The sequence below is a fragment of the Akebia trifoliata genome, chromosome 6, assembly GCF_017979445.1.
Source record: "Akebia trifoliata isolate Shusen 1 chromosome 6, ASM1797944v1, whole genome shotgun sequence".
Lineage (NCBI taxonomy): Eukaryota > Viridiplantae > Streptophyta > Magnoliopsida > Ranunculales > Lardizabalaceae > Akebia > Akebia trifoliata.
Window position 1 is genome coordinate 7,250,943 of NC_141380.1, and position 72,089 is coordinate 7,323,031.

Consider the following 72,089-nt stretch of genomic DNA (forward strand, 5'->3'; position numbering starts at 1 on the left):
ATAATATTAGTCTCTAGTTTTTTTTTTCTTTTTCTTAAATTTTTTTTAAAAAATAGTGAGATTTTTTGTTATAGTACTATTTAGATATAGTATATTGGAGTCACTGTGTGATTTTTTTGGGGTATATTTGATGTTAAGGTCCCTCAAATTTGGCTAAATTCAAGCTAATTCGATGGATACATCGAATTTACACCTTTTCTCTCACATAGTGAGTTGTATGATTGCACTCCAAATAAAAGGTTGCATTCTCTCTCTCTTTGTCCTGGTCTTATTCTTCAAACACGCTTACAAAAAAATCAACTCTTTCTACCCACATGTTCTCATGTTTCAATCAAAGCAAACACATAAGTCAAATTGTTGAAAAAGAGATTGAAAATTTTCTTTATGATTACCATAACGAGAATGCTTGATCTCAAAATTTGAAGAAGATCCTTTTGGAACATATCACTTTTAATGATAGGTAAAACATTTCTTATTCATGGTCGAACTAACAAAATAAACACACACATACCACCACTAGGGGTGATTGAAATCCCCTTATAATCAAGCCAGGCAACCAAGATCCAGTAGAAGAATGTGCAAAAACATGAAGTGCAATTAGTAGATTAAGAAAAGGAGGAGTGTTTTTTAAGGTTGAAGTGCAAGCAAGAGCTAGTGGTCTGCAACTAGTTGGCTATACAAGGGAAGAAAGATGTGATGGTTTAGTTAGTATTTAATTAGATAATACTACTGGGATCATAACCGTCAATCACACACGTATTTCAAAAGAATCTCACTGAGTCTCTCTGACTGGTGGTCAGATCTGATTGCTTGCGTTTGAAGGTTAGAACGTCACATCCAACGCTTAAGCCGAGCCGTGTGAGACCTGACAGTTGCAGCCAAGAAGAGGATGACAGAGACATGAAGACATCAATCCACGTGGCAATATCATGGAGTGAATGATTTGATGAGCTAAGGAAGAGGTGGAGAAGAAGCTTGTCTTGGCGAAGGAAATGTGGGTCCCACGCACAGACCTTACTGGCAATCACGTCCGGACGTATAAACTAGATTATTTCCAAAGAATAAGAAAAAGAGTTCAACTAGTCTTACTAAGTTAGTAAGAATTTCACCGTTACTTAAAGTCCTTCGGTCCACCTTGCGACATCCAAAAATATGATCCGACAATTTAAGGTTGCAGAGGACAAGTTTTTATGAACTTTAAAGTTATTTTATTTTATTATAAAAAAATAAGTTAATTTTTCACCGTGAAATTGTAATTTTGAATTTTGGAGATAGGTGGAAGTTTGGTAGTCCTTCATTTTCAAAATCTTTGATCTAAATAAAAAATGAAAACACTTTTCGAACATTTTTTTCTTTTGGATCTGAGTTTTACGATGAGATCTAAAGGGCTATGGTGTTTGATTGCTTATGTGGTAATCCATTTAAGCAAAACAACCTTTAGTAAGGTTTAAAATCTTTATTAAGTTTGTAAGAAAATTGCTTCTCTGATAAAAAAGAAGAAAAAAACAAAAGATATCTTAATTAATACCCCTCAGGAAATTGAGATATTAAGATTAGAGAGTTGGGCTTAAACCCATAGTTCTGTTGGCTTTACACATTGCAAAACAAGTTTGAGGTTGTTGGTTCAAGTCTGGCTTAACCATAAAAAAAAAATGTTTTAGAGATCTGTTATTCGCACCCCAACTTTTATTTATCACTCTCCAATTAAAATAGAAATATAAGTCAATGATTGAGAATAAATAAAAGTTTGGATGTCAATAGAAACTCTATGGACCTAATCTTAACTGTAAACAACTTTTTAAGTTATTTGAAACAAATTTTTTTAATGTTTGAATGATGTGTTTTAATCTTTAATTAGGGTGTGATAAAAAATTTAATAAATTGAAATGTAATAAGTAAAAATTAGAGTATCAATAACATTTCTTTGAGTTTATACTTTATCCTATGCAACATGCAAGATTATATTTATCCCTGACCCAAAGACAATGCCTCTTATTACCTCAATTACATAACACGCTTGTCTCTAAGTATAACATTTATTCATCTTTTAAGTTTTGAAAGGTGTTTGAAAAAAGATAGAAAAATGCTAAGCTCAAATTCATGCGTTGAGACTCTCCATCAACATAACTGTTGGGATGTTAGGGATTCTCATAAATGCATTCTTAAGAAAATGTGTATCCCAAGGAACTAATCTATTAGGATATATATATATATAGGGTCGGGTTCCTGCAACACACATTGCGACACACATATAGACAATGTGTTTGTCTTATATGGGCAAAAATGTTTGGAATGGGCTGATTTTTTGTGAGGATGATCTCTGTGATGCGGGGATCATCATGGCAAAAAATCATCCCATTCCAAAACTTGTAACCCCATCAAAATTGATTTACAAAAATTGGACGGTCTATAATTTTTCAACAAAAATTGGACGGTCTAGAAGTTTCATAATGAGCTGATTTTTGGCAAGGATGATCTCCTCACCACAGAGATCATCCTCACAAAAAATCAGCCCATTCCAAACATTTTTGCCCATATAAGACAAAACACGTTGTCTATATGTGTGTTGAAATGGTTGTCGTTTGAACCTGACCCATATATATATATATATATATATATATCAAAATATCTTTTAAGGGTAAATATTTTGTATTTTGCAAGGGGTAAACCTAATATCATCAATTTTTCAGGGGTATTATTAAAATATAAAAAATAAAATAAAATAAAATTGAGAAGGGCTACACGTGAGAAAATCCGTTGGTGTCATGAACCCATTGGCTTTGGTATTCCTCCCAATAACTGGAAAGGAATGAAAAAAATTAAAGTAGAAGAGCTTTTTGGGTTTCAGGTCCTACCCAACCTCATCATCCTCGATTTACGTAATATGATATCATCTACGGTTCAGATCAGTCCATGGTCCACGCAAGCTTTTGCCGACACTGACAGGGACTGTAGCTTGGGTACGGAGATTACGTGTGGGTGGAATCAGATTCTGAAGAAATAGAAGAGTTGCATGAAACAACACTCTATCTATCAGACACATTAAAACATGGTCCTAATCAAATCATGATGGGATTGCTGAATCCTAAACATTTTTTGAGGTAGTTGGACCAACCCTTTGGTACAGCATATCCACATCAAAATTTCCAATAGAGATCTGCCATTTGGCAAAATCAGGCATGTTCACTATACATGTTGATCCCTTCCATGATGTGGACAAGAGTTCTATTCACAACAGATGGATCATGCAAGCACCTCCCCACATCCAAAGGACATCTTGTTTGCCAAAATCAGCTATTTGGTGTGGCTCTAGAAAACCTTTTTTTATATCTTTGTATTTAATTTAGGTGCTTTAATTCAATATTCAATTTAAAAGTCTATTTAGTGGATATTTCATATTGATTAGAGAGTTGACTCTAACTGAGTATAAATTTGTTATCGCCTCCAAGGAGAAACAAGCAACTCCAAGTTTGAAGCCAAACAAATCTAAGTTCCTACTAACCCCAAAAAAAAAAAAAAAAAATCCCCGCTCGAGACGTCTCAAATGTCATAGATAGAAATGCCAAGGAAAGAGATGGGATAAGTCGCAAGACTGATAAACGACCTATCTATGCATGCATATTGACAAGAATGGTTAACCTACCAATGTATAAGTAGGACATTCGAATTGCCAAGAGAACATCTCCCTACGTAAAAAAGTATGGAGTGAGCAACTTTGGTATGATGACAACATGTGCCTATTATGATATGGTATAATATGTGAACATTAAAAATAACTTATTAGAAACAAAGCATAATATGGGATAATTTTTTAGCAATTTCATCCTGTATACATGTTTCAGCTTTAACCAAAGTTTTTCGATAACATTTTCATACACAACAATGTATGATCGAAATTTTTCTTTCCATCAAATTCAAAATCTCCTAGACTTCTCACGTCAACCTGTGACTCTGATACCAATTGTTGAAAGAAAGTGTCCATACTAAGTAGAAATAATATCAGAAGAATCATAAATAGTAATGGTAAAGGATAAAGAAAATAAAAGAACTATAACAACAACAAAGCCACACTAGAAAATTCACCACTTGGATTGGTCTGTGGATGCCAATGTTCAAGAGCATTCACTAGAAAATTGAGAGAAATTAATTTTCCAATCTTTTAAACTCCAATTCATTCACTTCTGACAAGCAAGTGATCCAAACACAAATTGAAGTGCCAAAGGAGACTCTGAGCCCATCTATAACACTACGTGAGAACTGGAAAATTCGACAGAAAATATTGACGGGCCAAGGCCCCCGAATTTTAGAAACTGAATTTTGATGGTCTAGGAACGTTGAAATTCTTGATGTTCCCAGATTTCATGGCTTAGAGCTGTCGAATTTCTCTCATCCTTCATTAATTTGATAATTTTGACCCGTCGAAAAAAAAAATTTGACAATGAAAAATTTGACACCAATTAGACCTCTTGGTCCATCAAATTTGGTTTTTTTTTTTCACATTGTGTAAATCCTTTTAGACCATTGGAACTCTCCCAAAACCTGGACCCACAATTGAGAACTGTATTTGTGTTGATATGCATTATACTCATCCGTAATAACTTCAATCAAATGGACTAACTGAGATGTTGAGAAATAGAATTATTCTTTGATGATTAGATCCTGATTACAAAAAACACTAATAGCTAGGCTTTATATAGAGAATTGTAGACAGCAATCCGAATAATTCTAATCCCATCTAATATTTATCTTAATCTTCTTAATTTACTCCATATAAGAGATGATCTAGAATGTACAAATACACACTGATTGAACATTCTAACGGTCTGACCATGATCATAGAGAGGTCCCTTAATCAGACAATTGGATTCTTTGGTATTAAAATGTAGCACCAATTAAGTTTGGGTTTTTTAAAAGAAAAACTCATCATTTTGAAGAGAAATAAAGGTGACTATAACAAGAGACTTTTATAGGAACATGGAGTGCTAAAACTAAGATCAATGATTGTGCAAATGAAAAAGCTAATCCAGTGTTGAGTATCCTAAGCTAGCTAGAGTGCTACAGTAGGAACATCAAATGCACTAACATTGAAGAGCCAAAAGTGTAATAAAGTTAATTATAAACAAAGCATGGTTACTCGATTACTGATCTTAATGAGAATCTTTTTTAACAGGAAGGAGCGGTATTGCAAATGATTTTAAAAAATTCAATATCACTAGCATAAGTAGATTGAGGCCCAAGGTTGATTACTATCAAACATAATGATAATAATTAATAAAGAAAGAGAGGGAGTTTTGCAGATGAGTGAACCTATTTCAAGTTTAAATGATGATTGCCTCACCTATAGAAGACCTGGTCTTCTTATAGCTTCATTAATTAAGGGTAGAGCAATGAGAAAGGTTCACTCTATCTTTATCTTTATTTAATGAATCAACCATGAGTAGAAAATAGAGTTTGTTTTGCTACACCATCTTCTTTTTTAACACACCAAATAGTGGAAACTAATGATAGTTAACTGGCCAAAAAAATTAAAATTCTCGAAAATCACTCACTGACGTCGATGCGTGTACATGCTACGTCAGCGAATGAATTTCGAGTGACTTTTTTCGAGTCAGTTTATCACAAATCAATAATGAAATTAAATAGAGAAACACTATGCCTGACTCATGATTGAGGTTCTCCATCAAACAAACTGTTCAGATACTAGGGATTCCCTAAAAAAGGTATATTAATTAATCCCTCGAAGCCCACTACTAATGTCTAGGAAATTTGTGGTTTTCCTCTTATCTCAACCGTCTTGTCTTATGGAGAGTCTCAACTGTGATTGAGGCTAGTTAGAAAAGTCCAATTAAATATGACCTTTGGAGTGAGGATAACCCTTGTATATATATTTTTTCAATGACTGCACCCATTTCCATTGAATAAGCTCTTTGATTGGGAGAGAAAATTATAAGCTCTGAAGGGACTGATTATAATTGTGGGAGGGTTATCAGGGAAGAAATCAAAGGTTGGCTACTATGATTACTTTGCCATTATAGTTGTCTCTTTCTGTTTGTCTATATCCTTACTTCTGCTATATGTAATTTCATAAATTGGCGGTGTGCTATAAGAAAAGTTGGTGTGAAATAATAAGCTCTCATTAAAATATAGAAACATGATATCCCTATTTTGGTATGGTTGAGGTTGATTGATGGTAATGATCCGGAATATTATAGTACTGGGGCCTGAGGGAACGAAATACACTAGAAAAATAGTGTCTTGAAGCATCAAATGTCATCTACTGAGGTAAACAGCCCTCGTGACATGACACTCTCATCTTGTTCGCTGATGCTGGTGCCTGATGTTATGAGGCACCCTTCCGTGCCGCGTCGTGCCATGTTAAATTGGCTCAAAGCCAAAAATGTCGTGCCATATTTAATTTTCATTACAACTAAATAATTGAATGACTAAAAGAATCTTATTACTTGACTTTTGTTTTCTCTGGATTGTTCAAAACAACTTTGCAACGATAAAGATTCGATGATGATGATAAAGATTGCTTGGGCAGATATTCGTTCGACGAATCTGAATGAGTGAATAAGATGGGCTAGTGGTCACCATCTGATCGTAACCATATTTGACCTTGTAGATTCCAAGTTGGGACCCATGACATGATGGGTCCTTAACCTTTTCATCAACCTCTCAAGAGGAATTTCTTAAAAATTGAAGGCACAAAGTTATACAAATTGTATGTTTTAAGAAGCCAATAGTGCATGTATTAATGGAGAGTGGAAGTGAGAGCAGTCAAAGAGAGATTTGATTACTGACCAGAAAACATAAGAGAGAGAAGGAAGGGCAAGCCAAAGAGGTTGCCAACCAAGCTTAGCTTTTGTTGATTTGATCTTAAAGTTGTTTTATCTTTATTTGGGAGTGAGTTGGCATGCTAAAAAGCCTAATCATGATATATAAGAAAGTAAGACGTTTTCATCTTATTGATAATGAAAGCCTCTTTAATTTGAAAAAAATCTCTTTCTCCCTCTTTCTCTCACACACACACACACTGTGTGTTTGTGTGTGTAGATGGTGGGAAGCATGTGAAAAGCCACATTCAATGTAACCATTCTTTGTATGTGTATGCGTGCTTGTCTGTTGTGTGTGCACATGGCTCGATTCCTATTCAGGGCGGGTTTGGGACAAAGAACCATCAGGGCCTTTGCTTAATAGCTTATATTATTAATTTTATGGGAAAATAACTTTAAAGATCTCGACAGAAGGATTTTTTTAATTAGTCCCTAAGTTTTAGGATTCCTTCAAATAGTCCATTTAGTAAAATTTTTATTTCTAAACAGTCCCTGAACCCCGCTCCACACATTTCTCACTATCGAAACTGCCCTAACCATTCAAACTCGCTATTCTCATTATAAAAAAAAAAAGATTTCCAACATCCCAGTCGAGTTTTGGAGACTTCATTTCGATGGAAAGATTTGAAAATGAAGAGTAAGTTATTTTCAAGGGTTTTTAAAATTCTTTTACTTCATTTTTGGATGAAAATTGATTAAAGCCATTTTCAAGGGTTTTTAAAATTCTTTTACTTCATTTTTGGATGAAAATTGATTAAGTATGTTCCTTTTGATTTAACCCCAAGGGGTTGGCCTAGTGGCAAACTGAGCCTTGATAAGCTCTTCAGGAAGAGTAGGTGAAGTGTTTAAAACCCCATGAAGCTATGAATTTCTTGGGGCCACCCTCCAAGATATGGATGACCCCTCAACTCAACCTTTTTCACGTAGGACTTCCCAAGGGAGCGGTGTGCGTGACTGTGGGATTAGTCCCACCCGAAGGGTGAGGATACCCACGATATAAAAAATAAAATGGTTCTTTTGGTTTGAAATCATCTACACAAGTCACTATGTTAAGTTTTTAGTCAATTTTTCCATGTATTTTAGTTGAAAAATGAAAATTGGTGGGGTTTTACTAGCGTCAAGCTCACCACTTTTTATTTTTTATTGTTGAGTTTTACATTTTTTTTTTTTAAACTGTTGAACTCAACAATAAAAATTGGTGAGCTTGACAATAATAAAAATTGGTGAGCTCGACAATAAAAAGTGGTGAGTCAGACAATAAAAATATTGATCTCGACATTAAATAAAAAGTGGTTAGCTCGATACTATACTTTTTTTTTGAATCTAAGCTTCGTCCATTTTTTTATTTATAAATCATCAAAATAAATTAAAAAATACATCTAAATGTTCATAATTATAAATATATCATTTTCATTCGTCATTCATGATAAAAAAATTGTCGAAAATAGTTGGAATCGTTGTTGGAAAACTTAAGTATACGAAGAAGATGAAAAATGAGTAGCTTAGATATTTCAAAAATATTATACCTAAGATGAGGTCGAGGGATCATTAAGAAAAGAAAGTTTTATTAAATGGAGTACTATCAAGCAATGGCCCAAAACTCAGGAAATAATTAGGAAGAAATCCCTCCACTAGGGTCATTTAAATAATTTTCCCTAATTTTATTTATAATATATAATACAATTGTATTCCTGCCATATAAGAAAATTTTGAAATAGGTCTGGATACTTGCAGGCGGGGCTTGGACATAGGTATTAGTCATTTGGCCCGACCATTGATGGGCTATGATTGGGCTAGAATTTTAGGCCCAAACTATGAATCAGCCCATATCCTTCCCATTCAAATCCTAGTAGAAGGGCAAAACCAAAAATTGTGTGAGGTGATTTAAGTTTGTATATTAAAAAAGAATTCTTTGATGAAATTAAGTTAAGGATTTTAAACACAATAAAAGAATAACAATGTGAATGAAATATTTATACACCTTTTGATTGAAGATCTCATTTATGATAAAATTAAATAGCAAAGTAGGATTAATGTTGTTTACCCCACTAATTAATTGATGATATTTGCTCCCTTTGTAGGTTTAAGTTTACTCGAAGGTACATTTATGTTGATTTCTATCTGTCAATTTTCAACACAATCCTTTTTGTTAGTAGGAAAGGATTCATTCTTCTATTATGTGCAGATGATCCATAGAGTTCTCACACAAAATTAGAATTGCTTTTCCATGAAGAGTGGTTGGAGCACTTTAAAGTTTCAATTATTTCTCAATAAAATAACAAGGTCAAAGAAAAGGTTAAAAAGGACAATTAGGTATAGAGACATTATAATGGAAAATGTTTTCTCTTCCATGTTGATATCAAAATTTTCTCAAGGCATCCAAAGCTCTCTTTCTCTCTCTCTCTTTCACTCATTCATAGGTAGGTCAAGATTGGTGGACAACTGTTTGTTAAAAGGAAAATGCTAGCCTCACTATTGGGTTGAGGCTTTCCATCAACATAACCATTGGGATAGTAGGGATCCCAAGAAAAATGTATCCCTAAGAAGAAACTTATTAATCCCTAGAAGATGGGAACTAATCTTGAGGAAATCTTTGTTTTTTCTCAAATACCAACGGTGAAGTTGATGGAAAACCTCAACCGTGGGTTGAGGTTAGAAAAGTCCTTGTTACAATATTTTTTACAACACCGCTAGATGTCGTTGGATCTTGTAAGGAAAATTCTAGGGTTGAGGCTCTCCTTCAACACGACCATTGGGATGTTAGAGATTCCCAAGAAAAATATCCCTAGGAAAAAGTATGTTAATCCCTAGAAGGTCGGTGTTGATCTCTAAGAAATCCGCAATTTTCCTCAAATCCTAACGGTCATGTTGATGGAGGACCTCAACTGTGGGTTGAGGCTAGAAAAGTCCATCTTGTAAAATTGAAAGCATCTAGGCGTTGAAGAAAATGTTGTAACAAATAGTTGTCCTCGTTCCCGACCTTGTCGTTGGCGCTATATACCATTTCAAGTTTCTGTTTATGGAACCACTCGCTACCATTAATATGGGGATTCAGAATGCTGAGGTATTGTATCTTAATCCAGCATTGGATGGTGATAGTGTAAACCAGTGAAGGATAACGGATTGGAGATTTTGAGGTCAATTGAATCCCACATACAATGTCATCAAGGACTCTTGCACAATATGGTGGCCTCAACTATCTCTTTATGAAACGACATTTGCAACAAAAATGTCTTTGAACTATTGCAATATATATATCCATTACTACGTTTAATGGAATGGGCCTTTAGATTTGAATCAGACTTAAGCTTAATCTTTTGTTAAATGTTATGTCCAACGGCTACCCATTTATCTTGCGTGCCTTATAGTCAAATTGGTTTCATCTTATTCTTACGGACCCAAAAGCCCATTGGGCCAATTAACAGCTATGCTCATCATCTAAGGCTTAAAATGTGTCGGGTTCGGGCCGGATATGAGTACATCCATATCCAAAATTTTATTCTAATCCAAATCCGGATCTGACTTAGATCCTATTAGTTAAAACCATATCTGAACCGTTTTATTTTTACCAAACCCATATCTAGATTCAACCCGACATAACTAATTGATTTGAGTCGGTTGGATAATTTTGAACCATAAAAGTTTACTTCAATAAAAATCACTAAGGGTATGTTTGATTGCATGGAAAGTGACTTTCCATGGAGTTTGAAATCTATGAAAAAATAGGTAGGGTTGAAACGTCAAATTCCATTGTTTGATTTTACTTGGATAAAATCATGGAAAAAATATGGGAAAAAAGAAGAGGAGGAGGAGGGGGTGAAGAAGAAGAAGATGAGAAGGAAGAGGGAGGGGGAGGATGTGGTGGTAACGACGGTAACGGCAGAGGTAAGTGAGGAAAAAGAAGGGAGAATGTGGTGGTGATTATTGCAGTGGCGGTGGCGGTGGCGGTGGAGGTAAGTGAGAAAAAAGATGAGGGGAAAATGTTGTGGTGGTAGTGGCAGCGGCAGTGGAGGTGAGAGATGGAGAAGAAGAAGAAGAGAGAGAAGGTGGCCGGAAATAGTGATGACGGAGACGACGATGGCAACGGCGATGGTGACAACGATGATGTTAGTGTAATGGTGGTGGTGGTGGTGGTGGTGGTGGTAGTGGTAGGAAAGAATAAGATATAAGTGGGGAAGAATTGGGGATATAAAATATGGGTGGATTTCACTGGAAATGAAAATTCATTTTCCACCTTAATCAAAAAGTCCACCAAAACATGGATTTCACTTTCCCACCCATATAAAATATGGGTGGATTTCATTGGAAATGAAAATTCATTTTCCACCCTAATCAAAAAGTCCACCAAAACATGGATTTCACTTTCCCACCCATATAAAATATGGGTGGATTTCATTGGAAATGAAAATTCATTTCCATGTGCAATCAAATACTTGAAAAATGTCATTTTCCATGGAATTATATTTTTCACCCTATTTTCCATGTGCAATCAAACTTACCTTAAAGGTGTGACTTGACCCAAGACCTTTTTCTTTATTGAGGATGACCTTAGCCACTGTACCCAACACTTGTTGGTTGTAAAAAAAATATCCTAAAAAATTCGGATCTAGGGTTGGATCTGTATCCGACTCGGACCTGACTTGAGTCAAGGGATATCAACCCATATTCGACTCATTTTTTAATTCGGATATACTTGAAGGAACTAAACCTACTAAATTCGGATTTGGATCTCTCAGATTTTGGATAAAATCCAACCAATTTTAAGCCTTATCATCATCATCTGTATCAGGTTCGATCCTATGTGTGACAAAATAGATAAAGTTATTCCCTCCAAAGCCATCGTCAATAGAATACTGCCAATAATGAGTCTTTTCTTCCGTGCTCACTAATCAAAATTGCCAATTCAATGGTGCTTAGACCTTCATTTTACCCACCTCATATGCAACAAACTATGGTGCTTGAGTACTCGTTTTTTTATTTATAGTGGTGGGCTAATGAAACCCAAAATTAGGTCAGTGATGTCTGATTGAGACCACTCAATTGCGATAAACTAAAAGAAAATCTACTTTGGCCATGTTCAACAAGATTGGTTACAACACCAATTACAAGAAACATTCAAGTGGAAGGTTCTCACAAAGTGAGATGAAGATCCAAAAGAACGTGGATTGATACACTAAAACAAATATGAACACACATTTTCAATAAGGGAAGACATAGTTTAAAACAAAGTAGAATGTAGGAACAAGACTTTTTTTAACCAACACATGCAAAATCCTTGGGGATAAGGTTTGATGACGATGATTCAAATTCTTGGGAGGAAGAACAAGATTTGTTTACTTTATCTAATCCAAAGGTTGAAGTTGATTTTGAAGACGAGGAGAACGTGGTGGTTATGAAGCAGTTACTTGAAACCTTGAGGGGAATATGGTGGCAGTTGTTGCAGAATAAAAGTGATAGCATGTACCTAAGATTTTAGCTGGTTTGGGTCTGCCTAAACACACACACACACACACGCCGATAATCTTTCAACAAAAAAACAAAAAAGTTTTTACTGAAGAAGTTAAAATAACTAGCTTTGGGAAGAAAAATCAAGAGTTGTTGGATAGAGGTTTATGTTGATATTTAAATTGTTTTCCATTAGTCCACCAGAGAAGCCTGAGGTAAAGGGGCATGGCATCAGTTTGAAAGCACGAGGCATCTCAAACATTCACCCAAACGTGGAGATGTATGTCTAAATCATCCTTTTAGGGTGATTTGAAAGTCATAAATTCACGATAATGTGGATCAAGATATATGAGTGTCCCACAACTTATAAACACGAAAATTGTACGAAGTCGAAATATAATCCCATGGTTCAACTTGGTAAGTTGGTAAAGTTTGTGAATGGTATTACTACAAATATGGGTTGAAAACTATACTCTTGCATCCTAATTCTATAAATAGAATAGTTAGAGATCCAGGTAAGTATTTGTTGAACTCAACTCATATACCCCTATATTATACTCATCTTTTAATTTTACCGAGCGTCAAAGTATTTTTTGCAGACACAATTATCAAGTAGTCTAATTTGATCATGAAAGAAGATCATCTGAAATGTGATAAATGATGCTTGCAAGTGTTTCACCCCACAAGCAAGCCAACTGCCAAAGCCTAAATCTTTTTGGTATTCAAGCCATGCGTAACTCAAGATATATGTTCACACCCTACTCAAACTTAACCATATTTTGGACAAAGAATGAATTTGAAAGTAAAAGACATGTTTTTTTCTGATTCCAAGTTGAAGATATTCCTCTAAAGATTGTCATATGGAAAAGATGACTCACTAGAGACTGAAGATGTCCCAACAGGAAAATTCATTTGCTTGTCAACTCTTATCGATAACTTGAATCACCCTTTAGAACTATGCAAGGATTAAGTAGTAGATAATACCCGATCGGGATTTCAAGACAGCTAGCCCGAACCATCTCATCATCGCCCTAACACATAGGCAATCTTGCTGAACCATATAAACTTCGGGGGTGTGCTCTTCCTATTTTGATTTACAAGTTACTTTCATTGTTATCGTTGGTTCTCATAACACAAGTTTTTACACAAACAATACAATTGAACAAAAAATATTTTAACTTCTCTCTTTCTTGCACTATCTACCTAATCAAGTTTTAGGCATTTAGCACTCAGAAAATACTAAATCAAGGGTTTCCTCATTCTCACCTAAACATCATCTTTCAAGTTTCACTTCAATACAATCTAAAGAGAAAACTTCATTTACAAAGAAGTGGTTGAATGAGTAAGTTTCTTGTAAAATACATAAAGCTTCTAAAATAAATATTATAAACTACTGATTAAAAAACAAGTGACCTTGAAATTGTGCTACAAAACTAAACAGGTAAAATGTAAATGAACAAAAAGAAAGCTCCTCTCCCATCAACTGCCCATGAAGGAAACCATCACAATTATGAGTAAAACTAAAGAGAGGAAGATATTACCAGGAGGGCCCACTATTACACCTCTAGAGTAGACCTTATCTTCTGCAAAAAATACCATTAAAAGCCAAATAATAAGAACAAAATAAATAAGAAAAGAGGGAGAAAAAAAAAAGAATAAGATAAAACCCAAAACAAACAGAAGCCAAGTTCACTTACTACACTCTTTTGGGTGGCAGATGCACCTTAATCCAACCCCACAATTGCCTTGTGGCTTTGTACACTCATCACAAACATTGGGTATATGGTCAGGAATCTCATAAGAAATTCTTGTCCCAAGCTTAAACCCTTCACCAAAAGTAGTACTAGAAGAAAAATCTTTATAAATTCTGTTGTAATGTGAGCAGTTAAGATCTTTAGGATCAAATCCCATTTCTAATTTCTCTGAATCATCCACAAACAAGCAAGAAGTTGGTTTTTTTTGTTCTTGTTCTTGAGATTCAGTCAAAGCTTTGCAACCATAGAAAGTAGTGCAATTTTGGAGAATTGGAAATCTGGGTTTTGTCTGGTTCAAGCAATTTAAGAGAATGAGTGAGTTGGGTTGTGGAGGAGAAGGAAAACCAGCAGAGAGAAGGCTTGGGGAGATAAAATGGAGTGAGGAAGAACAAGAAGTGTGAGAGATTGTGATTGTTTTAGCTTTGTAATCAATGGAAGAGACCTGAAAAAGGCCTAGAGAGGTTCTAAAGTAGAGTTTCTGGGATTTACAGAGGAGTATTCTACTTAAAGGAGAAGATTCAATGGAGTTTTGGAGAGAGAAGGGTGTTTGAATTCTAATTTTTCCACAGAAACTTATAGGAGTGGGTTGGGGTATAGATGGAGAGAAGAAGAAAGTGAGATTGAAAAGGAGAAAATAGAGAAGATTTGTCTTCTTAAGTGTCTCCATTCTCTCTCTCTCTCTCTTTCTGATTTCGGGTTTGATCTTGAAGTGAGAAGAAAAATGGAATGGTAGTTTTGATAATCAGATTCAGAGGTAACACAATAAAAGTTTGAAAACAGAGAATCTACTTTTTTTTTTTTTTCCTTTATTAAGAATATTACTTTCTGTCATTTTTTTTATTTATTATTTATTTGTGTGTTCAAAGTATATTCTCAACATTACTAAACATTATAACACTCTTTCAAACAATTTAAGCAGTTGTTTACAATAGGATTAGGCTCATATAATATCCTAAACCCCCCCACCCCCACACAGACAAACAGAGTTTCTATTGGCACCCCAACTTTTACTTAATCTCAATCATTCACTTAATTCCTTTATTTTTAAGTGGGGTGTAATAAGTAAAAGTTGGGGTGCCAATAGAAGCTATCTTTCTTTATTGAGCTATGCTTGGGATGAAAAGTTAAGTTCAACTTTTAGGGTTTAAATTGGTTAATTATCTAGATATCCTCACATTAACCATATAGTATGTCACTGCAACTATCCAAAGAAAGTCACACAAGGAGAGGAAGAAATTCTCATGTATGGGATAAGAGGTGGAAAAAAGTAAAGATGTGTAAAAAGAGATTCCATTTGTCTTTTTCTTTGTATTTGTATTCATTCTTATCTTGGTAGTTCTTTGACTATATGCTTGATGACCATAATGAAATTATAACCATAAAAGTAGAGGTTCGATTAAACAAATATCTAAAATAACCAAAAGTAAATAAGGACCTTTTGCTAGAGTAGAATATCTTAAAATTATCAATAATTGCATCCCAAATTGCTCACTTGAGCTTCAAATTAGATTTCAAACATTGTTGGCGCATTTCTTACACTTAATTCCTTCAAAGGAACTCAAGTGGCGGACAAGATTATCAACATGGGGCCTCCATAAGTGTCGCTAATCAACTTCTTCTATATTTAAATAAAGTGGATTAGGTGAAGCAACATCATTTTAAACGTTCATGGGCACACCATCACTAGATTTTTAATCAATTTAAGGGAATCCAGTTGTATTAGAATCTTGGGCATCCCACAGAAGTAAAGATTTGAAGATTCACAAACCAGAAACTTCATAGAGGTTGAACAAATTTTTATGAAGGAAAATTAAAAACCAAGCACACAAACATCATGAAAACTTAATGTAGTTCATCACTCGCAAGTACTTATTTCCAAGATCTACTCAAATCATGCAGGAGCTTTAATAACAACAGCTGGGAAGTCAAACAACAAGATCTTCTCGATTGCAGCTCTAAACGTAGAAGCGAATGCAAGATGACTAGGATGTTCGAGATACACAGCCAAGTCTTCCGAATTACAAAATGTCATGGAGAACACATGTGTGAAACCTTGTTTCAGCATCTCTTCACTTCCAACGTCATGTCCCCTACTCACAAGTACAATAGAAAACTCAGAACATGTTAAAAGAAACATCATCTTAGACTTATAAAGAAGAATTACCATTCAAAGGACTTAATAGCATTGATCTCTGAAACAAGCTTTTCCATCCCTTTTAGTATGTCTTCCACCACAACCCCTTCCTTAAACTTAGCTATAACCAAATGTTTCAAGTCTCCCATGGCCACAACACCTATGAAAGAAAACTTACAAAAGATGGGAATATATATAATGCAATTTTGGGTCTAGTCTTTTAGTTTAGCCCATAATGTGTCGCTCGTGTTGGCCAGTAAACATCAAGCAGAAATGTCTAAATTCTTAGACAAGATCTGCCATCCTATATTTGAAGAGATACTGAGGAGAGCCCACCATAGTGAGTGGCTACACTGCTGTAATGTTTGGTTTGTTTCTCGAAGTGTAAAGTATACATCATCACAGGGCCATCTTGATTCCTTTTTTCAGGACCACTTTTTTGAACTCATAACATTGAAATCTTTCCAACCATATTTCCCAACTGTAAAATCAACCACTGAAATGAGATTTTTTTTAAAGAATCCCCATGTAACATCTTTGTAAGAGAAGAAGCATTATAAGAGTCATTAGAAGTTCCATAAAATCTATCTCAATCTGCATTCAACAAAGGCCGATTACAGTCCAAGATAGGAGTAATTTCAATAACACAAGAAATGGCTCTAAACCGAATTACAATGGTCATTTTTTTTTCTTTCCATTTTCTTCTAGGAAAAATCCTAATGGTATTCCCCCCACTGCCCAATACTGAATAAACTCTATTCTTTTTAAATTGTTTCAGGTACAATCAAGAAAACACTCCAAAATTTTCCATAAAAAATCCATTTTTTTAAGAAACTGTTTTTTCTAGAAAGAAAAGTTTTCTCCACAATCATACACCTTGACTGAAAATTACCAAGGAACCCTTCTAAGAGCCTCTATTCTCACATCTCAGACCAACAACATGGGGGCCTCCTTTCATGTGCGATGGCGCAGTCTGTGGAGGAAAACTGCAACCCCATGGTAGGGGCTAGAAAGGCTAGAATAAATATTGCAACACGACAACCAGAAATGACGGGAAGTGCAATCATCTCTCTCCCTATTTCAAGCATAAGTTGGTCTAACATTCACTGCACCATAAGAAATCAAGGGTATTTTAGTAATGATGAAGAACAGAGGAAACAAGACACACAGATGTGAGCCCCACCGGGAAAAAGATTCATCTTTTAAGGAGAATTCAAAAGTTAGTTTGCTCAAAAGATGATTAGATAGTACACTTCTGCAATACTAATATAATTTTGATACTGCTTTTACAGCTGAACTTACAAAAATGCTCAGAAACCATTGAAATTATCATATGTACATAAGCCACGAGAAAAAACCAATCAATCTCCATGCACTTTGATCTAGAACGATCGGAAGTTTAAAAGAACGCAGCTTGGATACCATGTATTGAAGGTTTCTATGGGTTGGATGGACTCTCAGCCTGCTTGTTTTCTGATTTTGAGAGGTCGGTGTCTTTGAGAACACGATTACTCTCAGTCAAGGATGAGATGCCCTGTCCAGCTTCTACTGCATCAAGCTGGGATGCAAAGTTGTTATCCTCCTGAATGGGCTCCAACCTTTGGTTGTCAACGGACCCCGAAGAATAATCCTGGCTTGTATAGAAACAGTGATATGAACGTGCATTATGGAGATTCGTGCTGCGATAAGAACGCATAGCAGAACTGAATAAAGGTTGCATGATGCGTTTTCTCTCGGGGGAACTACGCAGAGATATCCGACATACAGGACACGTGGAATGCTGTTGTAGCCATATATCTATGCAGGTGACATGGAAGGAGTGCCCACAGTAGGGAAGGATGCGTAGTATGTCTTTCTCTTGGTATTCAGCAAGGCACACTGTGCACCTGCCAAACCAACATGCAACAATTAAATTACCAACAGTCACGACGAAAGACCATAATTACATCCATGTGGTGTTTCTTTTACACATTATTGCTGGTCCCACACCAGATATAGGAGATTTACACCAGGGTGGCAGCCGGTGTTAAAATTGTGCCACTCTGTAACATGAATCATGTTCGTTTATTAAATAAAAGCTGGTCCAGATTTTGGGATTTGGCTTTGATGATGATGATCAGAAAACAATAAAAGACATTCAAATATTTTGAAGTCCATTTTTTTAGGGTTTTAACAAGTCAGGATGTTATTAAAGAAGAGAGATAGGGGGTCGAAGTGACCACCCAAGAACAACGTATGACAACATGAAGAGAACAAATGCACCTCAACATTGAAATAATCTAAACTTCATCTTAGTCTCATTGATATTACAAATTCTGTCCCATCTGAAAAGAAAATTCCTTTGAAGGCTTTGCACCAGAAATGGAGGCCCAAAATAGATATGATTAAGTTCTATTAGTGAGTGCTCATGAGTCATGCCCCTCGAATACCTGGCCGTTTCATTCCTTCCAAATGTCCCAACACACAGAAAAATGAGTTTATGATCCAGAGAATTCTTTTGGATGCGGTAGAAGGAAATCCTAAACGCTTCCATTCCTCAAATTACTCGGAGATAGACTTAGGAAAGCAGGATAAAATACAAAAAATAGTTTAAAAAAAAAAAAATAGAAGAAATGAGCCCAAACTTCGTGGGGGGTAACCGGGCAATGAAACAGAAGGTGAATACAAATTCTTCGTCAAGCTTGCAGAGAAAACAATTTGAGGAGATGATGCCTCTACTTATAGCCATGGAAGGAAAAAAGAGAAATAGGTAAACAGGAAGCGATATAAAGATCTGAGAGTGAAAACACCATGCAACCATGCATGCTCCTGTCCCATATCCAACAATGCTCTTGATTAATCAAACATGGAATAGATGCATGATAACAGTCTAGACTCTAGATATGATATCAAATTCCCAGTCATTTCTCTCTCTTCTAAAACCAAAATCACATGCCTCCTGCTGACCCGATCCAATTCTGAAATTAGTTACTGTTGATGATTTCTTTATCTAATAAGGCAAACACTTGATTCAATCAATTGGTTATATAGTAAGCAGGGAGCATCCAAAATGTAATGAGATGATGTTCAAGGAAAAATACACTCAATGATATGGTTCCAAACACGATATTGATTTGATAGGATCTTCAGATTCAAGAGGTGTTTTATTAGAGGTATTGTATATAACAGGTAAGTAGAGGATGGGTTTCACAAATAAATGTTGAACTAAAGATGTGCTTGAGCAAGATGGAAGGAAGAGATCATGGAAAGCTGTTTAATTGCCATATCATAGCTGTCAAAAAGAAGGAAGAACTAAACTTAAGAGTGGTGAAAATTTCTGTAACCCATACAACCTTTTATGACACTTATCAAACCTTTGCATCTGACAACGGGACCATTTACCAAGCGCAGAAGCAAAATACAAGACAATGAATTAAAAGCATATAATCAATATAAAAATTCACACAGTCCCCATTTGTGTTTATAGAAAACCTCCAAGTAGAGAAGAAATACCTGATGCAATGAGCAGACAAGACCGATATTTAGTATTAATTTCAACATATTTCCATGTACATACTGAAATATTCAATTTCAACAAGGACTGACACGGAAATTGTTGTGACAATTTCATTTTGTATATATTGAAGTGGAAATCACAATTTATATAGTGAAATATTTCGATAAGTAGTGAATTTTGTCTGACATAATCAAATTCTTGGTATAAAAATACAAGATTTCAGTGAATAATAAATTTTGACACAAATATTCTTTTTTGAAAAATCTAGAAATATTGATAAAAATTATAAATTACTTGTAGAAAGAACTTGTAAATTACACATAATAATAATAATAATAATAATAATAATATAATAATAATAATAATAATAATCACAAATAAAAAAATTGGGCGAAATATTCATTCCTTACTATAAATGAATAATCATTAGTTAGGTATCTATATTATCTTATTTTGGTATATTTCAATCTCATATAAGCAAGCACACAATCATCCATGTTTTAATTAGTTGAATACGTTAGTAATTTTTTCATGCATGTGAATCCAATACTTATTAGTTTCTTCATTTTGAGCAAGACTTCTACATATTAACAATGTAGTTGATGTGACATTATTACTCCTTTTCATGTACAGTATCACTGTTTTTCATGGCCGGACTCTCAAAGTCTTGTGAATTTGGGTAGCAGAACATTGTTGCTATTTATTTCCACGTTCTATATTGTTGTTTACTGTATTTTGATGGCATTACTGCTTATTTTATCATTTCCATAGCTTCAGTGAAGATTTTCTCAATATGTCTGTCATTTCAACATTGATTGAAACATCTCCATGAAATACTTCTATTTCTGGGCTCATTGAAATAGACACTGAAATCAAATTTAATACCTTGGTTGTGGATAATATGAAGAGAAAATTTGCAATGTAGAGTTCTACACTGAAGTTACAGAATTCCTTTTAGCAAGAAATTTTGGTTAAGTAGTCCCTCGTAAATTCCTTCCCTAGCACTGAAGTCAAACAATTTTGTTATCATTATGTAGCAATAATTTGAAGTGAAAAATTTGGCCAAAATCTTTTATATAGTAAAGCTTGCTCAGGATCTTTAGTGCAAAATATTCGCCACACAAAAAAAAAAAAAAAAGTATTGAACAGGATAATATGAATCATCCATTCGATCGCTACTCCATAACCAAAAGAATTGGATTCATTTCTTCAGAAATCTTTAATAGATTTGGCTGTTTCTATAGTAGCTAGACAAGTGGATATGATAGATGGGGTGTTGCATGAAATTTCTGGTGTTCTATAAGAGTTAACAAATTTATAATATGTATACGTAGCCTTACAACAGCACTGCGACCAAATTTATCATAATTGCTTTCTTTATTGTGGGCTTGGACATGATGGATATCTATTATGCATATATTGATATAAAAACATGAAATATAGCTATTCAAGAAGGGAGTGTTGTTCCACCTCATGAAGTTTATAGAGGGATCGTAGGTTATATCAAATAAAAACAGAAGTCAGGTGGCCTAAATATACTTCTTGAGAATTTAGTTCCTGAAAGACATGAAAGACAATGATCATTCTTACCTATCCAACCTACTTCAATAAAAAGACATCATGACATCTTGAGAAGGGAGCTATTCACTGTCCTTCGGTTAATTGATAGCTTAATAAAATAAAATCCAAAATCAAGCGACCTAATTTAGAAGCTAACTCCTTGAGGGCTTACTTACTAGAGGAGATCAAAGACTGCCCATTCCTACCTATCCAAATTGTTAATCAGTGGGGACACACAAACAACTTCTAAGACCAACATTTTTTTGATAAATACAAGATATATTATCAAAAGGAGCAAAGCGAGGAAAAGAAGACCTTCCTCAAAGTAACAGAAAACACCAGAAACCAGCAGTTCTAAAAGCCTACAGAGCAAAGTCCACAAAGCTATAGTTGAAAATCAAATCTTCAAAAAATATTGTCAAAGTCCTTGAACTGCTTCTACCAAAACAAAAGGAACTCAAGAATGTTCATAATGACCTCATGAGAGACATGTTCCTTCCCATAAAAATGCAGTTATTTCTTTCCTTCCATAAGGCCAAATAAATAGCAAAGGGGGCCAAATGATCCTTTTCCTGCAAGAAAAGACAAGCTCTAACAAGATTGACAAAGAAAGGGTGATTTAGGCATGCCCCCTCATGTTTTGCTTAATATTAGAGATACCCCCCTATGTTTTGACATTGATGACACACATCCCTTGAACTCAGTCTTCTACATAGACTAAAGGGAAAAGACTCAAATGCCCTCATCTTCAACCTCTAGCAAAAAACCCAGATTTTTCTTCTCAAAATCAGTCATCTTTCAACCTTTTTGGATAAATTTTTTAACCCTCATCATCAATCTAAAGATTTTATCTATTTCAAGTCTTCAACCTTCAAATCTCAAGAAAGATACCATTTTTGATGAAATATGCATTGATGAAATTTTGGCTAAAAAAATCTGAGGTTTTCCACAAAGGAGGCAAGGTAGAAATTGATGGATAAAGGTAAGGTTGAATAGATTAAAGTTACCCTAGAGGTTGAAAAGCTTGAAAATGACTGGACTTGAGAAGAAAAAACAAATCAGATTTTTAGGGAAATTGAAAATGATGGGATTTTGGGTAGAAAAATCTAGGGTTTTATGTAAAGGGTTAGTTTTAGGTTGAAAACAATGAATTGAAGATAAAGTGTAGATATACCATGGAGATTGGAGAACTTGAAGTTGATTGGTTTTGAAAAGAAAAATCTGGGTTTTTTTGGCTAGAGGTTGAAGATGGGGGCATTTTAAACTTTTTTTCCTTTTTCTATTTAAAAGACTGAGGTCAAGGGATGTATGTCATCATTTTCAAAACATAGGGGGCATCTCTAATATTCAGCAAAACACAGGTAGGCATGTCTAAACCACCCAAAAAGAAATAACATGGACCCAGGGATGACTCAATGAAATTGGAGGACGGAGCCCCTGGACCAAAATTTTTAGGGTTACGAAAATGAAAATTATATAACATTTTCTCAAGGGTTTCTATATTTTTGGGGAGATAGACACATTTTCTCTACTCTTGTTTTTCCTAGAGATCTCTAGGGATGTGATTGGATTTTTTATCTGATCCGTGGACGTAGGCACAATGCCGAACCACATAAATCCTTGTGTTTTGTGTGCGATTTTCAGTTCTCTTTGCTATTTTGTTTTTTCACAATCTTGACAACATGGATGAAAAAATGATTAACTGATTTGCCACTAGCATTCCACAAATAAGAGAAATCAATCAAAATAAACATTGAGAATGATAAGGTCTTCAATCATGATCTTATCCAAGGAAGCTACCCAAATAATTAAAAAAAACACATTGGAAGGAACAATATGACCTAAAATAACAAAATCCTGAAAGTTGGATGAAGAATTAGAAGAAATGGACTGATAAAATACTGCTCCGACTCCATATCCCCATCTGAGGATCTTCCTCAAGAAATAAAGTGGGAATGGAATGCAATAAGTTAAAAAGACTAGCGATCAACTTAATCTCCTAGTTATTGATATTCCTCTTGAATCCAAAGTCCCAAGAAAGTTCTCCAAGACAAACCATAAAATTCTGTAACAACAAATTCTTTTATGAAGAAATATATTATAGATTCAAGAATTATAATTTAAGATAAGAAAAACTACACCAGTGATCCTAAAAAATCAGATCCTATTCCCCCCATAGTCACCAAAGTCTCTGACTTATTGACAAATAGTTGTGATTAAATCGTGATTTTTTCCTACACTGATTTAATCACAACTATTTTAATAATATGTGGCTTTTACGAACTTCATGATCAAATCACGAACTTCACGATTAAATCACAAACAATGCGTAAAATAATGAGGATGCAAATGAGAATGACATTGATTTGCTGTTTTTGAACTGTTAATAAATCCTAATTTGGACTCATGATGGTGATCTTTTTTATATTTTGAATGGTATAAACCTTGAATATGTTGTGGATCGTTACTTGTGAATGCATAAATGACATAAACATGGGAATTCTTGATTTATCATTCTAGTTTAATATGGAACTTGAAGATATAATACGAGAACACCCATAGCCCTAACCTAGCTCGATTTTTTCACGACTTTTTCTGATGTTTCTACATTTTACCAAACTTTCCCCTTGCTGACTTATTCCCACCTAAAATGCAATTCACCTTCGAAATTTAGGTAGCACCTTCAAAATCCCTTTTTTCTAGTTTATCTCTTCCATTACTGCCACTTATTGAAATTCCACTTTCACATTAGTCCTCCTCACTTTCTCCTCCATTGATAAAAACACCTTCTTCTCTGATTTCCAACCTATCAATTTCCTCCAATACAATTTTCTTCTTCAGATTCACCATCACAAAAACCTCCTTGTTCCACACTTCTAAATTCTCTTTCAGGGACTTAAGTTTACATCTGAAATTATACCCTGGCCTATTGGAAACAGAAAAAGAATTCCATTGAATGTTGGATTAATTCCTTGAAGTTTTCATGGATCAACCACATATTTTCAAACTTGAATGGAGTGGGCCTATACCTCAAGAAGAATAAGATTGTGATCATAGGTTCTTGTTGGAGCTGACTATTAGATCACAAAAAAGAAGTACTCATCCAACAAACTAGAAATCATAAATTCATCCAACCTCCAGAGTACAGGAACCTCTTAATTAGTTGACCAAGTAAATATAGTTCCCTACAATGGAATTTCTATTAAAAAATTATGAGTTCCAATATTCCTGAAATGTCTCACCTGTTTAAATCCACCTTCCCCACCCTTGAAGAACAAGGAGATCCCACCATCCTTTGACGTCATCTAACTCTTCCAAAAACCGGCTCTCTTTCTACCTTTTGACAGCCCATAAAACCTTAAAAAAACCAAGAGTAGTCCTCACCCACTCGATTGCATCTAATAAGATGAGAAAACCCCACCTGATGAATTCAAACATACGGATAAAACTTTTATCCCAAATCACCACAATTCCCCTGGATGCTCCAATTGTCAGAAACATGCATCAACAATTTAATTTCCTGAAGAGTTACAATATGAGGATTAATAGATCTAATCATTCTTTTCATCACTGCATGCCTAACTTTATTGCTTAACCCCTAACATTCATTGATAACTACAAATTTACGCCCCTTTCTCCTTCTAAACATTTCCTTTGAGTATATCTCATTGGCTTCGTTCCCACTATCAAGCACTCGAGTAATTTGGATTATTGATTTTCTCGCATATAAAACCTTCTTTGACTATTGTCACATCAATAATGTATGATCCATTGAGAACTGAGCCTTCCCATATTTTCATATCTAGAACCAAGGTAGGATGACTGATAATCTGTATGACATTCAAATTGGTTTTCTCCCAAGCACCTAAACAACAATCTCCAGATTTCCTCCTGAAAACAATGCCCAATACCTTTTTGTTAACCATAATGATTTTGAGCAAAGAGGATTCTTCACTACTCTCAGAATAAGAGACGCCTTAGTGAAACACCAATGTCCATTATATTATCAAGTAGCCAATCCACCAATTCTGACAAAACCTTCCGATCCATAAGTTTTTTACCTCACCTCAAATCCCATCCTCCCCACTACCCAATATCCATGCTAAACAAGGCTCCATCTAGAGTATTCAGATGTGGTTCTTTCTTATTTTAAAACTTGTGAAAGATTGAAGTGGACCTTTCACGGTTTAGCCGGGTAGAATAAACAACCTCCAGAATAGAATCAAATGATGACATATAGAAGTCAATCATGCTTGCCTATTAACCCCCGTCTTCCATCCCCACTCAGAGCCTCTAAAAATCAGACCACCCAGATGCGAAGTAGATACCTTGATAGGTTCATACTTGCCATACTTCATTTAATGGTTTCTGGACAATAAAAGAAGAAAGACATAAAGGAATATTCAAGGGATTGTTATCTGAAGAAAAGCTAAAGGATTCAATAATAACAACAAATATTGTATCCAAATGTTGTATCTTACGTGTTTGCCATGCATTTGCCCTCTTGTTTCTCCTAAAATTTCCTACTCATTTCCCATTCCACATCAAAAAATAGTTCTCAAAGGTCTTTTCCCATTTTTGTTTCTCATATAGCTTCATGCATCCGTTTCCTTCTTTTTATACTATGATAGTAACGTGGTGGTGTCCTGGTAGGTTATTGTGGTGGCAATGATGGTGGTGGGGTGGTTTTCTTGGTGGGAGGTGGCTCATTCAAGCAGAAAAGGATGCCGTGCAAAGAGAATTTTTACCCCCCCCCCCCCCCCCCCTCTCTCTGTCTCTGTCTCTCTGAGCATGAAAGCTACATCTTGATCATCTGTGGCTAAGCCAAAGATTTCAAGGCATGTTGAGATGGTCACCACTCCAAATATTACACTATACAATATATCTCAGGATTATCCTCCAAGGGAATTACCAATAAGAGCTCCAACATTCGAGTTGTTAATCACTCAGATATATCTATACCGTAATTACATCTAATTTGAAGAATCGAATTAAATTGTCCATCAGGAAAAAAAACTGGCATTAAAGGACACCCCTTAAACAAACAGTAAGACATCTTTATTTATATGCATGTCTAGTTGTATACAGAAGCTAAAGATGAGACGAACTGCTATCCTTCAATACACTTTTATGTAAACACCTATACCATTTCATAATGTTTTTCCATGGAATGAAGGTAAATTTGAAACAAAAGAGATAAGACAGTGAGGCAACACTTACTGCGAATCTTGTCCAGATGAGAAAAACTCATCGCTAAACTTCTTTGTAGGAAAGTTGGCTATAAGAACAGGCTCCAGTCCATGAAGTCCACGCTCTAGCTGTTTCATAAAAAATTAGATGACAAGTAAGCATACAGTGTAAGAGTTCCCTGTGAAAAACAAAAAAAACCCACAGAGCAAAACACAAGGGCCGAGTTTAGGCTTAGAAAATGATAATACCTCACAGTGTTTATAGTTTCGTAATGTTTCGGCCAAGACATCCCAGTTTTGGTCAAAACTGGGACGAAACATTGACCCTAAGACATTAGATGTCTCAAGAATGTTTCGGATTGTCTCAGAATGTTTTGGTCAAGACGGTTGGTTTTTCTCCTGACTGAAACATTAACTCTAGACGAGATTTTAAATCTTGATACCACATATATTTGACAAAGAATCCTATAAATACAATAAGAAGTCTACTAGGTTGAGAAGCTATAATACTATAGTTAAAGAGTTAGAATTAATGATTAGGAGAAAAAAAACATTTAAGTGATTAATTGCAAAATCAACATGCAAGAAACAAAGATGTATAAGATAGCTACTACTGAAGAAAATAGGATAATCGATTACCAACACTATAATTCTATTTCTACCAACAACCCGAGAAGGAACCCAGTTCTACAACTTCAAATCTATAATAAACACCCAAATTGATAATCTTCAGAAGTAAGATAAGCTAATACTACAAGATACTTAAAGAGATGAACAGAAAAAAAAAAAAAAACATTTTAAAAATCTAATAAGCTAAGTAAAACAGAGAACCCCAAAACCAGAGATATTAATCAGTTTGCCAAGATACTAAAAATCAAATTTAATAAATTCCAAAAAATCAAGATCAGGGCACATCAACCCACATCTTACAATACTAATCTTAAGTGACCAAGAGCAACCATTGATCTCATCTCCACGATTTAATGAACAAATCTTAATTCAATTTCGTTTAGTGGAAAGCCAGTAAGAAACAAAGAGATCCAACTTCCATGAATCAGAAAAAAAATATAAACTTTTAATGAGTGAACAATGAAACAGAGAATCAGTGATTAAATAGAGAAATTGAGGAAAAAAGATTACAAGACCAAGATCAGATCTTGGAACTGTTGGGAAGGATCGCCTTGAAGCATTCAATTGAATTCTGGCGCAAATTAGTCTCGTGCAGACGAACACGATGAACATCGTACTCACTGCAAATCCAATTATAGTCATCACTAAGTTAACCGAACCAATCATCTTTCTTCCTGTTCTTTAAATCTTAACTCCTAAATCCTAGAACTAGAACTCAATCTCGTTCCGTAAACCCATAGAGCTCTGATCGAACCTTAGGGTTTGGTCACTCAGAAACTACTTTTAGGATCTTTTACTCTATTAGACTAATTTTATTTTTTTTCGCTCAAATTGCAGAAAGCCCAACAATTCATCATCTCGGCAAGTTTTCTTGCAAATTCAATCTCTCATCATGAATTTTTACAATAAATCTAGTAAAGCTCGCAGCCATGGCGGAATCGAGGGTGCAGAGAAACCCTAGATGGATGGACGGGATCGTTTGGAAAGAGTGATTAACGTCCGTGATTAACGCATCAATTAAATCGAAACCCTTAGATTAGAAGAAGATGAAGATGGGTTCTGTTTATACATCATCGTCGGAGTTTATTTCATACGACCGTATCTATGGAAAGATTTCTCAAAATTTTACTACTTGGTGTAAACGTGGCAGTATCAATCTTAATGGACACGTGGAAACCATCGAGGCAAGTGTGCAGGGTAGGTGAAGCACTGTTTACTCGTTTTGAACTGTAGAAAGTAAAATTAGAATATTTTTGGAAAGTTTGGTAGAATTTTTTTTTTCTATTTTTAGACATGAACAAGAAATTGATTAAAATTTGAAAAAGTACAAAAAAGAATAAGTAATTTTGAAAAAGTACAATAAAGAATAAGTAGAGGACTGACATTTTCTAAAGGGTGATGATTTAAATGGACGTTTTTTTAGTGCATCTGAGATAACAATATATAAGCCTACTTGGCCTTTTTTTTTTTTTTTTTTTTTTTTGACATATATTAAATATTAATAAGAAAATGACTTAAATACCCTCATCTTCAGCATATAAAAAAGAGAGATTTACTGGGCAGACCTATCTGTTCTAATTTTATTATAAAAACTCCCTTACATTGTCAAGTTTGTTACCTGAAGAAACCTTACTTTAAGAATCTGTCTAGCATGACTAACTTAGCAAGGTATCAAATCTTAGCAAGGGTTGTTGGCCCACATGGATTATCAAATTTGAAATCCAATACCACAGACATCTAGATTTCATGAATAAACTCGGATTAAAAGTATAAAAATTCAAACAAACAAAAAAAAAAAAAAAAAATCTTTTTGACCTTCATTGTGGGTTTTGAAAAATGATGGCTTGCCAACTCTCAAATTTAAGAGTAAAATTCAACAGTGAATTTTTTTTTTTTTTTTTTTTTTTAAAGGAATTTTTGTCAAAATTCTTAGAATTTTGTCCTTTGTAACCCTATGGCATCAGATCATGTTTTTGGATGCCACCCGTGCAATTCATTCCAAAGTATACTAAATAACAAATTAACAACACAAATTGGAATTTTATCACGTGGATCCCATTCAGGGTTTGCTAAGTAACAAACTTTATAAAGTGAGGTTTTGTGGGTAAAAAACTTCATAAAGTAAGGTTCCCTTTGAGATGTCAATTCCAAGTGAGTTTTTGTAATAAAAATGCAATAGGTTTGCTGGTAAATCTCTCTATAAAAAAGAATAATGATTTTCTAACTAGAAAATTTCACTCAGTCAATACTCGATCGACGTGACACGATAAAAGAACCATGGATTTTTTTCCCTAGGATACATAACTACACATCCCCATAAAAGATGCGTCATTGTGTATCCCAAGGAAAAAGATCTATGATTTTGTGTCTGTGCCACGTCAGTCGAGTCTTGATCAACCAAAGACTTTCTAGTAAGAAAATCAACACTTTAAAAAAAAGTGTAATAATTTTCTGACGCCCTCTCTAACATACGCTCTCTTATGCCCCCATCATAGGATCGTCGATCACTTGCCCCAGAATATGCATAACCATACATCTTTTTCTTGTGTATCCTGAGGTAAATGATCTATGGTTCTGTGATGGGGTGTATCACAGAAAAGGGGGGGGGGGGGGGGGATCCTTTCATTTTTTTTCTCAAAATCCTTCATCTTCAATCTCTTTTGATAATCTGCATTTGAGCCTTATGGCTTCCAAAAATATGATATGATGCCACAGGGATGTAGAGGAATTTATTATTATTATTATTATTTATGAAATTAAAAAAAAAAAAAAATTTACCCTTCAATTTAAATTTTAAATTTGGGAGTTTGTTAGGAGTTCAAAAAAATCCTTTCATTTTTTTTCTCAAAATCCTTCATCTTCAATCTCTTTTGATAATATGCTTTTGAGCCTTATGGCTTCCAAAAATATGATATGATGCCACAGGGATGTAGAGGAATTTATTATTATTATTTATGAAATTAAAAAAAAAAACAAATTTATCCTTAAATTTTAATTTTAAATTTGAGAATTTGTTAGGAGTTCAGAAGACATCCATTATCAAAAACAAACATTTTTCAAATTGTGGGTTAGAAGTTTCGGATTGATCTAATTTTTTGCGAGGAGGATATCTATGATGAGAAGATCATCCTCACAAAAAATCAGCCCAATTTAAAACTTCTAAATCTATCAAAAGTGATTTACAAAGTATTGGTTAAAAATCGACAGTTCACATTCTAAATAACTTTTGATGGGATTAGAAGGTTCAGATTTGGCTGATTTTTGTGAGGATGATCTTCTCATCATAAAGATCATCTCACAAAAAATCAACTCAATCTGAAACTTCTAACCCATATTTTGAAAAATGATTGTATTTTACATCTATTTTTTAACTTACGTCCTTTGAATCCATATTTTTTGTGAGGAACTTCTCATCATAGATTTTGTCACAATTATTGTCCTGTGAACTATTCTATATATATTATTTGGATTTGAGTTTTTCCATGAACTCTATAGGGTTGTGGTGTTGCATTACCAATTTGATGATATATTTGAGCTTAATGATGACCCTTAGTAAGAATTAAAAGTGCTTTTCTTTTTCCACTCTAAATTTCAATCGTGTCTATTTTAACCTTCAAACATCAAGAACAAGATAAGGTTTTGGAGAAGTAGAAGATAATGAAATTTTGGGTAGAAAAATCAAAGGTTTTCTAAGAGAGATTAAGGCAAGTTTGGAAGATGGACTAAAGATGAATTGAATAGACTAAAAATATTACCGTAGAGGTTGATAGAATTTTAGAAAAAACAGAAAACGAAAAGGAATTTTAACTAAAAGTTTAAGAAGAGGGCATTTAAGTCATTTTCATTAATCTATAAGAGAAGACCGTGGTCAAAGTGCATTTCATCATTTACACCGGTAGTATCTCCAATATTCACCAAAACGCATGTATCCTAAATTCTCCATATAGTGACTTATTCTGACCCAAAAGACTAATATCTAATGGGTATACTTCCATTTCTACGCTACATATGTATTTTTTGTAGTATTGCCACAAAATTCTCTATTTTTTTTGTTTTCTTTTCAAATTTCATAAAATTATTTTTATAAAGGACTAGCCGATTAAATAAATAAATTAATGAATTAAAATCTCAAAAACAAGATAGAATTTTTAGGGAGGTTGAACATGATGGATTTTGGTAAGAAATCAAAAAACTTCATTTGTTAAATTTTCATGACTTTTTTATTTAATATTCTCAAATTTATCCAAATTAATTAATCAAATTGAATCCCCCATCGAATAATTATTAAATCTGAACTTCGTTTCAATGTTTTATAAGTCCCACATTGATATTACATTAATTGGCCTACCCAATCATACAATGAGTCATTCCAAGAAAAGATGGTAAAGTCACACTATCCCATTATTATGGTATTTCAATATAGAGAAAGGTGGGCCAAATGAACATTTCAAGTGGAATGGACTTGGTGTGATCCACATAATTAAAAGATTCTTTGAAGACAAAATAAAACATTTTTTTCTTTTTGGGCTTTGCAGAACTTGTAATAAAACATGATTTGCATATTCATCGATTTCATCCTAAATAAAAAAGAGATTTATTTTGTCTAATATCATTGGAGGCCTTGTATCCAACAACCAATACGATACTAACACATATACGAACATAGAAAGATTCTACTAGAGAATCAATTCGGCATTTTGAAAAACAAAGACGAAGTTTTTTTTTATATGGGAATTAGTTGTTTTTTATTTCAGGTCTCTTGAACACACATTTCATAAATCATAGGTCCAAGACTATTGGAACCTATATATAGTTATCAGTAGAGGCGTACACAATTCAGTGTAGTTTGAGTTGGGGGTAAAATTGGAATTGAATCGAATTTGATCTGTTCTACAAATTTGAAATCAAAATCGAACTGACTACTCCATAGAATCAAACCAACCTTAATTCGGTTCGATTCTCGAATCTCCAAAACATATATATATATCAAGGCATCAATTATCGAATCTTATGGTTAAAAAATTCACGATCATTAATGATTTCAGTCAAAAGACGTAACAAAAAGAATGGCATTGACAATATAATATTAATATCTTTATAATCTCAATTATTTACTTAATAATATGAGTGATTTTTTCAAAATTGAAACTCATTAGATGGTTAGGACCATGTCATTTGGACTATTAAGATTGCTGACTAAATTTGTTAGAATACTAAAAGCAAACAATGAGAGCTCTTTTTGTTATGTTTAATTTTATTTGTTAAATAAATGTACGCACACACATACAAAATGAATTTGGTGCGATTCTCGGTTAAGTCCAGTTCTAGGATTCCCTGAACTGAGAACCGAACTAAATCAATTGATTTTTTCAAAATTGTAAATCAGAACCGAATTAATGAGCTAAAAAATCGAACCAAACCAATTTGAAATGCGTTCGTTTAGTTCGATTTGGCTCTCGGTTTGGCCCGATCCAATGTGCACCGCTAGTTATATATCAGTGTTAAACAAGCAAAATAATACTGAAATCTCATGGGCTTGGAACCCATGTATTGGCCAAATATGAGGTTGAAGGTCCAACTCAAAACCTTAGTCATATCATTTACTATTTTCCACATTGGGCCTATGGGTATTTTGACCATTTTGCACCTTGGGCCATTTTTTTCAAGGAATCCTAATAATTTGTTCACAAAAAATATGCCTGGTGAATGGGTCATACCAATTGAACCGCCAATTTTCAGAAGGGGACCAATATTTTGACCCATACCATAGATGTTTCATCCAAAGTTACCAAATTCACTCTTAGGAACATCAAACCAATACAAAGTGAACTAGTTTGTGGATTATAAGTACCAAAGCTTTGAGAATCCAATCAATGTGATTCGTTAAAATTTTCATTGGACATAAAACTCCACCACTTTTTGATGAATATTTAAGATTTTCCTTGTTTTCAAACTGATGGTTTACTTCTCTTGATCATAATCGTCTCTTAGAGCCTAATGAAAAATTAACTTAAATGCCCTTATCATCAACTTGTAATTGAAAACCCTTGATTTAATTTCTTCCCCAAAAGCAATCATCTTCAATCTATTGTTTTAAACCTCGTCTTATTAATTCCTTGGTAAAAAATCCTCGGTTTTTTCTATTCAAAATTTTCTCACCTTCTACTTTGAAAATCTTATCTTTTTCACGAGGTTATAAGGTTAATTGAGTGGATAGAATCTTATAGTTGAAGAGATATAGTAAAATATTTTACTTGAGAGATTGAAGATGTTTGATTATGGAGAAAAAATAAATCTAAGGGATTTTGATTACAAGTTGAAGGTGAGGGCATTTATGTCATTTTTCGTTACTTGTCATTCTGGGAAACACGAGGGTATATTAAACTTATCATTTTTCATTACTCTATGATATATTAAATGTTCATATTAATTGTATGATTCGCGAGTAATGTGTTTTGAATCTAGTCTATTATGATAAATGAAAAGCTTAAGATTGATGTGACCAAGGAGCAGAAGTGTTGGTGGTGGATTCCCTATTTTAATATACATTGCACTTATTAATAAGATAAGATAATTATTTATATGATCATTGTTTAGATTTGAAGTAAGTGTGTTTGCAGTTCAATTCATCGATGAAATCCATAATCTCATGTTGGTGTCTCTTTCAAGATGATGTTCATGCTTGGCAGTGCAAAAGCCTCCTTATTCGATGGGGACTTCGCATGCAAAAAGGTGTTATATGATGGACCTAAGGTTCATCATCTCCAATCCACCTTAACTACCAGAAATGATCCAGGCCATGCAATCAGTGGGTCCACCTTGATCCAGAGAGAAACTGATTCAACTGCCTTGATATGACATGCACAGTATAAGGATAAGGGCATATAGCTGATGTCAAGCATGTATTTCGGTTCCAACACGACCCAATTAACTTATGATAGGTACATCATGGAATTTTTAGGCCTTATTTAGTGCAGCCTCACTTTTAATGGGTAAACTTCAATGAAGTCATAGTTTATGTTAAAAAAAAATAAAAAAGATATTTGATATATTGGGATACATGTGTTCCCAACCATTGGATTTTGCATATATATCTATATATATATATATATATATGTATGGGAGCGTTCCGTTGACAATCTTAGGATGATAAAACGGAGTGAAAACTTTTGTCTTATATGGATTAAAAATTTCAAAATAATGTTTTTTTCTAGATTTGACACATTATACTCAAAAAGGTGTATCTTGGGTAAAATTTAGGTGTGCATCCTGAGATCTTGGGGGGTGTCAATGGGTTGGTTTCTAAAGGAACCATGATTGGTATGGTTTAAGTTTTTAGATTTCGGTTCTTATCGGTTTTGGTTCGAAGATTAATATAAATCAGAATTGAAATCATCATAAATTGTGGATATCTGTTGATTCTGGTTCTCAAATGGGTACTTGAATTCTTAACGTAATTGGAGATAAAAACTAGTGATAAATCAAAGAAATCATAAAAGATATCGTATTGAGAATGAGAATAGAAGCAAAGACTAGAAATGAATAACAAAGACTAGAATGTGTTGCTTTGGTTAGGGTTTTTAAGAAACTACCAAATGTATTTGGTTCGAACAAAATAGTGAAATACCCACGGTTACCAAATTTGTGGTTCCTATCAATTCTAGTTTTCAATTGGTTCGGGTTTTCTAGTATTGACTCTAATCGATTCCAATAAAAAAGATCCAAAAGCAGGGTTTTCAATTTCTTTCTTTTTGCTTAAATGAATATCCATTGATACCCCTATTGAGATCTGCATTGGACCCATAAACAAATCTCTCTTTCTCTCATCTTTCTGGATATGTTTTGTGTTCTTGTACGATAGATTAAAGGGGATTTGACCCAAAAATATAGGTGTTAATTTGTTGAAGGGTTTTGGAAATTGACATCATCCAGAGTTTTACCTCCATATTTGTTTTGCTGGTAAAATTATTTCCAAAATCACCCTTGGAATTTTGATAGGTGGTTAATGTGTCTCTTTTCCTACTACTTATACAACTCTGATCATAGCCACTGATCGAGTTGTGATTTCTTGATGTACTCAAGTGATGATCTAGATTAATTATTGATCAAATATCTATGTTTGATAGGAGCAATTTGATGTTTTGTTTAAATTATTGTTGTTGATAAAAAATGGCTGAAAATCCGGTGGTTGAGATTAGAATCCATCCAATTATGGCTGCAATTATAGTTGATTGTTCACAATGATCAAAGATCAGGTAGTCGAAAAATCAAACCTAATGGTTGCAAATCATATATAATTGTTTGTTCATGATGATCGAAATTGAATGGTTGAAACAAATTTTGACTTAATGTGCCTTTTCAGGATTTGGAAATCTTTTTTCCCCCCTTAAAGAACACTTTTCCAGAAAAAAATTAGCCTCTTTTTATTTTATAATTTTACTACTTTTGCCTATTTAGTTACAATTTGGTCATTATTTATGTCTTTCGAGAAAAGTCTCAACAACTCTTCAACTGGACTCCATTTTCCATCTAAATAGGGTTCTCCACCATTTTGACTTTGAGAAACTAGAGAGCTTTCTCTACTTCTAAAAATCCCAAATTTTCGAATCTCTTTTGAGAAAAGTCTCAATACCTCTTCAAAAGGACACCATTTTCTGCCTAATAAGGGTTCTTCATCATTTTTATTTTTCACAATGAGAAACTTGAGAGCTCTTCTTCTAAAAATCCCAAATTTTCTAGATGATTTCTTATTGTATTATTGTTCTAAGGTATTCAAAGTACTAGGGTTCCTTTTCTCAAGGCTGGAACTGGCAATGCAAATAAATGATAGAAAACAATTAGTAATATGCTATGCTTGGTTTGAATTCTTGTAAGTAGTGTTGTCATGAACCCTTATATATTTGGTGGAATCATCAATCTTCAAGAAGTAATATGGCAATGTGCTTTGTAACCCGATGTTCCAATTGAATTTTTCTTAGAATAATGATGGATGCACGCGGTTGGTATGCGGATGACGTGCCAAGAGCGCAGAACGGCAGATCTTTTTCCTGTATATCCCGAAGAAAAAGATCTATGGTTCTGTGCCTTTGCCATGTCAGTTGTGCACCTACCACGTACCAAAAACCGTGTGTATTCATCACGACTCCTTTTCATATTACAACAACAATTAGTTCTCTGAAACACTTCTTTAAAAATTATGATTCTGGCATGGATTGTTTGATGGCATCATTATGAAGTGAATTTTAAGGATTATAAACACATAGAACCTATGGGGTGTTTGGTGAAATCATATAAAGTAGTCATTGGATGCATAAGAAAATTGAGATGGGTATTAGTGAAAAAGATGAATCATATTATTAAGTGAAAAAAATAAGAATAATGATAAATGACCCCTCCCCCCCAAACTCCCCTAACGTGGTTGTGCATAGAACCTAGATTTTTTCCTTGCGATACACAATTGCACATATTTATAGAGATGTGCAATTATGTGTCCCGAGGAAAAATATAGGGTTCTATGCACAGCCACATCGGGAGAGTTTGGGGGGAGTTTGTTAAATGGGGAGTTAGAAAATCACAACTTAAAAAAGATAAATGGTATTAAGATGCATTAGATACATTGTATTATTATCAGAGTATCTCATCACAAATGGTAAGTCGTGATAGAGAATGACATATTTAGAATTTATCAATTAGAATATTCTACATTAGGAAGTATTGACGACTAAACTCTTTATTTTAGATTACATCAACCAAAATATAGAAAGTAACCTAAAATAAAGATTCTAATTATTGATATTTTGTAACATATATTTCTTCATCACAACCTACAATTTGTGATGAGATATACTGACAATGATATAATGTATTTCATGCATCTTAATACGATACATCTTATTATCTAATAATGAGGTTGGAGAGATAATCCTAGAAAAGTGATGTAAGACATTTATAGTTTTAATTAGAAGCTTAAGTACTTTCTAGTTTTAGTAGGATTTATATTTTTTAGTTAGTAAGATTTTTATTCCATAGTTATTTTAGGAGAATAATTTCTTGTTAGTTTCTAATTTATTTTATTCATTAAGCTATAATTAGAAGTGCTTAGAGTGTTCAAATTGAATTATAATAGGTTTAGAAAGTTGATATTATATTGTAGATATGTTAGAAAAGTTATTGTAGACACCCAATTTTTGTCTTGGTCGAGCCCGAGAGCATTAAGAACTTTTCAAAAATGGACTTAATCGATTGTATTTTTCACACGGGCTTTAAAGCCCACTAGTCAACTAGCAGCATTACTCGAAGGCCATTTTTAGAGGGAATTTTAAGCCTAGTCGAACCTTACTTTCGATCAAGTCATATTTAATCTTAGAATGACCTTACCCACGCCAAAAGCAATTTTTGGTATGGCCGGCCACACTTCATTTTTGTTAAGACCAATGTGTGCTCGAATTTTTTAGAGGGAAAATGATCCCCTAATTCCTCTCCTTAATGGCTTCTCCTTTAAGAAATATATTATTTTTACCTGATTATCCTCACTTCAACTTTCCAATAATTCCACCATTTTGGTCTTCTCATAATATCTCAAATCTCTTAATAAAGACTTTATCTTGCTTGGTCCCTACTCAAAGATAATTACCTCCCCAATTCAATTTTATTATGACTCATTCCCACTTTTACCCATCTAATATTCTTAAAAATTCAAGGAACTTCTATGACATTTTATGTAAATTGATCACTTTATAAAACTTATGACATTTTTGTCAATCCTAGAGAATTATGTAGAATTTGTGCCTAATAACCAATATATCCCTAGTTTATTGGAGATTTTCCCAAGAAAAATGATCAAAGAGGTCAAAAATCTATCATCTAATTACATGTCATTTGACTTAAATCCTTCACAATTGACTTAGGATCAAGGCTTTAGGACCATTTTAACTCCCATCAAGGATTCTCTAGAACTTTTGAGCTTTTATCATTATATCCATTGATGATCAAGATTGGTTAGACCCAACAAGAGGATAAAAACTATTAAGACTTTTTAGAAAGTGAAATTAATGTTTTTCATGAAGGTTTTAGTGAAATTATTAAAAACTTGAAGATTTAAGACCAATTTATCCCCAAGGGTCTTCTACAATCTTATAAATAAGAGACATTTTCAAGGAAAATAAAATAACTCATTTAAATAATTCAAAATTCTGTCCAAACCTCTCTAACTTTCCTATTCTCTCAAATCTTTCCCAAAGTCCATAAAAGAAAAACTCAAGAAGAAGAAGATCAAGGTGGGACTAAACCTTCAATTTCTTTATCTAATCTCCTCCTTATTACCCTCTTTTTTATTTTAAGCATTTTTTCTATTTGTAAGTTTACTTTCATGCTTTTTAATATAGTTCCCTAAATATTTAATTTAGAGGCTTGGGGAGAGAAAGTAATCCCTCCTAGAGGTTATCTCCCCCAATAATTGTTTTATATTTCATTTAGTTTTTTTTACAAATTTAATTTCTCAGACTAGATGTGTACTTCTTATCTTCTTTGGTGACAATAGAGCTAGAGAGTAAACTCTCTTAGGAAGTAATTTTCTCTTGATGAGTCTATCACATGCAAACATTTTTCACACATTCACTTCTAAAATAACTACAAGGAAGAGTGTAGATCCCTATAGATATATATATTCAACCTTTAAAATCAACAAAAATAATCCAAAAATGTATAAAAATTTTATGCATAATGTTTGATTTCAATATGTTTTTGTTCAATCCAGGAACATCACTTAAGGATCAAACTAACAAATAAAATCTTTCAAGGGAGCACATAAACTTGTTTTGTTTTGAGATTCCAAATGATAAAATTCTTGTGGATTTCCATCAAAGTCCCAAGCTCACAAAAAAATTCAGCAAACACTTATTTCTGATAGATGTTTACTCATTATCTTCTTTTGCTTATTTTTTCAAAATAAAATTATAGTCAATTTTCCCTAATTCTCTCTACAACTCTCTATATCTTCAAAAATAAAAAAAAAAATGAGTTTCTTAGTTCACCTTTGATCAATCAATGGTAATCATCTTAGGATGGGAGGGACAAGGAGTCTAACACATTCCTTGCCCCTTAACCGAATCTCCTTACATTAAATTCTTTAGGTAGACCTTTTTCTCTTATTTTTGGATATGTGAATTATTACAAGCAAAAACAAAAATAGAATTTCAAAACTCTTTTATGGTGATCATTCACACCTTAATTGAATGGTGACGACTCCTAAACCCATGTAGATAAACTCAAACCCCCAAAAGTTTCAAAGCTCATATATCTACAATTACTTTTTAATATTTTAGAAGATTTCTAAGTTGTTATTATAGAGTTATCGATATAATGAGCCCCAAAAAAGAAATTCAAGGAATTCTAAAAATATATCAATTCAATTTTTTTTTCTTAATTACTTTTTACATTTATGCTTTTTTTCTTCCAAGTTATACTTTATTTATCAATTGAATCTATTGATTCAAATTGACTTGTTTCTATTGAACACAATATCTTAATTCCTTTCAAATCTATTAGTTCACACACTTTTACTAAGTCAAACAATCCATTTTATAATGCTAAAAAATATTATGTCTCGCTATTTATTATACTAGGGTGATTTAGGGATATCCCTCCACATTTTGGTGAATATTTGAGATATTCTTGAGTTTTCAAATTAGCAATGTAGATATGTGAGGTTCAAGGGAATGATCCTCATTTACAATAGATTTAGGAGTCGCCACCATTCAAAGAATTTGGGTGTGAATGAACACCACAAAAGAGTTTTGAAATTATATATTTTTTACTATGGTGACTTACATATCCAAATGATAAAAGAGAATATTTACCTAGAACTAGGTAAGATGGTTTAGTTGAGGGACAAGAAGGGTGTTAGGCACCTTGTCCCATCCATCGAGTGATGGTTACCATTGTTTGGCTATAAGTGAATTAGAAAATCTTATTTTAATATTTTGAAAATAGGGGAAATTATAAAGAGATTAAGAAAAAAATTGGCTATAGTTTTATTTGTAAATTTGAGAAATAAAGGTATTGAGCAAGCCATTGCTAGAAATAGGTGCTTACTAGATTTTTTTGTGGGCTTGAGACTTGGGTGTAAATCCATTTGGATTTCTCTTTTGAGCCCTCAAACACTATTTTCTACTTATGTGCTTCTTTAAAAGTCTTTATTTGTTGGTTTAATTTATAGGTGATGTTTATAGATTGAACAAGATCTTATGCAAGAAAATATTATCAACTTTGAGACTAATTTTTTTATTGGCTTTAAGGAGGTAGATATGGATCTATAAAAATCCATACTTTAGCTCATAGCTTTTCAGAAGTGGTGAGTATGCATATGTTGTGTATGCATGTATGGACTTATAAAAAGAAGATTACCTCATAAAGGATTTACTCTCTAACTTTTAAGCAATAAAGAAAGTAAGAAAAGAAACTAAACTAGGAATCATAAATTACATGAAATTAAAATAATATAAAGAATAATTATGCTAAGGAATTAAAATGCCCACTATAAAACTTATTAAAGACTTATAGGGAGAGATAACGTCACAAGGAGGGATTATTCTCTTCCATCCTAGCATTTAAATTAAGTAAACTTTAAAAAATTTATGTTGCTAGGAAATTAAAAGTGCATAAAGGAAAATACTGAAGTGATAGAAGAGGGAAGTTAGGGGAAAAATTAACTACAAATAACTAAAGTAAATGTGGCACCCCATCTTGGTGCTCTTCTTCCTCTTAATTTTGGATTTTGGAAGGAATGAGAGAATTTGAACAAAATTTTGGGATATTTGGAGAGTTTAGAGAAAGAAAATTGATAGAGTTTTGGAGTTCAAATTTTTTTATCCTCTTTGTCTTGGATAAGGATTTTATTTATAGGCTTTTGGGAGATCTTTAGAGATAAACTTGTCCAAAATCCTAGAGTTCTCAATAAAATCTCAAAGAATGACTTTATTTGCCTTTCATCATCTTGGCTCTGATGTTCTTTTACACACCTATGAGTGTTAACAATTATGATAATCAAGGAATAAGATTGTAAAAACTTACAAGTTTCTAGAGAATTCTTCATGGAGATTAAAATTATATTAGACCTTTGACTTTGGTTAAACTTGAAGAGAATTAAGTTAAGTGACATGTAAATTGGTGCTTGGTTTTTAGACTTTTAATACTTTCTACCTAACAGGCTTCTAACAACTTAGGGATATAAGTATCTTTGCACACAAATTTTAAAACTTTCTTATGATTGGATAAATTGGTCATGACTCTTGGAATATGATTGAATTACATTTAATTCTCTTTGAATGATGAATAAGATTGGAGGCACTAAAGTAAATTACTTCTAACGAGTCTAAAAAAATTGAAGTTAGAAAAGTAATTCAACTCAAATGGGGATCAAGAAGAATTTGGGGTTAATGATAGAAGAATGTGAAGTTTACTAAAAGGACTTGGTGGGGGAAATTAAGAAAAGATTTATGCATGGGTATTGCAGTAATTATGTAAGATTTTCTTGGGGGAAAAAACCAATTAAGAATGCCTTTAGAGAGTCATTTTCCTTAAGTAATCTTGTAAGCACATATACTATAATAAATTCAACAGAATGGACCCTAGGTGAGAGTATTGGAAGTGAAAAATTGACTGAAATGGTGGCCTACCTTAGGTACTGTGCACAAAATAACCTAGGCTATGGGTGACTCACGACCCTGGGAAAATTTCCTATAGATCGTGGGTTGTCCATGGCCTAACTTAATTCAGTCATTTAAATTATTTGAGAGAGTTGGGCTCCACTAAAATGGACCCCCACTTAGATGAGTTGAAGACTTGCATGGGGCTTCTCTTTGATGGATTTTGAGAGCTTTCGGACTCGATCCGGATAAATTAGGGTGTCTACAAGTGGCATAGAGTTTGACATTGTTTTATGATTGAAGGCTAATAAAAAATGACCTTCTAACAAAAAAAAATGCTTGGTTTTATCGCAAAATTCATAATTATCAAACTCTGCAATTAACCTCTACGATAAATTGGTTTTAGCTTATTCAACTGATCATCAACTTTATCTTGAAATTCTTGTAGAAAAATCAAGATTTTAACAAAAAACCCACTAGTTTCTTTTTCAAAAAATTGTCTTGTGGCCTGAGGTTTGAACAACAGGGTAAAAACCTTATACCCTAAAGTTTAAAGGTGATGGGTTTGGGGGGAGAAAAATCAAGGACTTTGAGCTAGAGGTTGAAGCCATGGGCATTTGAGTCCTTTTTTATCAGTCTCTTCGATAAGACTAGGGTCAAAGATTGTATTTCACCAGCTTGAAAACACATGAGCATCACAAATATTCTCAGAATCATGGTGTGTTTAAGTCACCCATAAACTTAACATACTTTTATAAACATTTATGAGTCATCGAATTTTCGAGATTAAAACTAGCATTTTTTATATCTAGGGTTTATCGTGCATCCTCTAACAGATGGCTAAGATAATAGGAAAAAAAAACATATGGGTTGGGTTCCTAGGGATCAAGACAAGTTTTCTAGAGATCCATTCTTCTTGGGAATCCTTAGAATCTACCTTTAATTTTCTGTAAAACTGTTTGACAATTTGGCTGATCTAGATGAAGGCTTTTAAACTACCTTTAAGCATGGTCTACCATGCTCATTACAGTAACCCATGTCACAATTCTAGAGAAAAGTAAAATAAAACAGAAAACACGAACACACAGATTTACGAGGTTCATCCTTTATAAAGCGGTTCGATCTTTAATTACATTATTGCAACAAATTCCGTACTGGGATCTCAATCACAAACTGAATACAAGAGACATCTCTTCATCTATAAAAATGTGATTTTGATCCAATCCTAACCATCCAATCAAAGAAGTATACTGTGAGGAAATATTATTAAAATAAAATGTCTAAAAGAATTGATAGTTATTAGTCATCCAATGAGAGTAGCTTCTTGAAGTGATGTCTAATATTAATGTGTCACTGTTGTTGACAAAACACAAAGGATTCATTCAGGTAATCCAACTCAAATATCCAAAACACAAAGCTGGCCAACACCATAACACTCACTAATACTTGCAGTTCATCAACAACTGGTTTGCATTACTAACTTCTACTCCATCCTACGCGTTAAAACCTAAAAACCCACACTATAAATTCCTCTTCAACTTCAACTTCAACTTCAAACTCATCTTCCCGCCATTTAAACTCTTTGTCTCCCAAACTCAAATGTACTTCTACTCTCATTCCATTCCAAAAATGGATTCAGGTTCGGGTAGCAGTAGTGGGAGCATGAATCCTAATGCTCCGTTTTCCGGGCAACGCCCACTTTATCGTGGAGTTAGGCGTAGGAATAACGGGAAATGGGTATCAGAAATTCGTGAACCGAGGAAACCAAACCGAATATGGCTTGGCACATTTCCTTCTCCTGAAATGGCTGCGGTTGCATATGATGTTGCTGCACTTGCACTCAAAGGCAGTGAAGCCGAGCTTAATTTCCCCAACTCGTCCGCTTCATTGCCGATTCCTGCCTCTACTTCCCCACGTGACATCCAAGCAGCTGCCGCCACTGCTGCCGCTGCAGCGGGGGCTGCCATGGATTCTTTTAGAGTAAACAATTCGATAATACCTGAAAAGTCCCAACAAGTTGTAAATGAGTTTGTTGACGAGGAGCTAATCTTTGACATGCCCAATATTCTTAAGAATATGGCAGAAGGGATGTTGCTTAGCCCTCCACGGTTCGATGTAAGTGGAGATGATGCTAATTACGATGACTCGGGTGATCAGAACCTCTGGAATTATCAATATTAGTGAATCCATCACCTTACCCATTTTATGTTTAGGGACGTACGTACTATATATGTAAAATTAGGAAAGAGTAACCTTTCAAAGCTTAAATTCTCTTCTTATGATTATAGTAGAAGGGATGCTGATTAGCCTTGTTTTGATGAAACTGGATCGATGTTACTTCCGATAATCCAGGCGATCAGATTGTGTGGAATTATCCTTAGTGAATCCATCACCATATCCATAGTATGTTAGGCAAAAGCAACCTTCCAAATCATAAAGTGATCTCTCTTCCTCAAGTGTGAGTGTGAGTATGAGTATGAGAGTGGTTTTACTTGCCACTTTGTATAGGAGTCTCTGTATTGTATTGAGCTGAAATTGCATGTTCTCTTATTTTATAAATTTCTAGTAATTAATATTTCTGAATACCACATTAGAACTCATTAGAAAGAAACCCCATTAAATTATTATTTGATCAGCTTATGCAAGAGCAGTAGAAATCACATAGATTATTATAATATAACAGTTACACTCCATTATGCAGTGTTTGGATGAACAAACCAAAGCATGTAACCCAAAATTTAGATAAAGATTTGTTGATGATTTTGAAGAACCATGGAGTTGAATCTCAAAGTGGTCTCACTATGTGAAGCGTCATAAGCAAATATGCACCAATCAATAAGTAAACCATACACCAATCAACTTTATGATGATCTAATAGTTCTTCTAAACCAAACTTGGGGTAGGATTGTTGATTACCACCCATAAACTTCAAATTAACCTGGCCCTGTTGATTTGCGAATTTGTCTCCTTTTTCTCCATACAGATCTCATTGACACAGGATTGTGAAAAAAACCTGGAAACCCATCAAATCTAATGCCTTCTAAATCCAAATTAATGGATGTATAAGAGGGAGAAAGAATAAAAGACTTACATAAATATTCCTATCGTCACTTCTTGATTTCATCTTCCATTAGGGCAAATACAGAAAAAAAGCTAACATAACATCTGAGTTTGGTGAAGAATGAAAAGCAAGTTGGTTGGAGGTTAGTCAAATGGAATTATTAAGATGTTGATCAGTTGGTATAGTTTCACTAACCATATATGTAATTAACATTTTATATGGTGATTTAGACACACCCCTCCACATTTTGGTCAATATTAGAGATACCCCTGTGCTTTCAAACTGATGACATGCCCCCATTGACCTAGGTTTTGCAATAGAGACTAAAGGAAAATGGATTAAATGCCCTTAATTATCTTCAACCTGTAACCTATTAAACCTCATCTTCAATCCATCATGTTCAATGCATTGTAGAAAACACTTGATTTTTCTATCCAAGAAATCCATCATTCTCTGATAATCGTTCTTTACGTTTGAAGGTTGAAGAAGATGGAATCTTATAAAAGTTGGAGACATTCGTGAGTATCTTTCATCTTCAACGTGTTAACTAACTACTTCTTGAGTAAATCATTTTTAGCTTATTTAATTTCGTCTTCAACCACTGTCTTTCTTCAATCCCGACTAGAAAATCTCGCTTTTTAATTTCTACCCAAAGTATATCCTTGTACTTTAAAAAAAAATCCTATCACCTTCTTGAGGTTTCAAGAAGATAGTATCTTAAGAAGGTTTAAGACCGGGGTTAAAATCCCTTGATACCTAAGGTTGAAGATTGATTTTGGAGAGAAATTAAATAAAATTAAACTTCGATGGTAAGAGTATTTAAGTCATGTTATGTACTTACGTTAGTCTCTATTACAAATGCTCCGTGCACTAAATTAGTTTGAAAACATAGTGTGGCTATATCTAATATTGACCAAAATACGGAGGGTTAAGCCTAAATCACCCTATTTTATATGTATGGCTTGTAATAAACTTGGTGATAGCTGAAGGGAGCTCCCCAACATCTTGGACCCACCATACCTTTAGTGACGTGTCATTTCTCACTGAACTAGACTTTTCACACGTGCATTTGGGTGGGTGTGACGATCCTGTATTACTGGGAGTTAGTTTTTAAATAACCAGACTCCCTGGTCTCCTTTGTGTGCCAACTAGCAGACTCGACTCTTTCAACCCAATGACCCCACTATTGTTTGGCATGCTTATATACATCTAAAAAATGGGAATAATTACTCAAGACAGATTAGTTGAGATGGTAAAGAGCGGTTGGGTTTGCTCCCCAGGCTGTGTCTTCAAATCTCTACATGCACCTCCCCAAAAATGTGATTTCTTAAATGTCGTAACACGTGACAGGATGTTGGATGGTGCGTGTGGCCCATGTAAATTAGTCTCATCAAAGGTGAGGATAATCTTAGGCTTAAAAAAACAAAAAGACAAAAAAAAAAAAAACAGGCAACTTTTATTTTTATGATGGGCTTCACAGATTTTCTGATTCGGGCCCATTGGTGGATTTCAAGCCTAAATATGAAAAAAAAAAAAGATAAAATAATACTCGAATCCAATGACGAGATACATCACCAACCAGCTGAAAGTGTGCCACTTGACACACACAGAAGATTGGGAGTATGGTTGCAAATGTACTCATGGGAGCACAGGATATGCACTCTTTGCCTGGTGGTTGATTCATCATATCCCTCACCTTCTGTTGATAAGGCTCGATGTGAAATTCGTATTTTTTGCTTTTTTAGGCTTTGCAAGTGGGGTACCTAATGTGTTTCGAAACTCGGATGAAACCCTAATTCAATTATCCAACATGGTAACCATGGAGTAGGTTATTTTAAATAAGTTGGGAAAATGTTTCCTTTAAAATTTAAGAAAATTTTGAAGACTATACAAATGATGTTTTTTTGGGTTTCTTCCCAAAATCAAATCCATCCCCTTTAACCTCTCCAAAACTTTTATCTAGGACTAATGCTGAAATGACCTTAAGATTAGACCTCATTGAAAAAGTGTATGGAAATCATACATGCTTTTCATCGAGATACAAGTGAAAAAGTATCCATGGTTCCTACTTACTTTCATGTCAAGAATTGTGATATGAGGTACATACTTGAGGTCACTCTAGCACTACTCTTTATTGCATTCTTGGGAATTAGAGAATTTTATGAGTTTTTGGAGAATTTTATGACTATGTTAGTCACTAACCCAGTTTTCATTGGGAATGAGTCACCTCAGTGATGAATCGATTCACCTCAGTTACTCTCGTCTGTGCCAAATCAACATGTTTTCCAGTTTTATAACCATGGTACAAAACCATGCAAAGTTTTACTGTCCTACTACTCTGCGGCAGACAAACTCCTTAAAAAAAGGCGAAGAAGTGGAGCCCACAGAATTTATGGAAAGATTTCCTAACCACATCACTGTACAGGTGGCGGCTAGTAAGCTTTCCCATTCGATGTTACATCCGACATTAAACTTTTTAGAATGAACATTCGACCTCCTCTTAGCGGTACGGATACGTGTTTCAATTGGTCCCCCTCTTGGTCGTCATCCTCATGAACCATCGCATGGGGTCTTTAGTTATTAGAACCTCAATAACTCTTGCAATGTTCACCTGATGCTTGGTTTTCTTATATTACAAATCACTACAATTTTTTTCACGCCCTACCTAATTTTATAAGAATGGTGAGTATTGTTGACAAAAATCTACATTAATTAATATTGTTAAATTAAAATATGGCAACTGTGTGATAATATGATATGACAATACAATAGTTTTCACTAATCAATAAAGAAATTCCTTTGGAACTCGAATTTTTTGTGCAAGTACTTGAAAGTTGAAACTATTGAATTTTATTATAATTCTTTTTTTAGGGTTTCCGCACACATTTCAGATACAGACGCATGTTCTGCTTCCTATGAAATTTTTTCAAGATACAACAAAATAAATCAAAAGACCACTAATTTTGAACAAACAATCACATAGTGCAAACTCTTGTTGCTAATTTTATCATTATGCTCAATCTTATAGGTGAGTTTACCATGATTGTCTCATTAAGTACTATAGAGATATTTACCTTCGTGTTGACCATTAACCAGTTGCCTATTGCCTAGAAATAATAATAATAATAATAATAATAATAATAAATAATAATAATAATAATAATAATAACAGTTGTGCTGGAGTAACATTGAAATGTACATCGTAAGGGGCATTTCTAATGTGGATGTGTGTTAAAATCATAGATGCTTTTAATCGAGATACAAATGAAATCTCGATGAAAGTATCTATGGTTCTGAGATACATCCATGCCAGAAATGTCCCTCATGATGTACATCTTAATGTTACTTCAACATTATCCTAATAATAATAATAATAATAATAATAATGAGGTTTTTATAAACATTTTCTATTGAATTTAGTCCTACATCAGATACTCATTGCCTTATCTTTCTCCTTATAAATTCTTAGGTCTCTCCACTTATTTTCAATTGATTTTAACTTGAAAATCTTAAATTTATCATGGTATCAGAGCGGACTTTTCTCTCCTCCACGTAATTTAGTTCATATCTCCACAGGCTTTGGCCCGCATGTGCGGGGGTGTGTCGAGGTTCGTCCCACATCATACACTCATTGCCCTGTCTTTCTCCTTATAAGTTCTTGGGTCTCTACACTCATTGCTAATTGATTTTGAGTTGGACCCTCAAATTTATCATTTTCTTATATGTACATGATTATAATGAGAAAAGGAAAGTATTTTTTACATATATCCATATTAATTAAATTTTTTCAAATTATAAAATGTTCTTGCCTATAGAAGATAGGGGTGGATCATGGGATATAAGTAAAAACAATCATTTTTCAAACTATGGGTTAAAAGTTTCGTATAAGATCGTCCTCACAAATAATCAATTCAATTTGAAATTTCTAAATCCATCAAAATTGGTTTACAAATTATTGGTAAAAAATCGACGATCCACATTATAAATCACTTTTGATGGGGTTAGAAGTTTCAAATTGAGCTGATTTTTTTTTTTTTTGAGGATGATCTTCTAATCATAGAAATCATCCTCCAAAAAAATCAGCTCAATCCAAAACTTTTAACTCATATTTTGAAGAATGATTATTATTACATTATTTTTACATATTTTTTTTTACTTATATTCCATGATCTACCCCCATAGAAGATATCCTCAAACGTAATATGGTGTCAAACAAGATATGTGTTCTGCATTCACTTTTATACCGAGGGTATGGATATTTACCTTCAAGTTAAAGAAAAAAAAGATAGTAGCAAGACAATTACTTCAAACTTTGAAAATCAAAATTAAGTAGAAAAATAGATGTAACTATGTGAACACTAGACACCTTTTCCAGGAAAATATTCCTTTACCTAATAGGGGATCGGATGTCCCTTAGCTTTTCAATATCTTTAAGAATAATGATGAATACACGCGATTTTTGGTATGTGACTGATGTGGCAAGGGCACAAAACTGAAGAAAAAGATCTATGGTTCTATGCTCTTGCCACGTCAGCTGCGTAGCAAAAATCACATCCATTTATCACGACTCTTAAAGAATAATGATGAGTGCTCTTATACCACAGTGATTTTAGCTTCTTCAATAGCCTTTCTTGTACTTTTATTACTAAAATTTTATCACCTAAAAAATCATTGAAATATACAACTTGGGCAAGGAAAAAAGTATGATGCACTCTCTGAAAATTTGAAAGTTTCAAACAAAGCAACTTATGGTTGAAAATGGTGAAAGACTAACAAGTTTGGTTTGTGGCCCACCAACTCATTCGATTCAGAGTATTCAGAACCACTTCCACGCGGTGCAGCACCAATAACCTCCCCATTTGAAAGATTAAAGCTTAAAAAAGGTAAGCTTAGAGGCTAAGGAAAAAATCACAGATCTATGATTCGCTTAGAAATGTTCGATTGAGTCTAAGTTTTAGTACACAATGCCGACCAGCTAATTGGCGTTAGTGTCGGGATTAAGGTCCTTTAACGATGATAGCATGAATGTGACAGAAGCAGATGCAAGTCTTATGACTAAAGAAAAGAACGTAAAGGCGATGTAGCACCTTTGTCCACATGGTCAAGAGGAGATAATTAGACATTAAGCAATACAGTTAGGCACCACTTAAATGTCTAATTATCACCTCTCTTGACTCTCTCTCTCTTCTCACAAGTGGTGCATCTCTCATCTATTCCTCTTTATCTTTTATATTGGATGGCTTTTTTTTCCGACAAATAGTTATCACGATTGTTGGGATGATCAATAATCACAAATTTAGGTACTTGAATTGCTGAACATTTGGCACTCTGGTATGGGTGATTTGGCCAATATGGGTTGCATTTGAGAAATTATTAAAATTTTTAAAAACACTTGTCGTAAAACAATAAATGGAGAGTGCAAGATGGGTAAATGCTTAGATGTGTTGCGTGCCAAATGTTCAAGGGTAGTTTTCAAGTATTGGTGAGCATTTGGTGCTCGGGTACGGAAGATTTGGCCAATGTGGGTAAAAAAATTTGGTCCTCAGGTGTGGGTGATTTGGCCGGTATGGACTGCATTAATTTCAGAAATTATTAAAAATTAGCACACTTGTGGTAAGACAATAAATGAAGAGTGCAAGATGGATAAGGCCTTGGATACGGTGCTTAATTGCCGAGTGTCCAAGGGTAATTCCAACTACAAACATGATAGCGAGACACCATCCACAACATTTGAGCAAGGATCATGTTTTTTTTCTTAGTAGTAAGATGGCTTGTGTCGTTTGAAGACCTCCCTATGCTAGCAAAGTCTTGTTACAAGGGCGATGGTTTATATTTACCTCAAATTAGATCGATACATTAAGGGCGTACCCGATTATGCATATTTTCATATTAATACTTATTTAGAAAAAAAAAATTACTTAAAGGACCTTGACGGGAGGGATTTTTTTTTTCTAAATAATTTTTAAGTTATTGATGGTCTCTTAATAGTCCATTTAATAAACTTTTCTTTTCCTAACAGTCCATGAACATCATCTACCACATTTCTCATGATTGAATGCCATAACCATTCAAACTCGTAGTTTTCATTTAAAAGGATTTAAAAATGAGAAAGTCATTTTCAAGGTTTTTTATTTTCAAACATTTTGAAGATGTATGTAAAAAATTAGGGTTTATTTTCATTTTTTTTCTTAGCTTTTGAATAAAAATCAATCAAGAATGATTCTTTTAGGTTGAAATCATCTAAACAGATCATTATCTCAAATTTTTAATTAATATTTCTATGTATTTTAGTCGAAAAAATTCAAAAATTGAAAATGGGTGGGTTTACCAATGTCGAGTTCACCCCTTTTTATTTAAAAAGTGATGAACTCAACAATAAATAAAAAACGTCGAGTTTGACAATAAATAAAAGTGTTGAGTTGACAATAAATAAAGTGGTGAACTCAACAGTAAATAGTGATGAGTTCAATCGTAAGAATTGTGAACTCTACACTAAATAAAAAGGCGTCGAGTTCGACAATAAATAAAAACTGGTGAACTTGACAATAAAAAAACGATGAGTTCACTAATAATGAGGGACCGTTAAGAAATAATTTTTTTTAACTAAATGTCCTATCAAACTAAGACCCAAAACTTTGGGACTACTAAGAAATAAATCCCTCCGTCAAGGTCTTTTAAGTAATTTTCCCAAGAAAAAAAGATGTCTTATATTCTTATTTCTTCTCATTAGAGCCCGGGCTTTATTGAAAATAAGATCTTGGTACACCATTCTTTCACCGATTATGCTGGATTGGTTATACTATTTTATATATAAATACTATTAGGATTTTTGTAATTATTAATCAAGAGAATTAATGAATTTTAGTTTATTTTTCTTCATACATGGTATCGAAGTTTTGATACCAAGATATCGATACACTATTATTACGATTCTTGACAAAAATAGAAGAACTTTTCTAACCTCAAACAGTGCAGTAGGGCTGAGATGGCAGGATAGGCTTCCTAGGTATCAATTCAAGTTTCTTAGGGATCAATACATCACTTTCACTAGGGGAATCCGTGGGAAACATCTTATATTAGCAGTAGTTCGACACTTGATGTCTTTTGAGACTATAATTTTCCATGACAAAATTGATTTTGGCCGAGAGTCTTGAGCTGACGGGCTCCGTGAATAAAAAAATCTACACCAACTGCCACTATATGTCATTAGAGCCGCAAATTGTTCTTTTTCTTATAAAGCTTGATGTCAATGTCTAGAGGAATCCTTTTTGAGCGCATTAAATCTGTAGGAAGATCTTTTGATGGATCAATACATGCAAACATATCACTTGATTGGTGAATTCTAATTATCAGATTTCATAATTTTCTTATAATTTCTTATTATTGATTTGCATATATTTTTGTACTTAAATCGAACATTTATATATCACTAATAATACTTTTTTTTTTTTTTATCCTTCTTCTATTTATCCATAGGTAAAACAAGAGATGATATGAAAATTAGGGGATTGATGGGTATTGTGTAAATGTCTTGTATTTTGTTGCACTACACGTGTTGTGTAAATGTCTTGTATTTGTTGTGCTACACAAAACTACGGGGTGCAGTGCCTCCATTGAGGATCCTTAGTCCAAATTTTTTAAGGAGTATGAAAATGGCAATTGTGTAATATTTTCTTAAGGATTTTTTATTTTTGAAGTTTCTATTTTGAGAGTTTTACATGTATTGGTAACTTTGAGTTATATAAATAGAAACCTTTAGAACTGCAAAACTAATTAGAAAATAGTGATTGTTCTTGTTTTGTTTTGTGGACATAGGCACACTGTCGAACCACATAAATATTTGTTGGTGATAATAAATTTTACAAATCTGTCTCGAGATTCTTGAAATAAAATCGTAAATGATTTTGTTTATTTTGATGAAAACGAAAGTACAAATCTTAGTATTTTCCTCTAATTAATAGTCAAGTAAAAAAATAGTGACGCATGTAGTTTTTCTTATCTCCGGACTTCACATTTTATCGACTAAGAAAGATTTCTTAATTTATGAATAATGACTTTTGAGCTTGATCTTTTATATAGGTTTGTGTAGAATTTTTTCTTTCTAGACTTCATGCTTTATCAGTTGAAAATGATTTGTTAACTTCTGAAGAATGACTTTTGAGCTTGATCTTCTGTAGATGTTTATGTATATTTTCTTTTCTTCGGGTTTCGTGCTTTATCGACTGAAAATAATTTCTTAACTTCTGAAGAAGGGCTTTTGGGCGTGATCTTCTCTTTAATTAGAGTTTAAGTCTCTTGAAGAGACTTACTTTATCTCTAGAGGAGGGCTTGAAAGATTCTTTTTCTCTAAAGAGAAAACTTATGTTTTCTGAAAAAAAGTGATCCTTCTCCCCTCTAAATGAGAGAGGCTTTAATATTTATAAATTTAAGGTAAAATGGTATTTCCCAATATGCCCCTCTTATTTAACTGGATTTTACATAGTCGATTTAAATGGTATTTGGTTATTGATCCAACCCATTTTAATGGACTTAGAATTTAACTGTGCCCTAACCTGTTTGTTGGGCATATGAACTCAATACTTAATGCATATCACTTAACTTATTGGACCATGGGCTTTATTTGCGAAAATCCAAAATCTAATCTTTAGAAAGCCTATTCCCAATTAGGAAAGCCCAATTTGGATGTCCAAGTCCATTTATGGCTTATAGGAATTTTATTTTGATTTATAAAATTCGCAAGGACCTTCACAAAATTTCATTGCCCACACTTGTGTTTTGTGCAATTGTGTCACAATGGGCCATATTGAAAGAATTTAATGACCCAATGACAATATAGCTCAAGCCTGGCTTGGGAGAAAAATTATCTGTGCATGCCCTGTCCATGATGGGTCAGCCCGGCCCAAATTGAAATATGGCCCATTAAAATCCCAAATGAAATTTTCATTTAACCATTAAAAATAAAGTCATAATAATATATCATAAATGACATCATAATATAAGTTACAGGCCTGGTCAACAAAAGGGCCATGTTCTCAACATGAATCAGGATTAGAGTCTGGCCCAGTAACCAAACGAAGACTAGTAACACTGTAACATTACCATAAACTTGTCCTCGATGGTTCAGGCCCTAATGAACAGCACAGTTGACAAAAGGGCCCTTTGTAGGATCTGTTTTAGGCCTTTTAAAAGTCGTGCTGTAAATAGAACTCTTGAGACCTAGATCAAGATCCAAACCCTGTGAAGAAGAGAATTCAACCTAAATATATCCAAACAACTGATTATTAACCAAGACTGATACCCAACATTTAACCTAGCTTTGACTCTTATCTAATTTAATACAAATGAATACAACTAAGGAAAGCAAAGAACCAGGTCCAAGTACTTTGATGGTGCATCTAGGAGGATTAGGGATAGTCATTCTGATAATGTAATCCAATGGTTCGAAATTAATCAATGGCAGATAATGGGACCATATGATACTAACCATTTTGGTAAAATAAATACTCGGGAGGTGGCGGTAGAGGGGAAGAGGGTGGGGGGGTGTACACCACCTATGGAATGGCCAGGATATTGTGATTTATGCAATTGAACTGGGTTTTTAGTTGGGTTGGTGACTTAGTTGCAATCCCTCATACGGATCTGGATCACCCAATTGTAGCACACGATCCCTCATTCAGAATGTGATCCACATGAGCCTGCTAATAGGGTTAAGCCCAAGGAAGAAGGCCAACATAGTCTGTGAGATCCTATATCCACCACTTCTTCCCGGCATATATCTAAAATTGATGTTTGGACTTCGAGTAAGCAACTAAGCACCACCCATCACCCATGTATGTGCTTCTACTATTTTATAATAATAATAATAATAATAATAATAACTAGCTCAGTTGATCTGTTTCCTTCGAATTTTAGAGTGATATATATAGAACCTAAATCATACCAACATCCAAATCAACAATCCTAAGAGTAGCTCCATAAAATTAAGATAAAATCAACAAAAGATTATCTAAATATAATTTCTCCAATCTGACATTCAATAAAGATAATATTACCTCTTTGTTCATCCAAATCCAAATTCAAATCCAAGTCAAGTAATAAGAAAAAAAAAAAATTTCCAATGGAGTCAAGCTGCTGAGCCAAATAAACAGTGCTCAAAGACTGGACCGGTGGGTCAAATTGGTCGTACCTAAAAATGAAATATCAAGCAAGTAATTTCCCGAGAGCTACTATTGCCACACCAACTTTTGTTAATGCCACACCAATTCCTATGTGAATCATTAAAGAATTGCATACTATTGGTGAGGTGTTAACAAAAGTTGGTGTGTCAATAGCAACTCTCATTTTTAATTTCTTCCCAAAATTAGGTAACTTCAACTTCAAAACCAAGATCAAATGTCATAGGATGAAGACGACAAGATTTTAATAATTCTTAAAAAAATTAAAAAGAAAATTTTCACCATTGGATATGGATTTGAAATTTAAGAATTTAGTGGTTATCCATTTCAAAGCATGAATCAAGCAAAAAATAATACTTAAAAAAAAAAAAAAATCTATTTTAAATATGTCTAAGCATGAATTTTAGAAGGTTGTAGTGTTATTTTCCAATGTGACAATCCATGTGGGCTCATTAATTCAAGAGTCTAGATCGTATGCACCCAAGGTGGAGTATTAAATCCCTCCTCCCACACCTCAACACTTGTCATGTAAGTCACAATTCAATTTTTTTTTCAAAAATAGAGATATTAGGCATTAATTTCTTGAATTATGACTTAGCATGTGTTGAGGTGTGGGAGAAGGGTTTCAATCCTCCACTTTGGGTGCATACGATCCGATCTCTTAATTCTAGGACTTAAAACAGGTCGGATATGACTATGTCCATATTCATATTCGATTTTTTTATCCGAATCTGAATCTAACTCGAATCATATTAGTTAAGACTATATCCAAACCATGTTACTTTTATAAAAATCATTTCCGGATTCAATATGATCGAATTAATTGATTTGGGTTAGTTGAGTTGAATAATTGTCTAACTGTTTAAGATTATTTCAAATAAAATTACTAAAATATGACTAAATGATGACTTCAATTAATATATCTCTATTTTGAAAAGAAGCCTTGACCACTACACCCAACTGTTGTTGATTGATAAAAGATAATTAAAAAAATATAAAATTACAAATTGTAAAGTAATATATCATTCGAATCTTGATGGATATAGAGATGGAATCGTATCCAACTCGGATTTGACTCGGATCAAGGGATATCAACCCATATCCGACCCATATTTTAATTCGGATATACTTGGTGAAACTAAACCCGTTAAATTAAAATTCAGATCAGTTAGATTTCGGATAAAATCTATATCATTTTAAGTCTTGTTTAATTCAAATATTTCTTAGTTTGATCGGTTTACATTAGTTTATAAGAGAATACCTTAGGTAAAGGAGGGGGCATAACATTAATTTAAAAATACTAGGGATATCTCAAATATTCACCATATTGTAATGGGTTATGTTAAAAGTCACTCAAAAATTGGATTGATCTTTTCACAAACCCGGTAAGGCGACTACTTAAATCGGTAGAGCCAAGTTGGCCAATTTATTTTATAAAATTGGATTATTTTCAGTTGACTTGACCTGTAGAAATTAATGGGTTTGGTCCAACCCGGTCCGTACTGATTTTTAAAACACTGGATAGAAGCCAAGATTCAAAATCACCAATTAAGAAAAAAAAAAAGGGAAGAAAAACAAGATGAAAAAACAAAAATTAACATATAAAAATATATGAGAACAAAAAAGGCCAAAGATGTTCTCTTTTATTTTAGGGTAATTGGATTGAGATCAGGTTGTTGATTAATCAAAGTTCAACCTCAGGTATTGACAACACGTTCTAGAATAGTTCCTTTCAAATCATCAAATGTGATGGTATACTTTTGTCACTCGTTTCTTTGGCCGAATTTTTGGAAGGAGGTTAGGTCTAAATGTCCCAATCCTCCTTATCCAAAGAATAAGGTGGTATGACTTTGATTCCGTACTTGACTATCATTTCTCTGGACGTGCCACTTGGGGTGGGCTCTAGACAAGCAAGTGTTAGTGGTTAATAGAGGTGACTGCTGGTTCACCTCTTGAGTTGATTTATTGAGGTGAAATTCAAGGAGTCCACTCACCAAATCTAAGGCAACGTTGAAGTTTTGTATGACAATCATCTTCAAAATATACTATATTTTAGAATTGATTTTGTAAAACAAAAAAAAAATTATGAAATTGGAAGAAGAGTTATCCAACAACCGAAACTATTTTTTCTCATTTCTTTCCTCTACAATCTCTCTCTCTTTTTTTCTTTAAAAATAAAAAATAAAACCAATGATATAATAGATATGAGAAAAGTTTGGGGAAGATAGATGTGTGAGAAAGATAAAAATGTTATTAGTGACATTTTATTGTTGATTGAATGAATTACTTTACTCGAAAAAAGGGTTATAAATTCGACGCCAAAGATCGTCAAATTAGCTTGAATTAGCAAATCGATGGACCTTAATATCGAATTTACCCATTTTTTCGAAATATTTCAACCGGTGTTCGGGTTATAGATTATGATAAAATAAAGGAACAAAACAAAGACTTTGGAAAGTAATGATCGATCCACAGAAATAACGTTAATCCGGTAATATTTTCATTTCAAATCCAATTCAATTTACGTAATCAAATTAAAAATAATTTCGAGAATAATTTATCTAAAACAAAATAATAAAAGAATGTATTTAAAATACTATGAAGAAGTGTAGATCAGTCAGATCCAACATTACAAATCCTATTAACAATCTCTAAATACATCCAAACAAACAATTGATTATTAGTCAAGACTGATACCCAACATTTAACCTAGTTTTGACTCTTATCTAATTTAATACAAATGAATACAACTAAGGAAAATAAAAAACCAAGTCCAAGTACTTTGATGGTGCATCTAGGAGGGTTCAGGATAGTCATTCTGATAATGTAATCCAACGGTACCATATGATATTAACCATTTTAGTAAAATAAATACTTACAAAATTAGGTATGTAAGTTGTGGTGGAAAAATCCCACCTTTACCTTGAGATTCACAGTACTACCAGATCCAACCTCCAAGGAACACCAGCCTAAACATTAGTATGATACCTGTCAAAGAATAGGCTGCCGAGAATTTGGGCTGAGGAGGTTGAATGGACTGCCAAGAACTTCAAAGGGAAGTCGATTATTCAAAGAGGTGAAGCAAGTGGCTATTTGTGCTTTTATATACCACATATGGAGGGAGTGTTGTAATAGAATTTATCAAAATAAATGCCTTGATTCGGAGTCGATTATTCGTAAGATTGTTGAAGATATTTGGATAAACTTCGAGGGATTGCTAGAAGACAATGAAGACTTTGAATTGAACTGTGCCTTCACTCATGATTGGGGCCTTCAGGCTAGCTTTATCCATAAGTCGAGTAGGTATTGCTCTTGGCTTAAACCAGATTGAGGAATTTGGGCCATTAACTCAGATGACTCCTTCTCCACGAATAGAAGAGGGTTTGGAGCAATTATTAGGAACATTGAAGGAGAAGTTTTGGTAGTTATTGTCAGATGTGAAACTCTAATCTCTATCATTTTCCATGAGCTCCGGTACATTCTCCATGAGATCAAGTTAGGAATCTCTAAATGATGCTCTAAGATTCAGATCTAATATGATTCCTTACTCACTATTGAAGTCCTGAAGGGTAGGTGGAGCCCCTCGTGGAGTGTATTTCACATGGTCTTTGCTATAAGGAGCTTGCCTGACATGCTTGCTTCCTATCAGAAAAATTTAGGTTATACTGAATTAGATTGTGAGTTGCTCTCTAACGACCTTGTCTCTGTTATTTATCAGGATGCGTGGGGTGTCCCAATTCTTCGGTTGTAGCTGGTCTGGGTTTGCTTTAATCTTGTTGACCTTTCAAAAAAAAAAAGAAACTCCATTAACAAAGTTAGATTCACATTGATGATTGCACTAGAATCAATTAGCCTATACTTAATATATTTAACATGAATATGAATTAATTTACAAAATAACCTCCATGACAATGAAGAGGGATATTTTTGTAATAAAATTGTGAAGGGGTATTTTTGTAATTTTCATAAGTAAATGTATGATGTTAACAAAACAAAAACAAAAAAAAAAAAAGAAAAAGAAAAAGAAAAAGAAAGGTAAATGTATGATGGGATGTACTTTTTGAATTCATATGCATGTTATTGCAACAAGCATTGAGGACTATATTTATAATTAAAATTTTTATTTTGATGAGTGATATTTTTATAATTTCAATATGCAATGTAACGGAAGTGGTGGGTCTGGCTATGGAAATGGTGGATGTGGTGGGTATGGTTATGGTTCAGGATGTGGCAATAGTAGCGGTGGGTATGATTCGAGAGGCAGCCGTATAAGGGTAGAGGATGGGGTACACCACCTTATGGAATGTAGTCAGGATATTGTGATTTATGCCATGTAACTGGGTTTTTAGTTGGGTTTCCGGGTGACTTAGTTTCAATCCCTCATACGGTCTGGATCACCCAATTGTAGCACATGATCCCTCATTCAAAATGTCATCCACACATGAGCCTGCTTATAAGTTTAAGCCCAAGGAAGAAGGCCAACATAGTCCGTAAGATCCTATATCCACCACTTCTGCCTGGCATTATATCTAAAATTGATGTTTGGACTTTCGAGTAAGCAACTAAGCACCGCTCATGTATGTGTGCTTCTACTATTTTATTATTATAATAATAATAATAATAATTATTATTATTATACTAATAATAACTGGTTCAGTTGATCTGTGTTTCCTTCGAATTTCAGAGTGGTCTATATAGAACTTAAATCATACCAACATCCAAATCAACAATCCTAAGAGTAGTTCCATAAAATTAAGATAAAATTAACAAAAAGATTATCTAAATATAGTTTCTCCAATCTGACATGAAATAAAGATGATATTACCTCTTTGTGCATCCAAATCCAAATCAAGTAATAAGAAAAAATTAATCAAATGGAGTCAAGCTGCTGAGCCAAATAAACAGTGCTCAAAGACCGGACCGTCATTGACCAGTGTGATTGACTGCGTTGGTCCAAATTGATCTGACCGGTGGGTCAAATTGGTCATACCAAAAAAATGAAATAGTAAGCAAGTAATTTCTAGAGAGCTACTATTGCTGCACCAACTTTTGTTAATGCCACACCAATACTTATGTGAATCATTAAAGAATTGCATAAAATTGGTGTGGTGTTAACAAAAGTTGGTGTATCAATAGCAAATCTCATTTTTAATTTCTTCCCAAAATTAGGTAACTTCAACTTCAAAAACAAGATCAAATGTCATAGGATGAAGACAACAAGATTTTAATAATTCTTAAAAAAAATTAAAAAGAAAAATTTTCACCATTGGATATGGAGTTGAAATTTAAGAATTTAGTGGTTATCCATTTTCAAAGCATTGATCAAGCAAAAAATAATACTTTTTATCTATTTTAAATATGTCTAAGCATGAAATTTAGAGGGTTATAGTGTTATTTTCCAATGTGACAATCCATGTGGGCTCATTAATTTAAGAGTCGAGATTGTATGCACCTAAGGTGGAGGATTGAAACCCTCTTCTCACACCACAACACTTGCCATGCAAGCCACAGTTCAAGAAAATTTTCAAAAGGAGAGATATTAGGCATTAATTTCTTGAATTGTGACTTAGCCTGTGCTGACGTTTCGGAGGAGGGTTTCAATCCTCCACCTTGGGTGCATATGATCCGATCTCTTATAATTCTAGGGCTTAAAATGGGTCAGATATGAGTGTGTCCATATCCATATATGATTTTTCTTATCCGGACTCATATCCGGATCTGAATCCGACTCGAATTATACTAGTTAAGACTATATCCGAACCATTTTACTTTTATTAAAATCATATCCGGATTCAATATGACTGAATTAATTGATTTGGGTCGCTTGAGTCAGATAATTATTTAATCGTTTAAGATTATTTTAAATAAAATTGTTAAAATATAATTAAGTGATGACTTCAACTTAAGACCTTTCCATTTTGAAGAGAGATCTTGATTACTACACCCAATCTGGATCCGACTCGGATCAAGGGATATTAACTCATATCCAATCCATATTTTTATTCAGATATATTTGGTGAAATCAAATCTATTAAATTCACATTCAGATCAATCAAATTTCGAATAAAATCTATACCATTTTAAGCCCTACTTATTCTAAACATTTTTTAATTTGATCGTTTTACATTAATTTATAAGATAATACCTTAGGTAAAGGAGGGGGCATAACATTAATTTAAAAACACTAGTGGTATCTCAAATATTCACCATATTGTAATGGGTTATGTTAAAGGTCACCCAAAAATTGGATTGATCTTTTCACAAATCCGGTAAGGTCACTAGCTAAATCGTTAGAACCAAGTTGGCCAATTTATTTTACAAAATTGGATTTTTTTGCAATTGACTTGACCTGTAGAAATTAATGGGTTTGGTCCAACCCTGTCCGGTATGATTTTTGAAACACTGGATAGAAGCCAAGATTCAAAATCACCAATTAAGAAAAGAAAGGAAGAAAAACAAGATCAAAAAACAAAAATGAAGATAGAAAAATATATGAGAACAAAAAAGTCCAAAGATGTTCTCTTTTATTTTAGGGTAATTGGATTGAGCTCAGGTTGTTGATTAATCAAAGTTCAACCTCAGGTATTGTTAACACGTTTTAGACCTGTTCCTTTCAAATCATCAAATGTGATGGTATACTTTTGTCATTCGTTTCTTGGCTGAATTTTTGGAAGAAGTTTAGGTCTAAATGTCCCAAGCCTCCTTATCCAAAGAATAAGGTGGCATGACTTTGTTTCCGTACTTGACTAACATTTCTCTGGACGTGCCACTTGGGGTGGGTTCTAGACAAGCAAGGGTTAGTGGTCAATAGAGGTGACTGCTGGTTCACCTCTTGAATTGATTAAATAAGGTGAAATTCATGGAGTCCACCCACCAAATCTAAGTCAACGTTAAAGTTTTGTATGACAATCATCTTCAAAATATACTATATTTTAGAATTGATTTTGTAAAAAAAAAAAAAATTATGAAATTGGAAGAAGAGTTATCCAACAACCGAAACTATTTTTTCTCATTTCTTTCCGCTACAATCTCTCTCTCTCTTTTTCTTTAAAAAAAATAAAACCAATGATATAATAGATATAAGAAAAGTTTGGGGAAGATAGATGTGTGAGAAAGATAAAAATGTTATTAGTGACATTTTATTGTTGATTGAATGAAATACTTTACTCAAAAATATGGGTTATAAATTCGATGCCAAGGATCATTAGATTAATTTAGATTAATAAATCGACGGACCTTGACGTCGAATTTACTCCTTTTTTCAAATAATATTATGATGGTTATTGGAAATATTTCAACAGGATCACACTATCAATGATATACAATTTTAAGGGTGTTAGTAGATGACTTCGTGTAGAATTAAAACTAAACAAATAGTAATTGGAATGTAGGGCTTAAAAGGGGTTGGGTTTGGGCCGGATATGAGTATATTTTTATTTATAAGTGAATCTTTTTTACTTTTATTAAACCCATATTCGAATCCAATCAAACTAAATTAATTTATTCAGGTTTTATGAGTCGAATAATTACAAACCGTTTAAGGTTATTTCAAAGAAGATACTAAAGATATGGTCAAATTAACACTTATTAGTTGATGAAAGATAGATTGAAAAATATAAATATATAACGTATAGAGTAATATATCATTCGAATCTAGAAAAATATAAAATGGATCTGTATCTGACTTAAATCCAACTCGGCTCTAGGGACATCAACTCATTTCCATCCCATACTTTTATTTGGATATACTTAAAAGAACCAAACCCACTAAATTCAGATTTAGATTAGGTCGGATTTCTAATAAAGTCTGACCCATTTTAAGCTAGATTAGAATGGATTTATTTAATTTCTTTTGAATGGGCTAATTTAATTTATATAATAAGATTAGCATAAACATGAATCCTACCATCTGATGCTTTATTGGATCTAAAATGGATTATGAATACAATGCAATCTAAAATTGGTATGAATAGTTGGATCAAATCGGTTAACTTACTAGACTGGATCCTTATTGGATATCTTCATTAAAATTAAAGTCTGGTCTGATATTATTGGGATCAGGTCCCTAATTGATCGAGCATGGCTAACACAGAATCATCAGATAAAAATGCTAATATAAAAAAAAAAAAAAAAAAAAATAATATAACTTTTTTCTATTGTTTACAGAGCTAATTATGATTCATATATTTTAAGTGGAAGTGGTATCTACCAAATAAAATAACGTTGGGCCCACATCCAACAATTACAAAATAAAAACACCCACCTCGAGAACAAGTCAATATCATCTTCCCAATTAGGTGTCTAGTGCCCTAGTTGTATATCTTGTTTACAAATTACAAAGTGTCCAACGGGACTTGATCTTCATTTTTTCGTTTGTGAGTCTGTTTTTGTGGCTCCTTGCTTACCATCTTGTTGCCCTCCAAAATCAAGGGTCCTTATCTTGAAGCGCTCAAGCTTTAAAGAGAAATCTTCTTTGATGCATCTTTGTCTTACAGTCGAACTCCTTTCCATTGTTTTAAAAGCTGCCTTTCTTTTGGGTTTCACTTTGTCTATGATGTCAGGGACTTTCTTTAACTCTGATAAAGCTTTCTCTCTCAACTCCTCTAGATCTTCTTTGGTGATCAGGTCCTTCACCGAATTCTCTCCTTCTAGTTTTGAAATGATTTTGTTGAATAATTTGTGGCTTTCATGATCTTGTTGAAGGGGTAAGACCTTCTCTTGAGACATGTTAGGCTCCACTTGTTGTGAACTTGTACTGTACCCATATCTGTATCCATCTTCGTATTCGCATCTGTATCTGTTTGATTCGTAAGACTCAACTGACATCTCTGGTTTGCTATATTGGCTGCTATGTACTGACATTCTTTCTCTTACAGTTGAATATATAGCTCAGAATGTTGGGTACTTGGGTTTAAGGAATCTCTCTAGCCTTGTTTTGCTTGTATGATAATAGGGTTTCTGTTTCTGAGGACCTTAGATATAATTTTGCTTGTATGAGTAGAAGAGCTTTAGATCGATATTCACCACTTAATTCATCCCGTTTGTATATATATAGAGAGAGAAAGAGACCATAGTCGAGTCAACTTTGACTAATCAAAGTCGAAAATTTTGAATGGTTAGAAACTTGTTTGGCAAGAGAACTAGCAAAACGCGTTTTCGAATGTTCCTTTCAAAGATGATCGCTTTACGTAGTTTTGACTCTTTTTCAATTTGGTATGACTTTTTCTTCAGTCCACGTGTCAACCATGCAAGTAATCTATCTTCTTAAGATTGGAAATGTCAAGCTTTAGTTTCAATCTTCTAGAGATTCACAGACATTTCCTAACGATCCAAACTGTGGGAATCCCAAACATCCCAACGATCATGATGATGGGTTGAGGGATTGATTATTTTCCTCACTAGGCTGTGCGCCACAGCCGCTTCACATGTGGGCAAACATGACAAAATCAGTTGACGGAAAATTTATTTCTCCTGTACACAGTGCCCAGAAGTATTAATTTTAAGATTTTAAATCATAAAAATCACAGATTTTCGTGATATCTATACTGTTCTTATAGGGAAATTTTTCTTGGAAATTACTAGCATCTCAACCGTTTGTTTGTTGGAGAGTCTGACTGTTGGTTAAGGCAAGTGTTTTCATAGTTTTAAGGAAAAAATACTTATTAAACACTGAGGGGAAATATTTCTTTCTAAATACCTCCGAACATTTGATCCTAACTTGGTATGGTCCAGTTAATAAACTTTTTTTTTTCTTTCTTAATATTCTCTCACCCCATTTCAATAGTTGTAATCATTGAGATCAATCTTTTTGAACATTTGAGTATGAATCATTGAGATCGATGACTCAAATAATAGTCGAGGTTGAGTGGTTTCAATGAATTGGATGGTTGACCTAAATAATTTGGGTTTGATGTTTTATGTGGATCTCTTTTTCAATTTTATTATATATGCATTTGAATCATGAGGATCTATCTAAGGTGAATTCACTACTTTTCTAAAATAACAAATTTACAACCAATAGATCTATGGAAGATACACAAAATTATAAAAACACATAGGCTCAACCGTGTAAACAAAAAATCTAGTACAATTGAGATTTATCCTCGAAATAAGTAACCTCAATATTTGAGTTATCTTGATATATATATATATATATATATATATATATATATAAAATGCTAACGTTCAAGATCTCATGGGAATATTAGCATTGTTCAACACTTTTTTTTTTCAATAATACTCATTGTTTTGTCTTTTAGTGAAAAAGACAAGAGTATGTTAGTCTTTTATACAATAAATACATTTATTATGTTGGCATTGATTGCCAAAACATTTACTACAAAAAATATATTTAATTCAAAATACTTAAATGTTCATAACATATATTACGTAAACAATCATTTATTGTGTAAAAGATCAATACACCATTATCTTTTTTACTAAAAGACAAAACGAGAAGAGGTATTGTTGAAAAAAAAGTGTTGAATAATACTAACGTCCCTATAAAATATTGAATGATCCTGAATTATGGATTTCATGTTTACACAGTTGAAATCATGTATTTTCTCATGAGTCATTCTTCATGTGTCACCGAATCATTTATGTTTAGATTAAGATTTAAGTTAGGTTTGAAACTTTAAAAAATAGAAAAATGCTATGAATTCATTAATTTAAAAAAAAAAAAAAAAACACACACACACACACACAACAAATTCACTACTTTTTTTTTTTTTGGTTTCATCAAAGCAATAAAATCCAACCTCGATCTTAATAAGGAAGCAATTTTCAACTAGGGTGTTCATTTGAAATTTCATGACGATATAGCTAGTAGCAAATTCATGGTTTTTCATAAGCAAAAATTTCGTTGCTTTCTACGTATTTAAGTGAAAAAATTCTTTAAAAAAAATTAGAACAGTGATATTCACCACTGTATAGATCTTTGTGAGATGCTCAAAAGAAAATAATAATAATATCCAAATGGATGCTTGAATAAAGTTATGCTTCGCTTAAGATTAATTAGATTTATATTTCACAATTTTTTTTTACAAAGAAAAACAAACAATGAATTTGCTGCTTAACATTGAAGTAAACAACGAATCCACTTCTTTCTATAACATTATGGGCCGAATTTCCATTTTTTTTTTAACTGGTGAAATCTAGTACTAATCTTAATCAAAAGGTAACTTTTAATTCAGGCGTTCCTTTGACTATTATATATGCTTTAGATATTTTTGGGTATTTAAATCTTTATTTAAACTGAGGGAACATTTTATTGAAAAAGGTTTACTAACTAAATTACTAACAAACTATTCAAAATCATGTTTTCCATGAAGGTAATGGAGTATGTAGTGGATTCAAAATCACCCGTGTGTTTGATGGCATTGTCATTGACGAAGACTCATTAGAGATTAGCTCGCAGATCATGAGGAATTGGGATTGTGTATTCTCAAAATCGATTCCGCCACTTAAACATCTATTTTGGCAATCACCAGCTGTGAGGGTTGTTAAGATTAATACAGATGGGTTGTTTTCGAACATTGGGAGAGATAGCTTAGGAAGATTGAGATTTGCAGGTTGGAGTGCAATCGAGGAAGAAGATATTATTGTGATTGAGCTGCAGGCAATAATTGAAGCTCTCAAATTTGCATTGCAACGGCAATTAATTAACTTGCATATTGAAAAGTTTTGACTCTCTCTATGCGATTAGAAGCGTCAACATGGATATTCAACCTTCATGGAAATATCTGGAGCAAGTCCTGGAAATCCAACAACTAAGCTCTCTATTTGATTATTGTAATTTCGAATTTTATTGGAAAACAGTTTTTTTTTTTTTTTTTTGTTGAGGAAGAGGAAAGTATTCATCAAGAGCTTATGCGAATCTTAAAGGAAGATCTTACTTGTAACTACACTGTTAGTAGTGTTTTCTTTGGGTGGGGCCGTTTAACCCAAGCTTAATGATCACAATAATATAAAAAATAAAAAAGCAAACAAACCATCTAAGGGTGGGCCAAAGTCAAAAAATTTAAGGATTTTGACCATAACATGAAGTGCCCAAAATAATTTTTTAAAATTTAAAGGTATCCCTGGAAATATGAGGGACTCCATATTTTAGGCGTGGTGGAATCTTACACTAGCTTTCGACATGACGTAAAAATTCATTTATATTCTACCAAGTTATTTACATGTCATCAAGAGAAAATCAGACTTACTGATAAATAAATAAATGAAAAAAGAAAAAATTCTAAATCCTAACTCATAATAAGTCCTCATAATATGATTCGTGAGGTGGCATACTTAATCGATTTCATGACGTGACAAGTTCGGGAACTGAAAATTTGTATGTCTTAGGATACACGATTTCACTTTTCCCATAAAAAAGTGTATCCCGAGAGAGTCATGAATCCTGAGGCGATTAGATCTACTGTTTGAACTTTGTCCACATCATGGAGTCGATTGAGTATACCACCTGGCAAGTCATATTACCAGAACTCTTACATTATAATTTATAAGGAAAATGCTGGAATAACACAAATCGAGACACAAAGGTGACAATAATGACGTTGTGGCGGGTACATAACCATAAATGCTTTTTAGTCATATCTCGCGGAAAAACATTTATGGTAACGTGCATAACACCACATCATTTTGTCACATTTATGTCACCCCAACACGACTCAATTTATAAAAGTGCATTCTGGATGGGAATAATTAAATGAGCCCATAACTTTTATTAGTATGGGGAAGAGAGAAAGCCAGAGTTTTAATTTCAGTTAGGTATCTTAATATATTCATCAAGAAAACTGTCGATAATAACTCTCCGTTTCTGGTTTAATTTATAAGAGGATTTCCATTAGGATTGAATTTTTTTATTTAGAAAATACAAATAATTTCAGAATTCAAATCATGTGGGATACATACTTGAAAATCTTACACGCGATGCAACTTTCCTTCTCATTGCTCCATACTAGTAGACCAAAATCAGGGGGGGTCCTATTAGTTGGAGAATATGATCCTAACAATCAGGGACTTCGCTGCTTGTGTAAAACTAATGGGGGTGTTTGCTGATGGGTTATAACTCTAGTAATTGCGTATACTTGCAGAAAAACACGTAACTTGCTAGACTTTGTGACATTAAATTACAAAAATCTTAAATTATTGTTCAATTTCATTTCGAAACCTGGAAATTTTACATTCCAAAACCATTTGAAACAACTTCCTAAATGGTACAAATAATACAAGATTGATCTATGATGGAGGATGAGCGTAACCATAAATAGCAAAGAAGGTCTGAGCTATGGTTAGCAGGAGGAGGATAAATGCAGTTAAGGCAGATATGAATGACCATGGAGTGTCAAAATACGTATGCTTGAAGCTAGCCAACTGTACATGCCAATTGTTTTTGTAGTATTCGTTCACGTCCCCAAAGAGCTTTGACAGATGACAGTCATTGATATCGAAGGCCACGTCTTGTCCTAGGTTGTTGATGAATCGAGCCACCTCCTCGTCCGTCCCAAAATAATTTTCAATAACATCACTGTCACGTAGTAAACCAACATCTGCCGCAGTGTTGATGAGGCAATCCAAGAAGACAACATAAGTGGTGCTGTATATGGAACAGCTTCCGTAGCACTGTTCAAAAGCAACCAAGTTTAGGAAGACTGAGCTGGTGAAGTCATCAATGGTTATAGGCGGGATTTCAAGAACACCATTTTTGAATTTTATGTCCAAGAAGCTATCAGCTGTCCTCTGCTTCAGCTTAATTCCTGCAAGTCGAAGCTTTGTCATATATGGGATGAACTGGGGTGGATTAACCTTTCTTGGCTTGGCTTTTTCCACCTCGGGGGTGAAGCTTGATCGAAATAAGTCCAGTAAATGAATGGCCTTTAGATTATGGAATCTAGCAATAACTTCATCGGGTCTCTCCATTGCATCATTGAAGAACTCCAAGGCCAACTTAGCCAGGGATGCACCCTTATTTTGGCCTGGAACTTCTGAGAGATTGAATAAATGCTGGAGAACAAAGAATGGAAGCTGGTTTTCCAACCTAAGAAGGTCCCTCATAAGAAAGGGGCGTACCCATTGCATGGTGAAGATGGGATCATCTCGGTCGACTGGAGCTAACGACCCGACCTTGCGAAACAGCTCAATGATGAAGCAACCATCAAGTACCATCATTTCAACAAAGGTATCTGCATCGAAGCCAATGGTCTCTGAGTAGCATTCCCTTGCCCTTTTCTCCATTGGCCTTATGGCTTTGACATAATCTTCTAGGCGTAGGCCAATCTTTTCGGTTCGAGAGAGGAGACCTCCTAGAAAACGCCACTTGTGCTCTTCGATCATCCTTAAATGCTCTTTGCCATGGTGAAAAGGTCCAATCGATATGAGAAGAGGTTGGTAGCGGCATTTTCATTAAGTTTGACAAGGCTTCGAGGGACTCTAAAGATGCAACATGATTTCCGACCTGCCGATTGACACAATAGGCTTGGCATTTCTTGGATTTTCTGTTCCATTGAATTTACCAAAGTATTGTCTACATCACCTGTTTTCAGTGATTCTTTCACTCCTGCGTCTGAGTCTCCTTCCATTTATGCCGACACTGTTTTCCAATCTACTCAATGAAATCTAGATCAAATAGCTAAATGACCCATTTCCCTTCATTCATTAATATAGAAAATTTCTATATTTCATTGAAATGACGATCAAATGAAAGCTTGATTCTTTGACTTATGATCCTCTTGACTCCACTTAATTAAATTTGTTATTAGGTAGCTAGATACACAATTTAAGTGGGTACCTTAATTCTTGGCTTTGGATTATTATTAGTATTATAAAAATCCCATATATAGTTAGTAAAAAATTATGGGTAGATAGGCAATCCTCCTCAACCTGTTTGGGTCTATAAACAAATATTAATCTAATACTCTACAGTGGATTAATTTATTTCGTCAACGCAGTGCTTTGGAAACAAGAAACGGGTGATAGCAATTGTTTTTTCATCCCATAATATGAATGATTGAAAAACCATGCCTACGCACATGAATCCTAAGAAACCGGCAATTATTGAGACCCCACTTCACATTGCAACTTAGCCAGCTAAGTAAGATGTATAAACTATTTTTCAAGGTTAGTCAAGCCAATCAACTCCTTCAACCAACCATGAAAAGTACTTTTATTTTCTTTTCTGTTTATTATCCACCAAAACTGTTTTAAAAGTACTTTTATAGGGTGGCATGCGACAGGAATCAATGTTGTCCTTACATGGCTTAAAAGTTTATGATTGAGCTGATTTTTTACTTTTTTTAAGATGATCTCTATAGTGAGGAGATCATCCTCACAAAAAATCAGTTCAATCTAAAACTTCTAAGTCCATCAAAAGTGATTTATAATTTTTTAGTAAAAATCGACGGTCCACAATTTCTAAACCATTTTTAATGGGGTTAGAAGTTTCAGATTTGGTTGATTTCAAACCAATTTGAAACTTTTAAGTCACATAGGACCAAACGTGTTGGCTCCCTAACATTGGCCGCCGAACCTAACCCATATATATATAAGGGGCGTTCAGTGGACAATATTAGGATGACAAAACGTTGACAAAAGTTTTGTTCTATGTGGCTTAAAAGTTTCGGATTGGGCTGTTTTTTTTTATGAGGATGATCTCTATTTTCATATTCGACAGATTTTTTGTAAGGATGATCTCTATGGTGAGGAGATCATCCTCACGAAAGAATCTGCCAAATATGAAATTTGTAAGTCCATCAAAAGTGGTTTACAAATTTTCAGTAAAAAATCGACGATTAACAATTCTAAACCACTTTTAATGGATTTTGAAGTTTCAAATTGGGCTGATTTTTGGTGAGGATGATCTCCTCACCATGGAGATCATCCTCACAAAAATTCAGCTTAATCGTTTGAAATTTCTAAGACACATAGGACAAACGTTTTGTCATCCTAAGATTGTCATCTGGATGCCATATATATATATATAGATAATTTGATAATATGACTTGCTAGGTGAAATACTCAATCGACTCCCTGACGTGGACAACTTTAGAAACATTAGATCTGTATGCCTCGGGATACACAGCTCCCTCGTGATACATTTTCTTATGTGATACACTTTCTTTTGGGGAAGTGCAATCAAGTATCCCAAGGCATACAAATTTACGATTCCTAAACTTGTCACGTTAGGGAGTCAATTGAGTACGTCACTTACCAAGGCATATTATCAGGACTTATATATGTATATAGGGTTGCGTTCAGCAGACAATCTTAGGGGGATAGCGTTGGGAGATAAAATTTGTCCTATATGACTTAAAAATTTCAAATTTGACTGATTTTTTGTGAAGATGATCTCTATGGTGAGGAGATCATGTTCCAAAAAAACTCAGCCCAATTTAAAACTTCTAACCCCATCAAAAATGGTTTACAAAGTTGAATAATTATGGACCATCAATTTTTATCATTAATTTGTAGATCATTTTTTATGGGGTTAGAAGTTTCAGGTTTGGTTGATTTTTGGTGGGGGGAGCGTTTGGTAGACAATCTTAGTGGGGACAACGTTGGGAGACAAAATTTATCTTATATGGTTTAAAAGCTTCAGATTGGGCTGATTTTTTGTTTGAAGATAAAAATTTGCTGACCTCAAGGTTTATATGTACTCCGGTCTTCAAACTCCAAGATTCTTTATCAAAATTTTTCTTCATGTTTAATTCTAATGTAGTATTGCCGATTGACCAATTTCAACTCTAAAGTTGGGATATACACCAAGGAGGAAAAAATTGCAAAAACAACTAGTTAAACTATTTAACCAATAAAGTTGGGATCTATATCCTTTTTATTTTTGAGATTGGCTCACAACTATAGATTTTTGAGACATCTTGAAAGTATGATTGACTGGTAATGCAAATCAAGGATTTGGCACATGGTTTCTTCTCTTGTCTCTTTGAATTTTATTGAAGAGAAGCAAATAGGGCAGACATTTTTTTTTCTTTTGATCGGTAAGCTAGGGTTAAATGAGCCCCCACCCATGAAATCAGGATCTGATTTTCTTTGAAAATGGGTCACTAAAAGCAATTATTTTTGTTGTGCCAATATATTAAAAGAAAGGGGTTACAATCTTTGGTACTCTGAAATCAGATCCTTATCTGGGATGATTCTCAGGTCA

At 33.7% G+C, this 72,089-nt stretch overlaps 5 protein-coding genes across 9 annotated transcripts; 1 reads left to right on the forward strand and 4 right to left on the reverse strand.

Moving 5' to 3' along the window:
• Positions 1–13,518: 13,518 nt before the first annotated feature.
• Positions 13,519–14,794, reverse strand: LOC147399989 (uncharacterized). The gene is made up of 2 exons (XM_086445575.1): positions 13,979–14,794; positions 13,519–13,864 (listed from the first exon to the last, which is right to left on the reverse strand). The coding sequence occupies exons 1-2, from the start codon at positions 14,700–14,702 to the stop codon at positions 13,761–13,763; spliced, it is 828 nt and encodes a 275-aa protein (XP_086301701.1). The 5' UTR covers positions 14,703–14,794; the 3' UTR covers positions 13,519–13,760.
• A 925-nt stretch (positions 14,795–15,719) lies between these two features.
• Positions 15,720–17,188, reverse strand: LOC147399990 (Stress responsive A/B Barrel Domain-containing protein). The gene is made up of 2 exons (XM_086445581.1): positions 16,200–17,188; positions 15,720–16,125 (listed from the first exon to the last, which is right to left on the reverse strand). The coding sequence occupies exons 1-2, from the start codon at positions 16,316–16,318 to the stop codon at positions 15,927–15,929; spliced, it is 318 nt and encodes a 105-aa protein (XP_086301707.1). The 5' UTR covers positions 16,319–17,188; the 3' UTR covers positions 15,720–15,926.
• A 221-nt stretch (positions 17,189–17,409) lies between these two features.
• Positions 17,410–28,274, reverse strand: LOC147399991 (RING-H2 finger protein ATL38-like). 5 transcript variants are annotated; one of them, XM_086445579.1, is made up of 4 exons: positions 27,560–28,109; positions 26,446–26,543; positions 19,641–19,661; positions 17,410–18,055 (listed from the first exon to the last, which is right to left on the reverse strand). In XM_086445579.1, the coding sequence occupies exons 1-4, from the start codon at positions 27,602–27,604 to the stop codon at positions 17,608–17,610; spliced, it is 612 nt and encodes a 203-aa protein (XP_086301705.1). In that variant the 5' UTR covers positions 27,605–28,109; the 3' UTR covers positions 17,410–17,607. The 5 variants fall into 5 exon arrangements, 4 of the variants coding, with proteins under 4 accessions (XP_086301705.1, XP_086301702.1, XP_086301706.1 ...); XM_086445576.1 differs by having other exon boundaries at positions 27,555–28,099; XR_015179158.1 differs by lacking the exon at positions 19,641–19,661 and adding an exon at positions 20,551–25,593 and having other exon boundaries at positions 17,917–18,055; positions 27,555–28,274.
• A 15,044-nt stretch (positions 28,275–43,318) lies between these two features.
• Positions 43,319–43,870, forward strand: HRD (Integrase-type DNA-binding superfamily protein). The gene has a single exon (XM_086446574.1). It carries the CDS (start codon positions 43,319–43,321, stop codon positions 43,868–43,870), a length of 552 nt encoding a protein of 183 aa, XP_086302700.1.
• A 24,162-nt stretch (positions 43,871–68,032) lies between these two features.
• Positions 68,033–69,293, reverse strand: LOC147399993 (UPF0481 protein At3g47200-like). The gene has a single exon (XM_086446575.1). The coding sequence runs from the start codon at positions 69,263–69,265 to the stop codon at positions 68,171–68,173; it is 1,095 nt and encodes a 364-aa protein (XP_086302701.1). The 5' UTR covers positions 69,266–69,293; the 3' UTR covers positions 68,033–68,170.
• Between the last annotated feature and the right edge of the window lie 2,796 nt (positions 69,294–72,089).

Coding starts and splice junctions, on each gene's coding strand:
- LOC147399993 (XM_086446575.1), bottom strand. CDS start 69,265: ATGATCGAAGAGCACAAGTGGCGTTTTCTAGGAGGTCTCCTCTCTCGA.
- LOC147399989 (XM_086445575.1), bottom strand. CDS start 14,702: ATGGAGACACTTAAGAAGACAAATCTTCTCTATTTTCTCCTTTTCAAT. Junction 13,865..13,978: donor CTGCCACCCAAAAGAGTGTA/GTAAGTGAACTT, acceptor TATTTTTTGCAG/AAGATAAGGTCTACTCTAGA.
- HRD (XM_086446574.1), top strand. CDS start 43,319: ATGGATTCAGGTTCGGGTAGCAGTAGTGGGAGCATGAATCCTAATGCT.
- LOC147399990 (XM_086445581.1), bottom strand. CDS start 16,318: ATGGGAGACTTGAAACATTTGGTTATAGCTAAGTTTAAGGAAGGGGTT. Junction 16,126..16,199: donor GCTATTAAGTCCTTTGAATG/GTAATTCTTCTT, acceptor ACTTGTGAGTAG/GGGACATGACGTTGGAAGTG.
- LOC147399991 (XM_086445576.1), bottom strand. CDS start 27,710: ATGATTGGTTCGGTTAACTTAGTGATGACTATAATTGGATTTGCAGTG. Junction 26,544..27,554: donor CAAGATCTGATCTTGGTCTT/GTAATCTTTTTT, acceptor TTTATGAAACAG/CTAGAGCGTGGACTTCATGG. Junction 18,056..19,640: donor TATTTCTTCTCTACTTGGAG/GTTTTCTATAAA, acceptor TTGGTTTGGCAG/GTGCACAGTGTGCCTTGCTG.